This window comes from Pyrus communis, chromosome 10 (genome assembly GCF_963583255.1).
Source record: "Pyrus communis chromosome 10, drPyrComm1.1, whole genome shotgun sequence".
Taxonomy (NCBI): domain Eukaryota; kingdom Viridiplantae; phylum Streptophyta; class Magnoliopsida; order Rosales; family Rosaceae; genus Pyrus; species Pyrus communis.
In genome coordinates this window covers 21308385-21380087 of record NC_084812.1, presented here as the reverse complement: position 1 = coordinate 21380087, position 71703 = coordinate 21308385, and the positions used below count along the sequence as shown (strand labels likewise).

At 36.4% G+C, this 71703-nt stretch overlaps 5 protein-coding genes and 1 pseudogene across 7 annotated transcripts; 4 read left to right on the top strand and 2 right to left on the bottom strand.

Moving 5' to 3' along the window:
- The first annotated feature begins 1292 nt into the window (after positions 1 to 1292).
- Positions 1293 to 4147, top strand: LOC137747473 (uncharacterized). Its single transcript, XM_068487586.1, has 5 exons — positions 1293 to 2083; positions 2473 to 2594; positions 2682 to 2722; positions 2853 to 2951; positions 3560 to 4147. The coding sequence occupies exons 1-5, from the start codon at positions 1552 to 1554 to the stop codon at positions 3738 to 3740; spliced, it is 975 nt and encodes a 324-aa protein (XP_068343687.1). The 5' UTR covers positions 1293 to 1551; the 3' UTR covers positions 3741 to 4147.
- Positions 4148 to 5931: 1784 nt separating this feature from the next.
- LOC137748837 (glucomannan 4-beta-mannosyltransferase 9-like) lies at positions 5932 to 9918 on the bottom strand. Of its 2 annotated transcripts, none has more exons than XM_068489026.1 (9): positions 9724 to 9918; positions 9392 to 9490; positions 8475 to 8727; positions 7821 to 7931; positions 7600 to 7736; positions 7167 to 7280; positions 6834 to 7033; positions 6517 to 6711; positions 5932 to 6355 (listed from the first exon to the last, which is right to left on the bottom strand). In XM_068489026.1, exons 1-9 carry the CDS (start codon positions 9901 to 9903, stop codon positions 6193 to 6195), a joined length of 1452 nt encoding a protein of 483 aa, XP_068345127.1. In that variant the 5' UTR covers positions 9904 to 9918; the 3' UTR covers positions 5932 to 6192. The 2 variants fall into 2 exon arrangements, with proteins under 2 accessions (XP_068345127.1, XP_068345128.1); XM_068489027.1 differs by having other exon boundaries at positions 5932 to 6357; positions 6534 to 6711.
- Positions 9919 to 17142: 7224 nt separating this feature from the next.
- On the bottom strand, positions 17143 to 22059 carry LOC137748885 (DEAD-box ATP-dependent RNA helicase 5-like). Its single transcript, XM_068489077.1, has 7 exons — positions 21823 to 22059; positions 20668 to 21309; positions 20321 to 20409; positions 19465 to 19564; positions 18443 to 18694; positions 17675 to 17841; positions 17143 to 17558 (listed from the first exon to the last, which is right to left on the bottom strand). Exons 1-7 carry the CDS (start codon positions 21982 to 21984, stop codon positions 17276 to 17278), a joined length of 1695 nt encoding a protein of 564 aa, XP_068345178.1. The 5' UTR covers positions 21985 to 22059; the 3' UTR covers positions 17143 to 17275.
- Positions 22060 to 26192: 4133 nt separating this feature from the next.
- Positions 26193 to 32946, top strand: LOC137747987 (GABA transporter 1-like; annotated as a pseudogene).
- Positions 32947 to 51982: 19036 nt separating this feature from the next.
- On the top strand, positions 51983 to 57654 carry LOC137748409 (GABA transporter 1-like). Its single transcript, XM_068488553.1, has 7 exons — positions 51983 to 52210; positions 55341 to 55571; positions 55827 to 55924; positions 56094 to 56280; positions 56394 to 56524; positions 56678 to 56911; positions 57175 to 57654. Exons 1-7 carry the CDS (start codon positions 52087 to 52089, stop codon positions 57553 to 57555), a joined length of 1386 nt encoding a protein of 461 aa, XP_068344654.1. The 5' UTR covers positions 51983 to 52086; the 3' UTR covers positions 57556 to 57654.
- A 9069-nt stretch (positions 57655 to 66723) lies between these two features.
- Positions 66724 to 69946, top strand: LOC137746800 (uncharacterized). Of its 2 annotated transcripts, XM_068486810.1 has the most exons (3): positions 66724 to 66910; positions 67543 to 67615; positions 67718 to 69946. In XM_068486810.1, the coding sequence occupies exon 3, from the start codon at positions 67785 to 67787 to the stop codon at positions 69600 to 69602; it is 1818 nt and encodes a 605-aa protein (XP_068342911.1). In that variant the 5' UTR covers positions 66724 to 66910; positions 67543 to 67615; positions 67718 to 67784; the 3' UTR covers positions 69603 to 69946. The 2 variants fall into 2 exon arrangements, with proteins under 2 accessions (XP_068342911.1, XP_068342910.1); XM_068486809.1 differs by lacking the exon at positions 67543 to 67615.
- The last annotated feature ends 1757 nt before the right edge of the window (positions 69947 to 71703 follow it).

Below are 71703 nucleotides of genomic sequence, written 5' to 3'. Positions count from 1 at the left end.
TTGATAAAGGTAGATATCAGAGACTTATAAGAAGACTGATTTATTTGGTTCATACTCGTCCTGATATTGCATATCCTGTGAGTGTTGTGAATCAGTTTATGCATTCACCGAATGTGGATCATATGGTTGCTGTTATGCATATCTTGGCATACTTGAAGTCGGCAACTGAAAAATGAGTCTTGTATAGAAAAAACAAGCATTTAAGGATTAAAGGGTTTACTGATGCAGATTGGGCAGGTGATGTAATTGATGGACGATCTACTTCTGGGTATTTTACCTTCGTTGAAGGGAATTTGGTGACATGGCGAAGTAAAAAGCAGAAGTTGGTGTCACGGTCTTCAGCTAAGGCCGAATGTAGAGGTATGGCTCAAGGAATCTGTGAAATCCTTTGGCTACAAAAACTTCTTTGGGAACTTGGGTTTAAGCCGAAGGATACCATGAAGTTGTTTTGTGATTACAAGTCAACAAGAGACATAGCTGATAATCCATTACAACATGATAGAACTAAGCATGTAGAGGTTGATCGTCATTTTATCTAAGAGAAGGATTCATAGCCAACCCCCTTCTAACTCGTTGTTCATTGGCCAATAATTTGTCTAGCAATAAAAGCCAAATAAAAGAGAGCACTTTAGGAGGGAGATGCAACTCCCAGATAAACCTCTGTTGCCACTTGGTGTTCATATTAGCGCCTAAATCCAACACATAGGCAGACTTCCTAGTAAAGTTACCATCACTAGTTGGTCCTTATATACATTTGCCTGACAAGCCACTAGTACTATTCACAAGAATATTGACAATGGATCAAATATTCTATATTCCAATTCCCACTATGGCAAAAATCAACGACAGACGATGTAAGCGTAGTTGACGAAAGTTGTTGAAGAAAAGGTTTTAGAAGAGGCTCACAATTTGACCAATAATCGTCCAAAATTTAATATTCTCACTGGATCTGATACATCAAACTATACCTCTTCTCAACAACCGACCACTATCTATGTAGCGTTTCCAAGTACGATAAAGTCAAGTTTTTTTGATATAGAAATTTAAAAGATTTAATTCTATTAGAATTTACCATAAAAAATCAAAGTGCTATTTTCTTAATGTAATATTTGCTCACACACACGTCATATCATATAAACAATCAAGAAAAATGAAAAACACCATAAAAAGGAAAATTCTGGAATCTCTCGAAGGCATATGCCATATTTACGTACAAAAATAAATATCACAAACTTCAGAGACAAAAACCCAAAATAAATAAAATAATAAAATAAATATTAAAAAAAAAATCACATTTTCCTCGTGAAAAGCCCGGCGGCCTGGCTTCCCTAAAATGTTTCGCTTTCACACTCGCAAAAACCTCAGAAGACAATCTCATCATCATCACATTTAACCATGGCGGCAGCCACCAACCAAAATCATTTCTTCTGACAGGTGTACGCTACTTCTCCAAATTTCCAGCTTGAATGGGTGTATAGCTTAAGCTTCATCACCCTTGGCGGCTTATCTAATATCAACACCCCTTCTCCGCTTCTTCACAAGTCTCCGGTGATGCTCGGATTTCTCTGCGCGCGCCGCAAGACTTGGATCGTCAGTTCCCTCTCAGCCTTCACCCACGGCTCGGCGGCGGTTCACAAAACCCGCCTCCTCCTCCAAACCCACAGTCGCCCGATTCATCAACAAATCGCTAACTTCTCTTGCGGGTTTGAGAACCGACGATACCATTCGAGCCAGCTCGGCTCGGACTGCGGTGCCGGTGCGGCATCTATATGGCACGGCTTGCTTCCCTCTTCCGGCAATAGCAGATCTCGAAATCTCTGCAGGCCGGCCATCCACTACGAACGAGAGGGTTCTTGGAATGCCGCGTGGGATGCACGTCCCGCTCGTTGGCTTCACCGCCCCGATTCCGCTTGGCTACTCTTTGGCGTCCGCAACTGCCTGGCCCCGACCAATTGGGCTGTGGACTCGGCTCCCGGTGAAAACAATGACGTTTACAATTCGAAGACGGACTGTGATTCGAAAAGCTCGGCTTCTCCTGAGAACATTATTGATGATAGCTCCGCCGCTGATTACAGAGTCACAGGTCATATTTTGTATATAATGTTAACTAAGATCGGTTTGATCAAATTATTGACATGGTTTCAGTTAGTTGTTAAGTTTTCTGTATCAAGTATTAATTTTTGTTTTTGAAATAACTGACAAAAAAAAGGTTTTTTTTTTGGGTATTTGGATGTCCACCAAGATTTGTGAATTGTTTAATTGGTTCACTGAATGCCCTAATTTCTTAACTTTTCCTTTTGGTAGCTTTTGGGTGCTTTTGCTGATGCGTTGTTTAGTGAAATTTTGTGTATCTTTGTGGGTACATACACAAGTTTCTACTTTTTCTGCATTTGTTTGTTTAACGGAAACTTGTTCAATTTTTCGTCACAATACTCGGAACCTTTAAATTGATACTGTTTGAGAAAATAACAGGGGTTCCAGCTGATGGCCGATGCCTATTCAGGGCCATAGCCCATGTGGCTTGCTTGAGAAATGGGGAGGAAGCTCCTGATGAGAATCGTCAGAGAGATCTTGCTGATGAATTAAGAGCTCAGGTAACTGCATTCATTTTTAGGCATTGAATCTTTCGCCAAATTGTTTATGTTTCATGGTCTTATTGGAAGTGATTATGACTGGTGTAGGTTGTCGATGAGCTTTTAAAGAGGCGGAAGGAAACAGAGTGGTAAGCTTTTCTTATTTTTTTTTTTTTAATTGTGGATTTTGCCAATCTTTTTTAGGTTGCACTGATTCTTTTTGTTTTTGTGTTAGAGAAATAATTGGGGTATGTTGTATTCTATGTTATGTATGTTTAGGTTCATTGAAGGTGATTTTGATGCGTATGTGAAGAGACTTCAACAACCTTATGTTTGGGGTGGTGAACCTGAGTTGCTAATGGCTTCTCATGTGTTAAAGTGAGTTTTGTACTGTGTTTTATTTTACCTTTTAACCATGATATTCTTACAAAAGTATGGCTACATTGTTGGTGATTGTGTTGCGCTTCTCTGGCGTCTGGTTTAGTTTTCAATTTGTATATGGTCGACTTTCTTTAATTTATATCAATGGTATGTTTTGGGTTTTTGTTTGAATCTCCTTTTATGCATATGATGGTCTCAATAAATAGGTCGCATTGTCATTGTGCTGGACAATCTTTACCATTATGGAAAATTTAGTTTGGAAACTTTTTCAGTAAAAAGGTGAAAGGGAAAACGTTAAATTAGAAATGAAATTATTATCAAACGGCCCCATGGTTTCTCTTCTCATGGTGTTTTCATATTCTTTAATTAGTCTTTATCCATCTTTTCCCAGATTCTACATTGGTGTATTTCTTGCAAATGGGCTGCAACATGCATTTTCTTTTCTTGGTTTAGAGTTCAAGTTTGGTTGGTTTGGTTGCATACTATATGGTGTCAATCCCTTTTTTCTTTCTTGATTCATTTCTAAGGCGGAAACTAACTATCAGGTACTCTTGGATATAGCTTCCTGCCTAATATTCATATCTGACACAACTTTTATTGCTCAGGACACCGATATCAGTGTTCATGGTAGATAGAAGCTCGTCTGGTTTGGTGAACATAGCAAAATATGGTGAAGAGTATCAGAAAGAAGAGGAGAAACCAATCAATGTGCTCTTTCACGGATATGGTCACTATGACATCTTGGAGTCTTTCTCAGAACAGAGTTTGCAGAAACTAAGCATGTAGAAGTTGGATATGGTTTATATAAAACACAGTTTCCTTTTAGATTAAATAAATCACATTGTCGTAGAAGAGCTTGCATTGGGAGTGAGGGAAGAGTCTCACTGATGACGAACATGTCTCAAGTTTGGTAGTGCTACAATGACCTTGATTCAAGTAATGATAGGTTTAGAGTTAGGCTGAAGGAAAAGGTAGGCTAGTCCGGCAACTGCTGGCTGATGACGAGGAGTCAACTAGCAATGCCAGCTTCTTAGGGATAATGATTTGAATAAATGTTTATTCCAGGCCAGCTATTGGAGTTCAACTGCATTTACTAATCTGGCTGGTTCAGTTTTGTAGGTTTATGATTTCTGTTTTAAATTCATACACACATTGACTTTATACTTCAGTTTCCTGATGTTCTGGTTGGTTCACACATTCTACAAGTCGGAACAATGTTCTTTTTCTCAGACTCTTCAGGATATGGATTTTTTTTTTTTTCAATTTAACATGGCCAGGTGGAGATACTTCTTTAAGTGCAACGGGTTTCTGGCGCTATCCTCGGTGTTTTTATATGATGGCGCTACATGCTGTTCTTGTGCTGTGGGTTCCTATTTCACTTCATATACTTCCAACTTCATTGTAGCATATGCTGAATTCCCAAATTTCTTTTAACTATGGAGTTTCATAGGCGGTTAACCGGGCTACAAAACTTTAGATTTATACAGGAGTTGTTGAACATGATCATCGTCCCACCAGTGAAACATTTTATCCTGGTTGTTTTAGATTTCTAATTTGTTACATCTTGTAGGAGGAAAAGTAGAAGTTTTTATTTTTCTGTTAGGGGGAAAGGTAGAAGTTTTTATTTTTCGGTTAAGGGGAAAGGTAGAAGTTTAGGCAGACGGAAATGAGTCTGAGATGTGTTCCCTAGTACAAATATTGCAGGGTCAGAGATTGCTGTTCTGATTGTAATTAACTGGAATGCACAGAAAGTTCTCACTTTGTGGATTCTACAGTAATACCTTGATAGTATTCATTCATAAGAGATTTTACTGTATTTCTTCTTCTTCATGTTTTTCTCTTATTTGTGAATCACTTTCAGTATACATTATGCTTCTTCATGCGATTATTAACAGAGTATGTCTTCGTGTGAACCATGTTTAACATTTTCTTCATGCGAACCATGTTCAACATTTTATTCTTGCCTCACATTTTCAGTACGTTTGGTATGCTTAAGTTGTTTGGAAGATAAGTCAGTAATATGCAATTGAGGACCAAGCTGATGTGACTTGAGAGCCGGAATGTTAGGTTTCGTATTCGCATCCATCATCCATGTGTTGTTCCATTCAAGACTGTACAATTAAAAGGAAATTGTAATAATAGTCTCTCAACTTTAATTTAATTAGAGTAATGGTCATTCAATTAAAATTCATGACTATTGGTCCCTTAACTCCTTAAAATATGCAGTTATGATCTTTTTCGTCAACTGTATCAGGACTTTTGTCAAAATGAGTCATGTTTGAATAATCATTTTTACAATTAGGTTAAAGTTGAAGGACAATTTCTACAATTTTATTTATTTATTTAGTTTCTCATATTTGTCTCTTGATTCAGCCTCATATGTGTAGCATGTGACTCATTTTGACAGAAGTTTTAGCAGATTTAATGAACAAAACTATAGTTGCATGTTTTGAGGAGTTAAGATTAGGTCATGGATTTTTAGTTGATGGGTCATTTCGACTATTTTCTCTACAATTCGTAAAGCTATATTTTTGCTTACCATCATTAAGTGGTAGTAATACTCACTACCCTACTTATTATTGCTAGACAAGTTAACATTTTGATACTTGTGTCTATTCACTACACATATCTCAAAACGTGAACTCATCTAATGGTGTTAAATAGGATAGTGATCATCACCATCACTTGAGGTTGAGGATGGTGAGCAAAAATATTCTATATTAAAGAAAATTATGCATTTATCTGGAATAAATATTACATATATCAAATAGCATATACTCTTACTAATCAGCTGCACTGCATTCTTACTAATTTATCAAAACTTAAGACCTTATAAGTGAAGAAAAATATAATTAAATTGTAGTACTAGCTGCTGTAAAAAGATAGGAATTTAATTTTGATAAATGATACCACCTTCATTATTCCCAAGCAAAATCCCATATAATTTGCTATTACAAATCAGTAGCCCTTCCAATTACATAATTCCTGTGACAAAATCCATATGTTATTGCTGCTTGTTTACAGTAGATAATGCTCTTCCAATACACTCACAACGTACTCTCCCTGCGCTCTCATCCTTGTATTTTCCTACACTGTCCACAAAGAAATAACTTAATAAAAGAATGACCCGCCTATAAACAGCATCAAACCACACCGTGTATCTTCGATCTCTCCGACGATAATGCCAGAAGGGACGTTGATAAACGAAGTCTTGAAACAATTTGGGCAATGCGTATGGCTATGGGTTGGGGACAAAGGTGCCAACGTAACCAACCCCCGCAATGAAAAATGCCATGGATTGGATGAACAGGTAGATGAAGTAGCCGTTCCTTCCAAATGAAAGATCGTAGCACCCGCAGAAGAAGAGGTAGAATCCAACAATGAGCTCAAGCATATGCAGTCTGTTATTGGTAACCATAAGAACAGAAAACGTAAACTTTATATCCTCGCTTTCAAAACAGATGTAGCATTTTACGTAAGGAATTACCCGATGATGTTTTCTATGAAAGGAATTATGGACATATGGATTAACAAGTGAAACAAAAGGCAAAGAATCATATACCTTTCTCCAATCCTTATTCGAGGTTTCCTCGAAGCTTTTGCACCTGATTTTGTTTTGAGAGCATCCCCCAGTTTCTCAGTGACGACCCATTCATTTACTCTCCCTGCTTCAAACAGACCTATAAGTGTTGCCTTGGTCCGGTGCAGAGACATGACATTCTCGAAGAGGATCCAGAAAATTAATAGGTGGACTGATCTGTAAATATGACCTTTGAAAGTATTAGTAATCAATAGTTAACTTTGAACGAAAACATCTATTGCATTATCTGTTAATGCAGAGGTAGGCTTTAGTTTGTCATAGTTTGAAACAATAAAGACCTTGGAGTTCCAACAGCATTGAGGAGAGTAATGGTGGACGGAATGTGAACAGCACCCCAAATGGGAACTTGAACTTCAGGAACAAAAACCGTTGCAGGTAAAATGATACAGTAGAAGACAAAGGTGACAACATGTGCTACAATTTTGCGCACAAAGAAAAAGCTGTAGATGACATGAAACTTCTTCATTGGGGACACCTTCTGCATAATATTATAAAGTAGCAGTGAGTATGGAGAAATAAAAAGATATAGTACTTCGGCCCTTGTGACTTGGTTTTAAATTTAGGCAGAAACGAAATAGAAATGTGTTTCCAGGGGGTGTTGTTTAATTTACCTTGTTTCTTACAATCTCCATCGCCATCTTTCGGAAGAGATTAGCAGGGCCACAAGACCATCGGTGCTGTTGATAACGGTAGGCTTTGAAAGTACTTGGCAATTCATTTTTCACCTGAAATGTACATAATTATTAATATTGGATCAAAAGTGAAATATCACTGAACAGGCAAAGACCAACGGAAAATTGTCTGCAAGTTACTCTCTAATCAGAAGGTTAGTAAGTAAAGAAGGGATTTTCTGTGACCGGATTTCTACTAAAACGGTACAGCTTTTCATTTGCAAGGTAATTTTCGAAACCTCAATAGCAGGAGATGATTATCATGGAAATTGTCTTTCTTAAGGCATAATTAAATCCAGCATCTTGTAAACGTAGGTAGCTAAGATTTCTCGATATTTTGACAAGACTGTTATCGTTTGGCAAATTTGATTACCTTAAGATCAGAAAGATATATGAATTTCCACCCTCTTAGACTCGCTCGGACAGCTAAATCCATATCCTCCACAGTTGTGCGGTCCTTCCATCCTCCGGCCTCATTGAGCGCTGCAATTCTCCACACGCCAGCCGTGCCTGCATCACACATTCTCCCATGTCGTCAATTGGGGAAACTGAAAACCTTTTTATATTTCCGTCAATTTTTAAGAAGTGCTTTACCATTGAAACCAAAGAAGGCATGAGTTGCAGACCCCACTTCTTGCTCCACCGTGAAATGGTAATCTAATGACATCTCTTGCATTCTTGTCATCAAGCACTCATCAGAATTTACTGCAACACCACCAAGAAATCATCATCACACCTTTACCCTTGTGTGTTTTTACAACTCTATTTTATATTAGATGGTAAAGAGCTATCCTCTTCGTCAAAAGGTAAATAGATATTTTATGACAGAATCTAAACAAACTCAATCACACATCCACAGAATTTTTTAAAATCCCTGAAATTCTCAAGTGCTCAACTAATCGTGGATTGAGTTTCTTATGCTTCAAAGTAGAAAAACCTTTATGATGTTATGCTAACATATATGTACTAATACTTCTCTTCTTATTCGAACATGGATCCAGAGAGTGTAGCACACTATTATAGTCAACTTGGCTACGCCACGGTCTTATCATATTTTTAAGCTCTATCTAGGTTTATATATTTAAGGAACCCAAACTAATTAATACGTTTAAGAAGCAATCAACTCACATTCCACATAAAGTATGGCTCGCACTAATTAAACAAGTTTAAGTAAGTAGAATAGGAAGAATAATAATAATAATAATAATAAAACAATAATGGTAATTAAGAAGAAATAATAATAATTACCGAATTTCCAACGGGTTTGGACAAGAGCAACATCAGGGTTATGGATGAGAAATGGAATGGTGCGCCAGAGAAAATCAGGGTCAGGTTGGAAGTCAGCATCAAAGATGGCGACAAAGTCACACTGTTTGACATAACTGTGCTTCATTCCTTCTTTCAGAGCCCCTGCTTTGTAACCATTTCTGTTGTCCCTGATCTCGTACTTTATGTTTATTCCCTTACTTGCCCATCTTTTCACTTCTAGCTCCACCAAATCCTGTTGTTTTTAGGTCAAAATCCATCACACTTTGAAATGTTTGTCGATTTAATTGGGCAAGTTTTGGTTTTTTGTTTTAGGTTTTGATGGGGAAATTGCTGCATTGGACTTTCCCAGAAGGGAAATACTTGCAGAAGGGGATATTAATTAGTGGCATGGCTGAGTTTCTCTCTCATGTTTGACCCAGATGATTTTTTATTTTTAGTCTACACCCAAATTATTAATTTTCTTGGGGAAAGTTGATTGAAGAAATTTTTATATTTAAATTAATCAAAATATTAAAACACGTTGAGCAAAATGCACATAAAAACTCATAAAATGTGCAAAAGTTAAGGTATTTGTGACATTGAGACTTTTAAAAAGCTATTCCGTCTTTTCCTTATAAAATATGAATGAGATACCACATTGTAAGTAGATAAGGGTGATTTTTCTTTGTGATGTCAGTATCAACTCTCGAGTTCAGATATAAAAATTCTCTTAGACAGCCTTATCTATTATCTATTATGTTGTTATACTATCAATCTTAGGAATCGATTAAATGAACTTTTGTCTCGATGCCAATCTATATTTGCACTCCACCAACCATAACATATCAGTCTATCAACTATGAAAATGTAAAGAAAAACTCATCATCAATTTTAATAAATCAGTTAGAAGAAAGAACCTTGATGGCTGGATCTGTTGAATCATCAAGAACTTGGATGATGACCCTATCAGTTGGCCAGGAAAGCCCACATGCAGCTCCAATTGATAGCTGATAAACCTGCATTAAGTACCACAATGTTACACTAAAAACTCCAATTGATAGCTGATGAACTTTCTTCATTCTTTTATATACAACCATGCATTTATAGGTGGGGAAATAAATTGGTATCAAACTCACCATCCACAAGATTCAAATTTAAGAACTCTCACTTACAAATAAAGAAGAATATCACTGGACAGTAACTCCAAAACCAAATCTAAGCTACCAAAAAAGAACAAACAAAAGAGTACCTCTTTTTCATTGTACATAGGAATTTGCACTAGAACCATAGGATAAGCCGAGTTGCCAAGCTCAACATCATCCTTAACAGCTTCCCATTTCCACTTCTTCTCAGGCTTTCTCCTAAACAGCTTAATCAATGTTATGACAATGCCCATGTATACCTTCTCCACAAAAAGCATCACAGACATCCCCAAGCACAAAACCACCAACAGCTTCAGCAACGGCACGATTAGCGGTGCCTTTGCTTGCTGCAAAACCAACCCTATTTGCCCTCCTTGCAATGCCTCCATTGTCAAGAGAAAGCAATGACAACTGAGTTGGCTGGGAAAATAAGTGTATATTTTGGGTTTGGGACTAGAAGTGCTTATAAGGTCCCTGCTGGCTTTGCGAAAAGAACAAGTTTTCTTGTTTCTGTCTAGCTTTTGGTTGTATTGGTGGGTACTGATTTTTTCTTGTGAGTTACTTCAACCAAATGCTTGAGAGCTGGATGGAATTTTCAGGGAGTTGGGTTTTATGATCACAAAGGAAAAATTGGAGACTTCACTCAAAAATCACCAAAAAAAAAAAAAGTTACAAAAGCAACGCAGCGAAATCTGGGTTTTCTTGCTTCTGACGAGAGAGAAAGAGAGACTCTTAAAATTGTAATTTTAAGGCCTCGCTTTCTCTTCACCAGTGGTTGAATCCAGAGAAGGGTTAGCTTCTGAGCCTGATGAAAGTGTATGTATACATAGAGAAAAATAGGAGACAGGTCAAAATGATGAGGACAGTGGACCGGAAACAATGTGCAAGTTATACTCCGGCAGGGTTTATATTACAATTTACAACATGTTAGAAGAAAAATAGAGTTGTTATTAACATAAATTTGTCATTGAAGCCTCTATAAAATTCCTTTTGGTTCTACTATATTTTCTTCATAGCTTTAAATTTTCATTAACTGTAATTTGCTAGTTTAGATATCATTTTCTTGGAAGGTGAAACGTTGGCTGTACTTGAATTAAGCCTCAATTAATCGGGTTCTAAATTCATGAATCATTGGGATGGACTCCTCCAGACCAGCTAAATTATTCCTTCAAAAGTTTAAATTAAATTGAATCATTTGTTCAAACAAAACTCTACACCAATATGATTGTGTTCAAATTGATAATTTGACTAACATATAGTTATAGGAGAGATGTTATTCGCACTCTAAAAATGTTAATATACACTCTTCATTATCGAAATATAAACAAGAAATTGTACCTTTAACCATTCATGATGACTTTTTTAGAGTATCAATTCTCTGTAAAATATTTGAAACCTTTTTTTGTTGAACTTTGAAACCATGTGAAGATGACATTAACTTCTCATACATGTTTACATCCTTTTAAAGTGAACTTCCCCAATTACTAAATTTAACTAAAGCATAGAATATACCTCGGTGGGTTCTATCTTTGTGTTTATAGTAACATTATGCTTAATGGTATTCCAAATGATTTGAGAATAAAATTTAGAATTGGTTATTCAACTTTTATTTTAGTTTACAGTGAGTTCTTGAGTTAAAAATCTGTTTTATTTTTTTTATTTTTTTAACAACGATATATTAATACTAAGGGGGTGGAAAATAAATTGGTTATGAACTTGTTATCTATGAAATTCGATTATAAGACTTCTTATTTACAAATGAAGAGAAATGCCACTGAATTGTAGTACTAAGTGGGCAAAAACCTGCTATTTGATGTCTGTGAATTTAACAAAACATGCACTCAGTAACAGAGTGTCACATCCCGACCCGGGGGGACCACTCCCCGGGCCTGCTCCACCACCATAGCACGATATTGTCCGCTTTGAGCTCCAACCACGCCCTCACGGTTTTGTTTTTGGGAATTCACACGAGAACTTCCCGATGGGTCACCCATCTTGGGAATGCTCTCACGCCCTACTCGCTTAACTTCGGAGTTCCTACGGAACCCGAAGCCAGTGAGCTCCCAAAAGGCCTCGTGCTAGGTAGAGATGGGAATATACATATAAGGATCACTCCCCTGGGCGATGTGGGATGTCACAATCCACCCCCCTTAGGGGCCCGACGTCCTCGTCGGCACACACGCGGCCAGGGTTAGGATCTGATACCATATTGTCACATCCCGACCCGGGGGGACCACTCCCCGGCCCTGCTCCACCACCATAGCACGATATTGTCCGCTTTGAGCTCCAACCACGCCCTCACGGTTTTGTTTTTGGGAATTCACACGAGAACTTCCCGATGGGTCACCCATCCTGGGAATGCTCTCACGCCCTACTAAATTGTCACATCCCGGTCCGGGGCGGATCACTTCCCGGGCCCGCTCCACTACCGTAGCACGATATTGTCCGCTTTGGGCTTACCATTCCCTCACGGTTTTGTTTTTGGGAACTCACGAGCAACTTCCCAGTGGGTCACCCATCATGGGATTGCTCTAGTCCCCCTTCTCGCTTAACTTCGGAGTTCCTACGGAACCCGAAGCCAGTGAGCTCCCAAAAGGCCTCGTGCTAGGTAGAGATGGGAATATACATATAAGGATCACTCCCCTGGGCGATGTGGGATGTCACACAGAGTCATTAACGAATTTTTAGTTAAACATCATAATGAAACTTATAGTTATTTGATGCATATGGACAACTAGATGATTGATCTCTATTAGATCGATTGATTCCTTGCATAGATGGTTTACAAACGATGGCTTATAAAATGATGGATTTCGATTGTGATATTTGTGCTATGTGGATAAGAAAGTGCACCTTGAAGTAGCATATTGTGCAATTTTTATTTGGATGTATTTTTGCTCACTACTCTTAAATAGTAGAGACGAACATTATCAACATATTAATTGTTACTAGATGAGTATGATTTAATTTATTTACTACACGTCCATTAGGTGTCAATCGTCACCACCACCAAGAAGTGGTGAGTGAAGATATTTCCTTTTTATTTAGATTTACGTGACTTCAAGTAATCAGACCATACATAATCCATATGTGCAGGGGAGTACGTGTACACATTGTACGCTAAAGGATCCGTCAATATGCTCTAATTAAGCCCGCATGCATTCAGATCTCTTTGGCTGTTTCTAGATTACAGGTGAAAGTTTAAGGCCTGGAAGGAAATGATTGGGAAGGATCATCCTCTTATCACAACGCGCACAATAACTCTATTCCTATATATATGGTATCATATCTTTTATTTCATCGTGAAAACAAATATTTGCGTGATAAAATGTTCATTTCGTCACATAAGATAACAACAATTTTGCAGTAACATAAGATTTTAGTGCCATATTTTGTGCTATAGAAGTCAATTTTGTGCAACATAAGAGTTCATCACCTCAGCGCTTTTGGGAGACGAATAGTTTGCACGGTTCGTCGTGTGAAAACCCTTTTTTTAAAATAAAAAAAACAAAAATTAAAAATTAATCCTTGAGCAATGACATAAGAGTTCGTTGCCTCGGCCCCTTTGGCTTTCGAAATGCTCCTGATCAATTGTGTTAGTACCATACTCTTTGAAACTGCCGAGCATCTGTTAATTTTATACCTTTGAAGTTACTAACATTAATACACAAGAATAAATTCATCAATAAGATCGGGAAGATGATTATTGGTAATCTTGTTTACTTTTGTGCATGGGACGGTGATCTTACTGGCCACTCATACACATGCATGGAAGAATCGACAACCCAACTGTGGGGTCGTAATATATCAATCAGACTGTGGAGGTGCACCATTAACAAAGAATTTCTTATGTCACATGGTACTAAGCCCCTTCATAATAATAATTGTTTTGGTTGAAAAATATTTATTAACTGAAAACATAAAAAATGACAAACACATTGATATATTGAGAATAAGAAAATATTAGGGAGACTAAATTTTTAGACTATTTTTTATAGATCACATGATGTGACGGTGGATGGTTGAGCTTTTTTTTTTTTTAAAGAAATATGATTCTCTCTCCTTCTATTTCCATTCCCTTCCCTCTCCCCCTCTCACAGATAGCTTTGTGTCTTCTTTTGGCTATTAAAAATTAACACATAATTTTGACGTGATTTAACTGTAACCGTTCAAAATAGAGAGGAGGAAAAAGATGAGAGAATGATCCTCCTTTTTTTAATGATTTAAAAAGTCCAATTATTAACTGTTATATTATATAATTTACAAAAATAGCCTAAAATTTTGGTCTCTATAGCTTGGCCGTTGACAATATAATTAGAAAGCATACGTAGGATATAGATCTAAGTAGGGGCGTGGCATTTAGGCAGCCTTCCATGCATGTAGGCAGCTTAATTATGACACTTAAATGATACTTATATCATAATGTCTTCTAATTCTGCGATGGAACACCTAATAGGAATTGATAATGATATTAATTACTTGATTTTAATCAAAAAGTGGTTGTTCGAAGACAAACGTGGGTTACAGACTCATCATAGTCTTTTCCAAGAGGTTATAGATCAATACCCGAACGATTGATACAAGAAACTTGTTTATTATCGCTTTTGTATAAAGAAAGTTATTAATTTAATATAATGCTGACTTTCGTAGCACAAATCACTTACATATGTAGAAAGCCTTTAAGGGATTCTTATTTTTTTTTTATAAAAAATCGAGATTAGTTGTGGGGTTCACACCATATCGAACTTTAACGATTCGAACCGTTTATTTTTTTTCAGTTGCACCTCATAGATAATCCTTGCAAAATATTAGCCAAATCGGAAATATCTAAGACATCTAATTGGATTCAAAGAAATTAACGATTACTTTGTTATTTATATAAGAAACAACGAATTGAATTTTTGCAATGATGATCTATGAATCGAGTCTTACAAAATAGACGTTCAAATTGTTTAAGTTCGATATGAAGTGAGCTCCACACTTAATTCTCATTTAAAAAAAAAAAATGGGAATCCCTTAATGAGCATGTATATATGAGATATATATGCTTCAACATCGACGCGTTCGATTTGCATGGCCGAAGCTCAAGTATTTTGTGATCTAAACCAAATAGTTCAACATCGACCTGTTCGATAAAAATCTTTGGATAAAAATTGGTGCAAATCCAAAAAAATAAAAAACTACTTTTTAACATGAAAAATTTATATCACTAATTATATTAAGATCTAGTTATACTGACAGTCATGAATTTTTGTCGGTAACAGTAGTCACAAAAGATATGGGTGCCTAAGTTTTGGACCATCAAGGTAGGGCAAGAGTTTGACAACTTCCTTAATTAGATTAATATTGAGCTGAAACTGATGATATTATTTCAGTCAAACCTTGGAACTAAAGTTTAAAAGGAAGTGTCTGTGGTTAAGGCGTCCAACTCAGAATAGCATATGAGATCCTGATCTTTACATTTAGCATTTATGCATTTACATGTATTTAGCATTCGTCTCTTTACACGCATTTAGTTAAATCTTAACTATTAGATTAATTTAATTAGAAGATTGTATCAATCCGCGTTAAAATTATTATATGACACCTTTGCACTGTATTTATTCTCTTTATGTCTATTCTCTTCCGCGACTTTCCCGCTTTTGTTCTTCGTATTATCATATTCGTAAACCTGGAATCTCATAAATCCATGAATAATCATGACCTCCATTAGATTCAAATTATGTCCACGTTTTGAAATTCAAAGAGTAACGAATAATCCCATAATTTTATCACTTTGGATTATTTGGAACTCTTCCTTCCATCCATTAATTCACCTCTTTGGATCTTCTTCCTCATTTTCCTATTTTTTCAGTTCACCTTATTCCTAAACCAGTAAACCCTAAACCAATAAACCCAAAAACGCTTTTCAACTCCATATATATTTTTCTTAAATTTCTGTTATGGGCTACATTTATTTCCTTCAATTTTTCTGCTGATTTGAGGGGAAAAAAATGGGGAGAGAGAGAGAGAGAGAGAGAGAGAGAGAGAGAGAGAGAGAGAGAGATTTTTGGCTAATGAAATTGAAATTGGGAAAATGGGGTGAGAGAACTGATACACGGATTGGGATTTTTGACCGAAATTGAGACTGAAATAATTTTGGATTTGTCATATGGAAAATAAAGACACAGAAAGATGGGATACCATGCAAATGATGTAATACAATTAATTGACATGGATAGATCGAAGTTCATTAAATTAATCTAGTGGTTAATATCCAGATACTAAATGCGAATACTCGGGATCCATTCTTATGTTGTCATGAATTTAGACATCCTACTCTTCTTCTACTGATAAACCTTTGTAATTAGTGTTGGTCACAAAACCGGATGTATGATTTTATTGATAACAGTAATTTGATTACCAACTAATGTTAATAAGTACAATGCAAATGTATAAAACGAAAAATATAGATGAATATGAATTCACTAACAAAGGGATGATAGGGTGAGAATGGCGCTTTATTACATTGACGAAAAGTAATTATGTTTATACACCTTGGTATGAGTGCAATCCCTACCAATCTTTCATTTCCTTAATGACTAACAATTTAACCTACTAATGCTATCGTTTGTTTGAAGAAAAAAAATGGATGATAGGGTATACAAGGTATCAATGTTTTTGTACACCAAAATTGGGCTAACTACCCTTTAGGTTTGGGATGATTTTCAAAATGGGTTATGAGATTCCAATTTTCTCACACTGCACCCTAATATTTTGAAAGTCTATCTATCAACATCTAATCATCCATTAAATTGATGAGTTCTTTTTCTTGTCAATATAGAGCAAATGCAGCTTACCCGTTAGCCCATATAAGGTCTCAAGCTCACCATGTTATTAATTTAATGAATTATCATGCAATCAATCAAATCAAAAGCACAAATTAATTCAATTTTAATACTTTAGAGTGCAGTATGAGAAAACTGAAATTTCATGGCTCATTTTGAAAATGACACAAACTTGAAGGGCGTAAAATGTTGTCATCCCACAGAAAATTGAAATCTACTCTTTTGTCCATTGCATGTAATGTTTCATTTCCATTCAAATTCATATTATCTGAATACAAAATGGAGTTGCTACTAGACTACTCTCAAACCTGTCTTAATTAGTTTAATTATGGGCTGTATCAAAGTCAATGACTCAATCCATTCCTCACCAAAATAGATAATTTTAGTAAATAACTATAAAAAAATTCGAATCTTTTAAAATATTTTTTAAATCAAAATAAGTTCGAAACAAACATTTTGACATTATTCAAATCAATCAGAAATCGTTTTGATAGAACGGCTCCACACTTTGGGCAACTGAACTGCCCATAAAGCCGATAGCAAAGCTAATTGGTGAGAAAATAAAAGTACTTTGTTTTTTTCTTCTAGAGATTCGAATTTAAGACATCTTTCAACGTTATCAAGAAACTTTTTACTGAACTACGAGCTAATTGGTGAAAAAATAAATTCCAAATGATTAGTGGATACAGCGAACTTGGGCCAAGTAGTCTTTTCAGTCATCTACAAGGATTAAAACGTATTACAAGACTTGCAAGAAGAAATCAATTATAAATGACAACATTCGGCAAAATTGGTGAATTAAAAATGGGCGAAACAAATCCAAATGTCATTGCTATGAAGACATTTTTCTTAGGGCTTCAGGCACTGCCTGCCCACATTGTTCAAGGATCTTAATTAACGTTGCAGCGAGCTTTGCGTCTTCTCTGGAAAAAAAGCTATGCAATACGCCATTGACAGAGTACCGAGCCATTTTCATGAGGATTTGAACGTAACTGTCAATTGAGAGAATCAAATCGGGTAGAACTACAAATTCATATTCACTGAAGTCGGTTGCACCAATTTGGTCTATGTGAATCATGGAGACTGTAGGCCTCGTCCTGCCCTTGGATTCCACACTGAACAGACGAGAAAGACAAACAACGAGTCATCCTCACAAAACAAAGTATGAGCTTCAGCAGTTTAGTTTACAGGATTGAAAAAAGGAATAAAAAAAAGAAGTATGAACATCAACCTGTTCCCAACTTCTGAAAGAACCGAGTCAGATGAGATGGAATAACCCTTGAACTTTAGCGCAGTAGCTAGTTTACGATGCTTTTCATCTTTCCCTACTATATACAGCACCTTTGAAGCCTGAGGCTGGTGCCGACCACGATAAGCATGATCAAGAATTCCGATAGCCTGCAAAAGTACTTGACAGGTAGGTATAACTGAACTCTATTTCAAGGACGTATTCCCCGACAATACAGAGCTAATTTGAATGAATAAATAAATAACTACATGATCAAGCTTTCTCCACTATAACAGAGCAGCATTTTGCCATTTTCCTTCATATTACTCGTGTAATTACTCTTGTAATCTTTTTCTACTATGCAGGTTAAAAATTCAAGAGAGAGTTATGTCTACGAAATCCTTCTCAGGTCTCACTACATCAAGGAATGTTAGAACTTGCACCTCTAAAAGAATTCCAACAGCATCCTGATGCTCTTCAACAAACAACCCTAAGTCCTCTAACCATCTCTAACATCCAATTCTTTAGGTAAAGATACACATTACGTGTTGAGGATTTCGGTGTACCTCCAGATTACCTCTGAAAAGTTACCATCCAGTCAATCGTTTTTTTTTTTTCAATTTTTATCTTAATATGATTTTAAAATATTAAAAAAACCAACAGTTGCAGTGGAAAATTGAAACATTTAAGAAACAGTATTCTTTCTAGAATTATGGTTAGCTTTTAACATCTCGCATGGAACGTAGGTGTTTGTAAAAGTTGTCTACTTACCTTAGGCAGTTTTTCTTTCAAAAGACACATGTTTACAGACTGAATGATGCATGCACTTTGACTGGTGAGAGAACTGTTTAGAGATAATCTATGAACTGATCCTGTCAGAAGATTTTGCACCACTCGTACGCAGGCATATCTAAGGCAATCGTTGAAAACAACTGTATGGGTTTTTCCACTAAAAGATTGGCGAATGGAATTTATTTTATCAAAGCAACCTTCGCTATAGAAAGATTCCAGTCCATCAACGACCTGTTCAAGTGACAAAGGAAACCATTCAAACTTTTTTCTTTATGAAAATAAGGTAAAATGAAAAAGATAATAAGATAATAACTCATCAGTAAGGACACTTGATAGACTAATGAAACATACTGGAAACATACTGAACTGTTAGCTCTCATCACTCTTATGGTTAAAAATACAAGCCTCTGTTTCACAGAGGTTTAAGAAAAGCATCGGCTACAGGTCTCCTGTGCGCTAAGGTGACAAATTATGAATTTATGGTGTGTTTAGATAAGGGATTTCCAAGTACCAAGGGATTTAGGCTAAATTAGTTTGAAATGCTTTGCAAAACATTAAGTAGAGGGACTGAAAAGGCACTTCGTGAGCATTACAAAGCCACTAAACAAGGGATTTTCAAATCACTCATTTCAAGCAGTTACTTACAACTCAGTGCATTGCATCGTCATTTCAAACATGTTTTTAATCTTTTGTAGTTCATTTATTATTAATAGCCAAAATCCTTGGTACTTGGTAATCCTTCGTCCAAACTCCAAACACAACATTAGTGTCCACGCACTAAAACTCATAAAAACCATGACAAAGAATCCGATAGGAATCCAATGTATGGAAGTAACAGTGATAGTGTAACCAACAGTAAGTCATTACCACTGATTATTAAAATTCAATTACAAACAGGCCAACCAGTAATTCGAGATTAAGGGGTAAGAAAAGAGAATGTAAGATTAACAAATGCACACATGGTACTGCATAATGAATGAACAAGTTAAGGAACACAATACCAGCAACGAAACCCCAGATAGATCAATGGCATTCAAGGAAAGAAGCTCCAAAAGTCTCTCAGGTGTTGAAATCATAATCTCAGGTTCTGAGCTTTTCAGACTATTTACAAAACCACAGTTAATTAGAAACCATAACAAGGATAAACTGTATATGAAAGGCTAAGTAGATCCAGCATTTACAAGGAAGGCACACAACCAACAACTTAAAGCTTGACTTTATAGTTCCTTGAATTTATAGTTCTGCATACATAGCGTTATATACAAGGACACAATTGCACATGTGCATACAAGCACAGCAGAGCAGTTGCACGACAAATGTGCACCCACTCGTACAGGCGTGCATGCACACATGCACAATGCACACTCATCTGCAAGCCCATACAAATACACGAACACAAACACACACACACACACACACACCAGAGAACTAAGCATACTTATGACTTGATAAGAATGAAAACAGACACACTATGCCAAAAGAACTCCATTTGTTTCCTTTTTACATCATTCACGGTTCATGCTTAAAATAGCAAAGCCATGCATCATAGACCTTTTGTTTTCCCACAAGTTTGAAAATCAGAATCATGTTGTGTAAATGGCCATGTTGTATCACTGGTCAGAACAAGCGTGCCACAGAGCTTTTGTACGACATATACTAGTATGAAAATCTTTAAAACAAGAATAAAAACATCAAACGTTAAGGTTGCATGAGAATCACTAATTAATATGGACATGGTAAATCAAGAATGCCCATGAGAAGAATTGCAGAAAGCAACTTTAATAAATTTTGCATCGAATGCGCCAAAATGGCATTATCCCAAGGCACCAATTTTAAAATATCAGAGTCAATATTTACCCTTCAATCTGGTAATCTAAGGAAGCACCAGGATGTATACTCACTGTATGTATTCCAAAAGCCTTCAAAGGTTTGCATACTAAACGTACCTGATCACCATTAAACAAAAAAATGTCAAACAACCACATTAATAACTTAACAAGGACAAATGTAACTCTGAAGAGGGTATATGTGATTCCATGGACATGGAGTCAGAGCAAAATACATCATGCTTGAATTAACAGTCTAATGGGCCTTATTTATGTGTCTCTTTTATGCGATCTAGATTGAGCCTTAGAGTGGTTGGCCACTCAAATGAGCTTTAAAATTTTCAACCAATGATTGCTAAACAAATATATCATACAAACCTTTGTGGCTTTCTCCTGGGATGGAACAAGGAACAAAAGATATGGGCTGGTGACTGATAAACCTTCTTCATCCTTTCTAGAAACTGAATCAGCAGCGCAGGAAACCATCCATGCAATTTGCTCCATTGTAGAAGAGGTTCCGCTTGTCTCGAGTATATCCTTCCCAGCTGAATAACACTTCCAAAACTCAACTCCCCAAGTACTCACAAACAAGGGCTTGCCCTCCTCGTTGTAGGTACCATCACAGCGAAGTGAATTTTCTATTGCATTCAAGCACTGAATAAGATACTTAGATGGACAATCTAAGTTTTCACAGACCTTTTCCTGATGCCCGTAGATGCTCCCATTCCCATCCAGCTGAGTCTTTGTCTCTCCAGGGTCCATTCGGCTTCTATCAGCCATGGTATTAATAGACGTCAGTGATTTCTTTACCTCATCCTTCAAAATTGTTACCATCTCTTTCTTCTGCGCTGGACTATCCACCATTTCAATATCGAGAGTTTCTTCACTTTTTTCATTCAAAAACGCCTTCTCACGCTTATGGGGAAGCATGGATTTCTTGGTTACTTTCTTCTCAAAATCCTTTGCACCATTCCTATCGTTGAAGGGATCATCAAGGGTGGGAAGGCTAAAGCACATACCCTGCAATGTCAAGATAAATAAGACTCTGCTTAAATACTCGGGGACCTGACCAGTATTCAAATCTAAATGCTTCCATGGAAACTTTACAATACATTTATAAATTATCAATTATTTTGCAGAAAGAACCCTTAATGAAATAACCACAAAACCCAATTGACAGAACAAATACCCCATAATTTAATTTTCCAAATCATCCAATGCACAGTAAACAACATGAGAAACTGAAAAGTTCTGTTGGAGGAAGTTGATAAAAGAATTTTGGTCACCACCCATAACTTGTGGTAATGCTCGTCGCCTCATTGATTGCCGTTAGATGATTTTAAATTTTGAGACTCGTGTACTAAATAAATTAAATCAAACTCATCTAACAACAATGTGATCATTGAGACCTCTGGTGAGCAGGTGAGCAAAAATGCACTCTAATTAACATATTATCAATTTCTCTTTTCCTTATTTTGTATAATTAAATACAATCAAAGCTAAGGGACCCAAGAGTTGTGTTGGAGGAAGTACCTGACATTTGCTGCGTTTTCCGGAATGGCGGCGCTTCTTGGCAGCAATAATGGAGGCAACGCGTGCAGAGATTGCAGAGGAAGAACGGTCGTTCTTGTTGTGGAGCTTCTTTCTTTTGACCTTGTTCTGCTTCTTCCTCACTGCATCGTCACCTTTCGCCATTCCGGATTTGCAGAGATTCAGAGAGACTCAGAGAGAGAGGGGTTGCTCGCTCTTCCTTCCACTTCAACTGATACCCTGAGAGGTCGCGGCGGTTTGTAGTTTGTGCCTTTCGTGGGACTTCGGTCAACAGTTTCGGGTTTAAGGGTAGGTTGGTCATTTGAAAATTGTATTGAAACTTCGCATGCGACGGAACAAGGGCTCCAGACCTGGCATAGACGTACATTACTTTTTGGATTAACAACGAAAATGAATCTTAGGGATGGAAAAAAATACCGAAAATTCCGAACTGCAACGAAAAAATTCCGAAACCGAACTAAAAAAATTCTAAATTGAAAATCCTAAAAATTTTGGTACCAATTATGACCTTTTCGATATACAAATCGGTCTCACAATCTGATTTTTTCAGTAATCTCAAACCGAACCTAAGTTAAAGTATATATAGTTTTAGATATTATAAACCGTTGGATTGGTTGATAATTAGTCTCAACCGTTCATTCAAAATGAAACTTAATCTCACCTTCACCTTCACTATGCCCTCTCAGCCAAACTCTTTGACCTCACCTCACCTTCACTTCCTTCCCTCCCTACTCCTGTACTCCTTTCAGTTCAAACCAATAAATCTCTCTCTCTCTCTCGACCTCCACTCTTTCACTCTCTCTCCCTTACCTTCACACTACTTCCAGACCCAGTCTTCCATTTTCTTTTTGCATTTAACAACTTCCTCTGCATTCGATAATCAATACAGCCACCTCTGCTTCCTTCTACTTCTCTCTTCATTAAGGTAATATTCTTGTCTTCATCTGGTAATCTTGATGTGGTAAAGTCTGTTTGTGGCTTCAATTCGTTTTTATTTGGGCATTTGAATTCTAGAGTTTTGGATTTGGAGGTTTTCAATTTCGTTTGAAATTTGGGGTTTTTAATCATATGGTTATTCTATAATTCGTTTATTTCCAACAACAGGTACAATTTGTGTTTCCAACAACATTGCTAGCAAGGCAAGTTTAAATAAATTCATTTTTTTTATCAGTTCACAGTATTAGTTTTTGGAATTTTTAGCCACGAAGCCTTCATAAAACATGGTGGATTAGATTTGTTTTATTAGCAAGATACCATCCAATCCATATTTGAATTCTATGCTTCTTACAGTACCCTCTCTTTCTTTATAGGCATGAGAGAATTTAGGCCAATGAGTTTGGTTTCTTGCCTTGGAGATTTTGGGGGAGGATAGTTTTCTTTATTTTTCGATGAATGTTGTAATAGTATAATGTTTTGCCGAGACTTTCTCTGAATTCGTGTGTGTATTTGCTACTTTAGCTACACTATTTAGCTGTAAACGAAGTTTATATGTTGTTACGATTGTTTTGACACATGAGCCCTAAATTATTTTGGGATTCCCGAAAACTTTGGTTTGGGAATTGGAATAAGGGTTTCGGTTCAGTATCCCATACCGAACCAGCCCTAAAAATGATAATAGCTTGGAAAACTTTTCTCTCCATGATGAGAGCTTTCCTCTCAAACTGAGAGTTATTCTCAATTCCTGTGTAAGGCGTTCAAACCAAAGAAAATCCTGTGGCGCTGGCCCTAGCTTCGGTTAGGGTCGGTTGTTGTTTCCTTCTTGCTTTCTTTCTCTTTTGTTTTCCTTGATTCCACTGCTTTTTCTTCCAAATCTCTACTTCGATCTATTCTATTGCTTTATCCTCGTGGGTATTACTCTTCCTGGCTCTTCCTTGCTCCAATCTTTGGCCACACATCCTACTGAGATAGTGCGTAGAGTTCCAGTGTATCCACCAGCTCAGGTGTTTCTAACACCACCACTTTCTCTTTGTTATCTGTCAGTTTCAATAGTGTCGTTCATGATTTTCACGAGCTTCACACTGATAGTTCGCTTCTCTTGCTTAGTTGCCAGCTATCTCTAGTTTATGATTGTGCTCAGGTAACAATTTGGGTTTGGATGTGGCATCTGTTAAAGCAGTGCTCAGCGGCAGAGATGGAATCGGATGGATTGGCTGGCACTGGAAGGGTGGAGAAAGCTATGGAAAGGTGTGGAAGCTTTTGTTTTGGAAGACTTGATGTTAAGTTTGGGCCTAACTGTTTTTGGGCTCATTTTTTGTTTTCTAGTGTTTTAGGCCTACTTTTGTTTGTTGATATGTAGTCTTTGGACCTTTATGTGTTGTATGTTTGTTGTTGGTGTTTAATAAAATATCCTTTTACAATATATATATATATATATATATATATATATATATAAATGATAATTAGGCACATTTTTTATTATTATTTGTTGTTAGATTGAATAAATAGAACGAAAATAGTAACAAAATTAATATAAGTGTGTTAAAAAAAAAAATGAGTGTGTTGTTATTATTTCTCTAACTAAATCCTACCCCCAAGATTTGAGGTTGTATTCAAAATGGGCCTCAAAATTTTGTTTATAGTAATTTACACTAAAATATCAAAATTTCTATCAATTATACAGTATGCAGCCTAAATGAATAATGCGGTAATCATTGGAGAAATTTTTCTAAGTGCTCAATATTTAAGCCAGTGTTTATAAAATAAGTGAAGGGATACAGAAATATATCATTTTCTACACTTATATTATGACACGTAGAGTACCGTTTAAATACCCAGTACTTAAATTTTTTAATTATTTTTGAGAATCATTAAACAAAATATTATTATTTAATCTTATCAATTTTACCCATTTTGTGCTTTGAAAACAATTTGATTATTTTTGTGACATCCCACATCGCCCAGGGGTGTGATCCTTATATGTATATTCCCATCACTACCTAGCACGAGACCTTTTGGGAGCTCACTGGTTTCGGGTTCCGTAGGAACTCCGAAGTTAAGCGAGAAGGGGGCTAGAGCAATCCCATGATGGGTGACCCACTGGGAAGTTGCTCGTGAGTTCCTAAAAACAAAACCGTGAGGTAATGGTAAATATCGTGCTACAGTGGAGTCGGGCTCGGGTTGTGGTGGGGCCCGGGACGGGATGTGACAATTTTTCTTCCCAATATGAGCATAAACATTCAAGATGCGAGTTATAAAATTTAAAATCTCGCGATTCATTTTGAAAACTATGTATAAAAAAATGGAGGTTAAAATGTGGTTAATATTGTAGCCTATTTTATCTGACAAGGTTAAAGGAGCCGGTGGCAAGGAGAAGAGAGATTGAGATAGATGTGTTTGTAGAATTGTGGGGGAATGTGTGTATTATCCCTCCTACACAGTGCCTTTATTTACAGTAGTAAAAGGAGAGAAAAAATTCCTTCATCCCCAAGGAATACAAGTTGTAATAGGAAAGGATAATTAGAATCAAATCTAATCTAAGATTTACACAATCACACTTAAACTAAGAAAGTTTACAACAATTAATTATTTTTATATGTATGGGTAGATCAAGAGAAACTTTTTTCACAATATTTTTAGAGGAGTGCAAATATTTCCTAAAGTCACATCTCTTGGCCAAGAAGTGTATATTCCCATGTGAAAGTCCCATCACATGGATGATTTGTTCCTTCATCTTTGCCAGTCAGCAAGGGCAGTACTGTCCACGTTGCATCGAAGTTCGAATCATCTTTCCCCTAAATTGATTAGTTTAGATTATCATCTTTTCAAAAATGAAATTCAATGTGTGTCAAGAATCAAGATCAATGAGTTTTAGTCTGGTGTTTTTTTTTTTTTTTTTTTTTGAACAAACGATATTATTTATACTAAAGAGATGGGGTGGGTTTAGCCTCACAATAGGCTAGCAAAATGTGGTTTAAATTTGTCTTTCGCTAGAATCGAACCTAAGACCTCTCACTTACAAGTGAAAAGGAATATCACTAAACCGTAGTACTAAATGGCAGTTTTAGTCTGGTTTTCGATTGAAGAGTTTAACTAATGATAATATGTATGTGGGGTCATGGTTGCATTGTGGATATCATCTGATAACTTCAACTTTAGCTCTTGCACTTATAGGGCCTGTTTAGTGGGCTGACTGAGAAAAGTTGTGACAATTAAAATGAATTTGAGTAGTCTTTTATTTGTTGTGTCAAAATGTGAGATGAACATAATTAGACATGATGAGTTATAAATCTACAATAGAGATTATCTAATTTATTCTTATACATGGGTTACAAGTCATGTCTTACATGTCTCTGCCAATCAAATCATATCTCCAAAACTTAATCTCATCCAGCCCACCAAACCGGCCTTATGCAATGTCCTTAATAGGTTGGTTTGCTGGGGCCTTATGCCTCACCATATCAGCTATTGTAACATTTTACTCCTACAACCTTCTGTCCTTGGTTCTAGGGCACCACGCCAAGCTTCGATTCCGCGACATGGCCAAAGATATTTTGGTGAGTATACTCAAAAGCTGCTTTTTGACAACTTGAGGTTCCTCCCAAATTCAAATTTGATTTGAGGCAAAATTATTTGATAAAAAAATGATATCAGCATGCATCGTCTAGTTTTATAGGATGAGGATAGGGACGATATTTTGTTAGTCCAATTCAGTTTGGCTTGTGCTATGGTGCAGTTATAGCTTGCACTCTTCTGGGAGGGCAGAGCCTTAAGGTGCTCAGTTTTATATTTCCGTCGACATTTTCAATAACCCACATGCTTTTTGAACTTTTATTTTGTGAGCTTCTAGTAGAACAACGTATTATAAAGCTGAAATATTATCAAGTTTGATTTCTTTTAGTTTCTTCTTCTGCAAGTATATATCTTTGCTTCCTAGTTCAAGACCAGAAGCTATGCAACTCTACCAATTTGGTATTAATTTTGGTGTCCTGATGTTGGTGTTGGCACAAATTCCATCTTTCCGCTCCTTAAGGCATAGAAACCTTGTGTCCTTGGTCCTTTGTCTTTGCCTATAGCATCTGTGCCACTTCTGGTTCTATATACATCTGTAAGACATCACAAAATAATTTCTTTACCTAATTAGGAATTTGTGTTTTGTGATTAGCCCCATTAATTAACTCCCGTGCTCACAGGAAATTCCATGAATACTCCTAGGAAGGAGATTATTCTTGAAGCAGAAGCAGAAAGAATCGTGTTTTTGGATCCTTCAACGCTATTGCAATCATTGCTGCAGCTTATGGAAATGGCATTATTCCTGAAATACAGATTTTCCATTAGAGCCTTATTACTTGAGAAAGAAAAAGGAAAAAAAGACAACAGAATCCTATATTTCGAATTTATTGTTAGGTTTTGATCTTATTTTTGTATACTATGATGTCGTACTGTCGACATTTTTCAGCATTGGTATCTCGGGATATTGTGCGTTTGCCAACCAGGCTAAGTGAAGAATTCTGCTCAATTTTTTGTCATCAAATTGAATAAATCGAACGAAAACAAGTAACTAAATTAACACATGGCTCTCAACCTTGCAAGTATCAGCTATTAGTGTTGTTGAAATGGTATCAGGCATGTAATTGATAGGTTTATTAACAATAGAGATCAAAACTTTGATACAGAAAATGATTGTGAGAGATGAACACACAGAGAGAGAAAAGTTCTAATAATTCCGGATTTAAATAAAAAAGAGGGATTACAAGGTTATAACCCTAACTTGGTCAATTGCTCATATTCTACATTTGAGGGAGCAATGACACATCTCCAGCCATTCAGGCCATCAGAGGTTATGATCCTTCCACTTGGGATAGGATCGAAAGGCACAGTGCAACTCAAATGGATAAGAGCAACAGATGTGCTATTTACTAAAAATAGAAAGAAAACTAGTTGTTACAACTTAAACTTTAACGGCTATTACTAAAATTAGCAAGTTCATCATTATTCTTCGATTTCACCATTCTCTTCAATCATACTTGCAGGATAGTCATCTGCAATGTTGATTCCAAGCTAGTATGCAACTTAAATCTCAACAGCCTGTCCTAAGCTGCTTATTGGCTTCACTCCAAGCTTTAATCTTAGATAATTAAATCTTTCTTTTGGCAAGGCTTTTGTAAAATTGTCCACAAGTTGTTCTTCACTTTTGCAATATTTCACATTAATTGCTCATTCCTGCAATGCTTCCCTTATGAAGTGTATTTCATGTTGATGTGTCTTGCCCTTTGATGGAACACATGGTTATTTGCCATAGATATTACAGACATTTTGTCACAAAACAATAGAGTTGCATCAGGTTGCATCTTACAAAAGTTATCAAGAACAAACCTCAGCCAAATAGCTTGAGCTGTGGCTTATGCTGCTGAGACATACTCAGCTTCAGCAGTTGATAATGCATTCACATAGGCCCATGAGAACACTTCACTTCTAAAGCTAAATTCATACCCTAAAGTACTCATACTATCATCTTCACTTCCTGCCCAATATGAGTTACATAATCCAATTAGAATTGTATCTTTGTTTCTTGCAAATTCAATGCCATAGTTGAGAGTTCCTTGAATGTATCTCAGAACTCTTTTTCCTACTCCCATATGTTTCTTTGTGGAACCATTCATAAACCTAGATAGCAAACTTGTAGCAAACATTATATCTGGCCTTATTGCTGTCAAATATAGTAGACTGTCAACTATCCTTTTGTATAAAGCTTCATCAGCTAGCTCACTTCCATCAACCTTTTTCAGTTTTTCTCCAGTGGGTAAGGGAGTTGACACAGGCTTGCAATCTTCAAGTCCAAACTTGACAAGTAAAGACTTTTCATACTTGTTTTGGTAAATAAACACCCCTTTTTCAGATTGTAGTACTCTCATTCCCAAGAAATGGTGAAGTAGTCCTAAGTCTGATATCTCATATCTCTGCATTATTTCCTTCTTAAATTCACAGAGTAACATATCACTATTGCCTGTATAGAAATTATCAACATAGATTGAGACAATTATAATTTTTCCTTTTTCATTAGTTCTGGTGTATAAAGTGGCTTCACTAGGAGTTCTCTTGAAGTTGCAATGAATGAAATAGGTGTCAATTTCACTGTACCAAGCTCTGGGAGCTTACTTTAGACCATATAAGGCATTCTTTAGCTTATGGACTTTGTGTCTTGCATTCCTTCAAAACCTTCAGGTTCTTTAGTGTAGACCTCTTCCTCAAGCACCCCATTAAAAAAAAAAAAAAAAAAAAAAAAAAAAAAAAAAAAACTGATTTCACATCAAGTTGTAGCAACTTCCAACCCTTTTGTGCTGCAAGTGCAATGAGTCCTAATTATATCCAACCTTGTCATTGGGGCAAAGGTTTTATTATAATCAATGCCAGGTTTATGTGTATACCTTTTTGCCAGAAGCCTAGCTTTGTGCTTTTAAGCAGTTCCATCTAAGTTCAACTTGGTTTTGAACACCCATTTAACTTCAATAGCAGGCTTGTTTGCAAGTTTCTCTACTAGTTCCCATGTAACATTCTTCTCAATCATTTCAATCTTAGCACTCATTACATCTTGCCAAGCCTTGTCTTTTGCAGCTTCATGATAGTTAGCAGGTTTAATTATACACATGTGGCACCTTGCATATATATCTTCCAAACTCTTTAACTTCATAGGAGTTGAGCTTAGGGCTGATTTTTTACTCAGAGTTCCTGGATCAGTCACTGATGGGCTAGAATGACTTGAGCTTGCTTGAGTGTCTTGAGCAACATCAAAGTGAGTTACTTCTTGTGATCCTTCTTGAGTTTCACATTTTGCAATTTTAGTTTCTATATTGAGAGGTCTTGAAATGGTCTCAATTTTCTTGTTCTCCCAATTCCATATTTGATCTTTAGTGAACACCACACTCTTAGATAGAACAATCTTGTTAAACAGCAAATCTTAGACTTTATAGCCTTTTTCACAGCTGCCATAACCCATAAAGATCCCCTTTCTGGACTTCTTATCAAATTTCCGCCTCAACTAAGATGGAATAAATGCATAGCATATGCACCTAAACACTATTAGGTGTTTTATACCAAGTTTTCTTCTTATGAAAGCTTCAAAAGGAGTTTTCTCCACCAAGGTAGTTGTGTGACACCTGTTATGGATATACACTGTAGTACTCACTGCTTCTGCCCAAAACTTGATTAGAATCTTTTTTTCTAGCATCATGGATCTTCCCATTTCACAAATAGGTATATTTTACCTCTTAGCAACTCTATTTTGTTGAAGAGAGTATGCAATAGTTAGTTGTCATTCCATTCTCATGTCTATGCAAAAATCTTGAAACTCAAGTGAGGTATATTCTTTCCCTTTATCACTTTTGAGCTTTTTTAACTTGAAAATACTTTGTAGTTCCACAAATGCCTTTAATTGCTTAAATACATTGAAGACATCAGACTTGTTCCTAAGAATGTAAACCCAGCACATTCTTGAGAAATCATCATTGAATGTGATGAAATATCTGTTTCCTCCCACAGATTCATTTTGCATTAGTCCACACATATCTGTGTGCACCAGTTCTAGTGGTTGGCTTGCCCTCTATGCTACTTCTTTGCCAAAGGACTCTATGTTGCTTCTTTGTGATGCAACTCTCACATACTTCTTTCTTGTCTTGAAATTCAAGTAAGCCTTTTTGCATCAGTTTCATACTTTCAAAATTCAGGTGTCTTAACCTTCTATGCCACTTCTACGAATCATCTTTAATTGCAGCTTTTCTAGCCACATGGTTTATGGATTCCAAGACCAAAGGAAAACATTTGTTTCTTATCATCACAACTCTTGCTAGAACATTCTTAAGAATGTTGTCATAAAAAATCACAGCCATGTTACCTCCAAATAGAATATGGTATCTATGTTCTATCATTTGTCCTACGCTCAACAGATTCTCATCTAACCCAAGAACAAGCAAAACTTCATTGATGTACCTATTTCCATGCTTTGTTTCAACTATCAGTATTCCATTTGTCCCCATTTTAACTTTGCATGTCACAGTTTTATCAAGATTGATAAGTAGAGATTCTTGAGAAGACATATGGTTGTTGCAAGTACTTTCAACAAACCACACAGATGAATCTTGTGCTATTGAGGCTAAATGGGATGCATAGAACATTGTACCTATGACAACCTTTTTTCCTTGACATAATTTGCCACTTGCTTGCTGCCATCACAATCCTTAACTAGATGCCTAAATATGTTGCACTTAGTACACCTAGGTTTTCCTTTGTATCTGCATACACCAAAGTGGTATTTCTCACACACTTGACACTGAGGTTTCACCCCATTTTGACTGCTACTTGGATGTCTGTTTTGTGTAGAAAACTTCTTGTTCTGATTCCCATTTCCTTGGTTGTTTCAATTTGAGTTTTGAGACTAGTTTTTCCTTTTCTTGTTCTATCCCCTTTTGTTGTTTTGTTTATTTTAAGACCTTTTGTATGTCTCTGCAATGTTGCTTGTGTTGCCAACCTTAAGGGTACTAAAGGCTCTATCAGTGCTATTAAATTTTTCCCTTTCATCATGTAGATCTCCTCCATTTTGTCATGAACTTTGATTGAAGCTAGCACTTTCTCAACTCTAATGTTGTCAAGGTTTCTAGTTTCCTCTATGATGGATACTATAGACTTGTATCTCCTACTTAGACTCATCAATAGTTTGTACACAACCCTTTTTTTAGGAACATCTTCACCTAGAGATTTCAGGTTATTCACTATCTTAAAGTACCTAGCCAAGTAGTCATCTGGAGTTTCACCATCAAACATTCTTAAATATTCAAACTTAGCTCTTATAGCTTGAAGTTTAACATCTCTTACCTTTTTGTCACCTCTGAAATCTCTTCTCAAATTTTCACAGGTCCTTTTGTTGTTTTCTCATTTCTGATGCGTGGGAAAAGCTCATCTGAGATTGCTCCTTAGATGAGACTCAATGCCTTGGCATTCTTGATCTTGTCTTCCTTTGAGCCTGTTATAGGCTCCACTGGAGCATGCTCCAACCCACTTTCATCGTCATCTAAGATTTCTTCTTTGGGATTTGTCTATTCCTGGACCCCAAGTTCAATCACATCCCATGGATTGTGTGGTATGAGGATGGTTTCCATCTTGACTGCCCAGAAATCATAGTTGTTGCCATTAAATTATGGAGTTCGTAAATCTCCATTGGATGAACTAGATCCTACTATCTCTTAGACTATTCAAGTAGGAAATTTCAACAAAAAAATGGTGTTGCCTTTAACTTTTCTAGGTTTTTGAAAGAAGAATTTCACTTATAGTTCACGCCCCTTCTTCGGTATCAGACCACAGAGCTATAGTTGATACCATTTCAACATGGTATCAGGCATGTAGTTGATAGGTTTATTAACAATAAAGATCAAAACTTTGATACAGAAAATGATTGTGAGAGATGAACACATAGAGAGAGAGAGAGAGAGAACCATTCTAATAATTCCGGATTGAAATCGAAGAGAGGGAATACAAGGTTGTAACCCTAACTTGGTCAATTGCTCAGATCCTACATTTCAAGGACCAAAGACACATCTTTAGCCATGCAAGCCATCGGAGGCTATGATCATTCCACTTGAGAAAGGATCGAAATGCACAGTATAACTCAAATGGATAAGAGCAACAACTGTGCTATTTACTAAAAATAGAAAGAAAACTAGCCATTACAACTTAAACTCTAACAGCTATTGCTAAAATTAGTAAGTTCATCATTGTTCTTCGATTTCACCATTCTCTTCAATTACACTTGTAGGATAGTCATCTACAATGTTGATTCTAAGCTAGTAAGCAACTTAAATCTCAACAAGTGTGGTACGTCTTCTACTCCGCTTTGCATCACCAAAAAATGAACTAGTTGACGCAAAACTTTATCGGTTCTGCAGGTTTACTTGCAACCAACAAATGAAGTACTTGAACGCAATTCGCAATGTTGTGCTGACGTTGGTTTATCAATCCCTATTTGTAGACATAGTCACAATTGTTGCAACTATGTTTCCATTCTTGGGCGACATCAACGCTTTGATTGGAGCATTTGGATGCATTCCTCAAGACTTCATTTTACCAATGGTGTTCTACAATGTTGTGTTTAAGCCCTCCAAGTACAACTTACTTTTCTAGGGAAACACAACCATTGCCTCAACATTTTTCAACATTAGGCTGTTGGGGGCAATATCTTTGATCTGACAGATCATTCTTGATTCTATCACGTACAACTTTTATTTCCAACATATAAATTATAATGTAGGACTACCCAAGATCTTGTTGCAAATTCCAAAACAGCGTCTTGAACTGTTAAGCTATTTTTTTTTTCTTTACTTTTCCCCATGATTTCTGCATTGCGTATTAATATTTACTGTTGATAAGACATTTCTCTATGAACAATACTAATCTGAGTTTAATTAGGAGGTACTTAAAAGTTAATAACCAACAGAGGCTGCAAAAGTTAGCCTGCAACCTAAAGATTCAAATAATTAAGTTAGTTATAGCTTGAACAAATTCTTCCATGAAAATTTTAATTACTTGCAAGCCGGTTGATTAATTCATGATAAATTCCTTGTCACTCAAAGCTAGAGGACACTATTCAAATGAGATAATGTTATACATTGTATAACTATTTTGTTTTCAATTTTTAGATTTCAAAAACAAAAGCGTTGTCATACTGTCCTAAAATAACATCAATTGGAATAATTTCATGATTCACAATCTCAAAATAAACTAGTAAAGTTGAAATTTGACCCAGGAAAATAAACTAATAAAGTTGAAAAAGCAATATTATTAATGAAAAACTAATGAAAATAGCTTGAAAACTTTGAATGTTAACAAAAAAACCATATATTAACTTTATTTAATGGTTCAGACAAAGCCCAACACTAAATCAGTCCAATTAAAATGGCCCAAATATTGATTTTCCTATTTTGTCCCTGATGGCAAAACCTACGTCTGCGTAATATCTCCTTTCATTTATGGATCTCTCTGCTATTCTCTTTCTCCCCCATTTCTTCTCGGCATTCAAGACATTCCATTTTTCTTTCTAATCTCGCATTGCAGCTGCTAAACCCTTCTCCATGGCATTCAAAACCTTCCATTTTTCTTTATACTCTTGCATCGCAGCGCCATCTCTGTCTTTGCCACTATGCAAAAACCACATATCCGACCCCCAAACTTAATTTTGAGCCGTCTCCATCTCTGGCAAAATAGCAGATGATCTCCAACATGCAAAATGGTATGAACAGATTTGGATATGATTCTGAAACTTGAAATCCCAAAGTTGGCAAATAAGTTGTAAATTTTGAATTCCAAGCCCGAGGAGCCTGTGATGAATTTGAAGCCACTTGAACTGACTGATCTAGCATAACAGCATCATGAGAACTCATTTGATCCACTGTATGAATTGACTGAAACCTTGTTCCAAATTGTGATGAACTGTTGTCACTATTTATAGAAGGAAGAACATAAGGAACAAGGATTGGATGTGTACCAAATCTGTTCCCAGTATCTTTTGAAGACTGAAACTTAATCTCACTGTGATGAAAAGTAAAGGTTTGTTCATCGTGAATCACATGTCTGGATATCAACAATTTTTTCAGAGCTCTATGATAACAAATGACCCCTTTGTATCCGAGTGAGTATCCTAAAAATACACATTGATCTGTCTTAGCATCTAACTTTAATGAATTATATGGTCTAAGATAGGGGTAAACGGATGTCCCAAATACCAAATAGCTTTAAAAATGGAGACTGCAATTCTAATGACTTACAAGGCATTCTGTTGATAAGAAAAGCAGCATGAGCACATGCATGGAACCAAAAATTTTGTGGTAAATGAGTTGTGGACAACATGGTTACTGCAGTTTCTAAAATATATCTATGCTTCCTTTCTGCAGTTCCATTTTGCTGGGGAGTATATGGATAGGAAACCAAATGCACAACACCTTTTGATTCCAGAAACCTCTTAAACGCAAGACTCATATATTCACCACCTTCATCTGATTGAAAAAACTTAGGAACAACTTGAAAATGATTCTGAATAAAGGCATAAAACTTCTCAAGCACATCCAGAACTTGAGACTAGTATATTAATGGGAATATCCATTTAAATTTTGTACATTCATCAATGAAGCTCACATAGTACTTGTAACCTTCAATTAATACAACTGAAGATGGACCCCATACATCACTACTTATTCTTTCAAAAGGTTGTCCAAACCTCACAGTTCTAGAATCAAAAACATGTCTAGACATCTTGTCTCTAAGACAATGACTACAGACATGTTTATTTATATCAGGCTTATATGTGATTTGAGAACTGGACAACATACTATGGAGTACTTCATTGGTAGGATGCCCTAACCTATGCCATAAGGATGCTCTCATAAGCTGACCAAGAAATGCCTTTGGTGAAGACTTTATTAGCTGATTATAGTTGAAAAAGAGTTGCTTCGGTATATGGTATAATCCCCCACTACTCCTTCCTCTCATGAGAATTGTCTTTGTTGCCTTGGCCTGCACCTAAAATCCAAATTCATCCAGAATTACATAACAGTTATTATCCTTGCATAAAGTATAAACTGAAATAAGACTAGCAGCTAAATCTGGAACATGTAGCACAGTATAAAAATGCAGTGGTTTAAAATATGTTTTGATAGAGGAAGAACCAGTGTTTTTGACAGGAAAGCATTCACCACTTCCCACTGATTTTTTGATCTCTTTCAAATGGTGTCAGCATATTTAAATCGCCAACATTTCCAGTCATATGATGAGTAGCTCCACTGTCCATTATCCAAGCCTGATTGTTATTGAACTCCATTGAAGACCGAGCAGTAAAGCATTAAGAGATGATGGTGGTTGAGTTCCTTGAAAAGCATAATTGCCCATGTGGAAACAATTCAAGGCAGTGTGACCACGTTTTCCACAGATTTGACATTCAGGAATCACTTGATTCGAAGTAGGTGATTGCTCATTTTTGTAATAGCAATTTGGTGCAATATGCCCCTTTTTGTTGCAAATCTGACACTTAGGAATAATGTGTGATCGCTGACCATTATTGCCATTCCAATTTCCCCATGTTAAGCCTCCCTTATTATTGCCTGAAGAACCATTAAAACCACCAGTGATGCGGTTGTTGAAGTTCCCAGAATTGTGACCATTGTACCTAGGTCTACAGTTGAACCTAGGGCCATTGAAACCATTGTTGTTTCTATGGGCTTGAAACTGTTGAGACAGATTACCCTGAGAAAAATGTCCACCACTTGGTCCAGTGCCATTTGATCTCGGAAGTTAACTCACAAAACCTACACGTCTATTAGAATAATCTCCCTGATAAGATGGCCTACTTGCACCTGTTGCAGAGGATTCCCCTTGATAAAAATGACCACCATTTGAACCACCTTGATAGTACTGTCTAGATGTACCCATAGCAAAAGACTCTCCTTGAGAGAACGTTCCAGTCATAGGAAATTGCAGAGATGAGGTATATTCTTCAGTTGTTCTTTCTGCACTTAACAATTGTGCACAAAACTCCTTCAATGTAATTACTGACTCTCTTGCTACAATTATTGTTTTGATCATATTGTATTCTGAGGGTAAACCTGCCAGAGCTACAACAATAAGATCATTATCTGCAATTGATTCTCCTGCAACAAGTAATTGATCTTTCAAGTGCTTGAGCCTGAGTAAATACTTCTCAATAGAATCTGCTCCCTTCTTAATAGTATGTAATTCAGTCTTTGAGACGATTAATTCTTGCCCTTGAAACTGTAGCATACCTATCGGTGAGTTGAATTCAAGCTTCATGAGCAGTTTTACTTCCCACAACATATTCAATAGCCTCATCTCCAAGAGTAGCAATTAGTAGACTGAGTAATGCTTTATCAGCCTTAATCCATTCACAATAAGCTGCAATAATCTCTGTTGTAACCCCACTTTCTAACGAGACAACATACTTCGGAGGACAAACATTGGTACCGTCAAAGTAGTCAAACAAATCATAACCTTCCAACAGGGATTGAAATTGAATTGACCATTTTGCAAAGTTGTCCTCTTGTAAACGAATTGTAAGCATCCATCATAGGCCCTCAATCTTGAGTGGAGAACCACCCATTATCTCACTTCTTGGACAAAAAAACAATTAATAGGAATGAGTCACACAACAATCATATCCGAAAATCACCAGAACTCTTCAGTTTTGACAATTCAACAGCTTCGTGCTCAAACTTCAATAATCTTTTGAAATTTAGATAACAAACGATCTACTTTCATCAAATTCATACTCCACACATTTTTAACATTATTTCTTCAATCTTTATCACAATTCCTCACAATTCTTCAATCTCTATCACAATTCTTCGCAAAATTCAGAACAAATTTCACAAGATAAACAGATATACAGATATGTGGCTTCGTGCCGTTAGATTATCAACAATTTTCCAAGATTTATCACAATCAAGCTATCAGGTAGTCGGTGATGGCTTTGTACCTTATCAAATGCATCAACAATTTCAAGAAAACATCAAAGAACACCTGCCTGATTTTCTGCAGCAACTTTTCCAATCAATCGCAGCAACCGATCGACTCCGTAAGCCAAGACAACTCACACAACTCCGCAGATCTCCAATCGCAATTTTCCGACTAGTCACATCAACCTTTAGATTCCCAACACTCTAGGATCATTACACATGTCATAGCAGAGATTATGCCACTTGGCATTCTTATGGTTGATATCCATCTCTGTCAAAATAACAGAGGATCTCCAACATGCAAAATGGTATGATTCTGTCACTCCCTCTCCCAAAATTTCTCACTCTGTCTCTATTATGTAAGGCCATCTCTAACCGAAGGGTCCCCAAAGGGCCGAAAATAGCCTGAAAATCGTCTTCAATCGAGGGTTCTGAAATCTGAGAGAGCCCCACGGAATCGGATAGGGCTAGAGGGCTGGCCATTTTTTTTTCGCTTATGTTGGATTTCCTGTCGGTTATAACCTAACCGACAGGAATACATTGTATTTGTATTATTTAGTATAAATGTATTACTGTCGGTTATAATACAAATGTATTCCTGTCAGTTATAACCGACAGGAGTTCTTTGAATATTTTTTTTAACAATTTTATTATTATTTTTTATTTACAAAAAATTTCCTGTAACTTCTATTTTTCATATATTTTTTTTAAATTCTATTTTTTTCCTATAACTTTTATTTTACAAATTTGTTTCCCATTTTTTTTTAAATTTCATTTTTTTCCTACAACTTCTATTTCACAAAATTTGTTTAATTTTATTTTAAATTCTATTTTTTTCCCCTATAACTTCTATTTCACAAAATTTGTTTCATATTTTTTTTAATTCTATTTTTTTCTATAACCTTCTAAGCCATTATACAACATTAAATTAAATTAAGTAACATGAAACAACATTAAACAATATTAATAACATTAACCAACATAAAAATTATACAACATAAAAAAAAACATTTAACAACATGAAACTTAAACAACATTTCATTTGTAGTTTTTAAATAATAAATTATGTTTGGCCCCTATGGTCATTTGGCCCTCAATTGGAGACTGTTTTTTGTAACAGGGCTAAAACGAGCCCTCTGACCCTCGGTTGGAGACGGAGGCAAATATGACCCTGTATTGTTCATTAAAATATTAATATCTTGAAGAATCTTGGAGGACCAGAAGGCTAAAACGAGCCATCTGGCCAGCCCTCGATTGGAGATGGCCTAAAGATTAGAAAGGGACCTGGAGTTTTCACCATCAGCAAAAAAGCCAAAGTTAAGCAATTGTTTTCACTTTCTTTCTTCGTCTCTGCGATCTTTCTACTATTTTTTTTTTCTCTCGATTGAGCGTAATTAGCATCTAAAACGGGCTTCTGTTGCAGATCTTCTGAGCAAGGACAACAGATGCAATCGGAAATTCACCGTCTTGATTGTTCAGATTGAAGTTGTTACTCTGTATTTTATTTCTCCTTGTGCATCTCTTTTCTTTGTTTCATGTTATTATTGACTTAGATATTTATGTGCATGCATCTAATATTGGCAAATATTTATGTGCATGCATCTAATATTGGCAAGGATCCGAGCACAAATATCAGAAAACAACCAATTTCTTATAGAGCGACCAAACAACCAATTTCTGATATATTTGTATGTATAGTTTATGAACTGGGCATTAAAAAAATTTTGGGTGAATTTGAATTCTGCATATAAATTGTTTGTTTAAATTAATTTGTTGTCTGGAGCTGAAACTTACCTTACCGCGGTTTAATTGTACCTCCAAAGGCTTATCTGCCTGATGAAGATATTGATTTTACTGCTTTGGGTGGTATGAATGTTGAGGAGGCGCTGGCCAATGACATATGCGCTGTCCTTGAAAGGGAAAATCAAAATATGGCAGCTGAGTTTATGGTAAAAGATGCCCAATGGATTCGGGGAGAGATTTTTAGCTTTTACCTCTTAATTTTATTAGATTGATGATAGATATAAGTTATAACTTAGAGTTGACGCTGCCATCTATGTCTAGTAAAGTTTTTGTGTTGAGTTTATGTTGTGTAACTTGCATTTCCCTTGAATTAAATTATTACGTGTGTGTCTATGTCATTAGTCATTATTTTGATTCTATTTAAAAAAAAAAAAAACTTTTGATTTTCCTCTGTAAAGACTATTTGTTTTTGTTGTGGCAAGTCAAGCTTGTAAGGTGCCTTGTGCAAAATATTGGGGTTGATATTTCCTTCAATCAGTTAGGAGAGCTATGTACGCTGTGCTTTCATGAGCAGGTTGCGATTCACACAAAGCTGAATTGAAAATGAAGTTCAATTTGTCACATATGAATTGAACGATTTACCAGATTTCATTCATATATTCGGATTCTTTTATGGAAGCTCTGAGTTGTCTAATGAAACTTGTTTTTCAAGTCTTCTGTTGAAAGTATACGTTGACTTATGCCTTATAACGGATAACCTTGAATGGTATTCAATTAGTAGTACCCTGCGGAGTGGTGACTCTACCCGCTTCTGTCCTTTTCAAGTCATAGTTTTACTTTGATATTATGGTATGCTTTTGGTGATCTGAGTGGTTTGAGATGTTTTGGAATTTATGTCCCTTGTTATTTGTCTTCCCCAAACATATCCATGGTGTTTCTTATTGCATGGGTTGATTGTCTCATTGGCAAATACCATCTTTTCAAATGCGGTAGCATACTAATTAAGGCAAAGTGCTATTATGGGAGCCGAATTATTGGTGCATCATGTTTTGATTTCAACATATGCTTTGGAGACTTTGTTTCTGTATATTTTCCTTCTCTTCCCTTCATCTTTGAATGGTCCTCTAACGGTTCGTGCTTTAACGCTTTAGCACTAGTAAACTAAACGGAATCAAATTTATTTGTTTTTTTATTTTTCTGCTTGATTGATGAGAAATGATGAAAAAGTTGGTACTGAAATCTGGGTGAATTAATGTATCTTGATTGGCACTTTGATGGAATTTGATCTGACAATACATGTTGCAGTGGTGGAGAAGCACATGCTTGAAGAGGAAGGGGAAGGACCATAATGGATATAGCAATCAACATGCTTATAAGATGCCGAAGGTATCTGTCAAATGGAAAAGCAAATCTAATGCATCTCACGCTGCATGAAGAACAACTCTTGTGGATTACATTGGACCTCCATGAGAAGTGAAGCTATACAGGCAAGCCTTTAAACTTGTGCTTGTGCCCGTTCTCAACTCCTTGGGGTTCTTAAGTTTTGTCGGATATACAACATACAATTATGTAACAAGTAGAAATGTCTTCTACAAACAGGTTTCTTCTTTTCACAGGTGTTGAATTATGTGTACAAAATAGAGCTTGAGCATCTAAATTGATATTGCTTTCTTGTTTGAGCGCATGTCAACCATGCAGAAAGAATCTAATACCGACTGACACATCATGGTCGTTGCTAATAAAGTTAGATGGCAAATTCAAAATATGTAGAAAGTTTTCTTGAAATTACATCAAATGATTTTTTAGCCTGTGAGCAACCATACTAAACAACCCCTAGTTTAGTTTGCAAAGGTGAATCAAGAAATAGACATCCCTGGTCTCTTTTCTAATTCTAAACATGGGCACTAGTGCAAACCTTCAATGTAGTACCCTTTCAAAAAGTATTTTCTCTTCATCCACAATTTTTTTGCTTACATAAAATAAGTATCGAAATTATTGTGATTCTTGACTTTCTTGTGTTTGTGTATACTTACATAATGGATCTCTAATCTAATACACAAAATCATATCAACTAAGGGGGCATTGGTAACTCGCACTATTTTTTAAACTGCAGCAAAATTACAACACTATTTTTTAAAACTGAACCAAAATAACTCACACTATTTCTGGAAGGAACAAAATAAACATTATTTCTGGAACTATATCAAAATAATCATACTATTTATGAAACTAAACCAAAATAACTCACACTATTTTTGGAACTACTATAAAATAACCGATTCTTTATGGAACTATAGCAAAATAACTCACACCATTTCTGAAACTAAACCAAAATAACTCACACCATTTATGGAAAGAACAAAATAAACTTTATTTTTAGAACTACAACAAAATAACCACATTATTTCTAATACTGAACCAAAATAACTCAAACTATTTATGGAATTGCTGTAAAATAACTCACACTATTTTTGGAACTACAACAAAATAACCACACTATATATGAAACTGAACAAAATAACTCATACTGTTTTTGGAACTATAGCAAAATAACCATACTATTTATGAAATTGAACCAAAATAACACACACTATTTTTGAAACTATTGTAAAATAACCCACATTATTTCTAGAAATATAGCAAAATAATACGCACTATTTCTGAAACTAAACCAAAATAACTCATATTATTTCAGAAGGGGAACAAAATAAATATTATTTTTGGAATTACAATAAGGTAACCGCTATTATTTCTGGAAGGGAACAAAATAAACTTTATTTCTGGAACTACAGCAAAATAACCACGCTATTTATAAAACTGAACCAAAATAACCCACATTATTTCTTGAACTACTATAAAATAACCCACATTATTTATGGAACTATAGCAAAATAATCCACACTATTTTTGAAATTGAACAAAAATAACCCACACTATTTCTGGAACTACTGTAAAACAACCCACACTATTTCTAAAACTACAACAAAATAACCCATTGTTTCTGAAACTGAACCAAAATAACTCACTATTTATGGAAGTGAACAAAATAAACACTATTCTAGAACTACATCAATATATCCAACACTATTTCTAAAATTGATCCAAAATAACTCAAGCTATTTCTGGAAGGGAACAAAATAAACATTATTTCTAAAATTACAGCAAAATATCCAGTATTATTTCAGAAACTGAACCAAAATAACTCACACTATTTCTAGAACTACAGTATTGATAATACTAGTATTTAGTTTAAGAAATAGTCATTGTTTAGTTCTACAAATAGTCAGTGTTTAGTTTTAGAAATAGTGATAGTGTTAGTGCTCAATTCTAAAAATAGTGGTAATGTTCAGTTCTAAAAATAATGTTCAATTTGAAGATTTTACATTTTGGAGACTTTTCATGTGTTTATAATGGTATCACAAAGACCTCCGCTTATAGGAATCTAGAAATATATAATGTAATAATGATCCTTAGAATTAACAATGTTTGACCTTAATTAATCATACCTATAAAATGACCACATAAGAGTTTCATAAGTTGATAACACCATGGATCACACAAAGTACGATTAATAATTGATCTTATTTCTTGATTATTCTATTGAATTTGCAAAGACAAAGAAGGTTTAAAATGCATTATAAAAGAGATAATTGCATCATGATTGAAAACATGCTCATCACGTGATTGGGGTCCTAATTTTTCTAGGTTGTTGCAGGCTTCCTCTTCCTCGTAGAATATTTTGTTCAACAATCCCAAACAAAAACAATTATTCGATTTGTTTCAGTTAAAATATGAGTGACTTAATTAAGAACTTGCTTTTGTTGTAGAAGTTTGTACTATAGAAGTGAATGTGCCTTGTGATGCACTCGGTGAAATTATATGTCATTTCCAATCTAAAGTTCATTATTTTGTAGTGATTTTTGGAATTTAATTTTTTAAATTTATTTGATTGGGAGGCAAGGCGAGGAATTGGAGATAATTAATTATGTTGGGGCTTAATTGGTATCCTCCAGCACTTTTTTTTTTTTTTTTTAAACGAATCCTCTAGAAAATGTTAACTTTTTTTTAATAGGGGACCCACCCTTATCCCACCCAAACCCAAATCCCACCCTTATCCCGTCTTCTCTACACTGATCACTACTGCCACTCTGTTCAACCTCCTTCGCCGCTTCCTCGGCTTTGTTGACCACCTTCAGTTGTCACTTACCCACCTCACCTGTGCCACGTCATCGCTCGACTCCCTACCTCTCTCCCTCCGTCTACACCGCTATCGACTGACTCCCTCTCTGATTCCAACTTTGCTTTCACCAAATCGGGTCAACCGGCTCTCTCTCTGCTCCAGTACCACTTCTGCCCTCTTCTTCTGCCCTTCCAAACCCTCAAATCTCTTTGCTCCAGTACGACATGGAGGACGCCACAGCAGTGATCGCGCAGGTGGCCAGGTACGAGGAGAGTGAGGAAGTGTTTCAGAGAGTTTCTACGGTAAGAGTTTTGGTGGATTTATTGGATGTGGCGGAGAGTGGCAACGAAGAGAGAGCGTTGAGGGATGTGAGGGAGGAGTGGGTGCACTACTCAATTTTTCCAGGTGCGGTGGAGAGAATACGTTAAGGGAGGTGAGGGAGGAGGGGCTAGGAGTGGTGGATGAGATTGCTGATGTGGCGGAGAATGGTAGCGAGGAAGAAGAGATGGGTGGGATCTGGGTTTGGAGTGGTATCTGGTTGGTTTTGGGTTTGGGGAAGACGGGGGCGGGGTAAGAAAGGGTGAGGGGGATAAGGGGTGGGTCCTCATGCAAAAAAAAAATTATTAAAAATGATTGTATTTTTAATATTTTATTAAATTTTTAATAGATAGTGGACCCTGTCTCAAACCACGTCACTATTTAACGGAAGAATTGAAAGAAAATTGATGGAATGTATGAAATTGTAAAAAATTAGATGAGGTATGAAATTTTTTAAAGATAGGATATGAAACTGTGACTAACCCAATTGTTGAGGTAATTTGATGTAATTTACCCTTTAAATTTTTATGTGATTTTTGGGCTTTAATGAGGCAATGGCATATTTGTTAATAAATGAAAGTTTAATTCTAACAAAAGTGGGCTGACGGAAGTCAGGGACATGGATGGAAAAGGAATTTCATTTTTTTTGCACGTGAGGTTTCATTGTTTTGGTTGTTCTTTCTAATTTGTCATTTTCATTAAAGTTTAAGTCTTTTTTTATTAAAGAAAGGTAATAAATAATTTTTTTATTAATAAAATTTTTTAAAAAGTCTTTATATTATAAACATTCCTAGTTTAAGTGCGCTTGTATAAATCTTAAATTAGATTTGATTATAGTTATCATTTCCTATTATATCTTGTATTCCTTGGAAATGAAGGAATATCTTCTCTCCTTTTACTACCATAAATAAAGGTACTATGTAGGAGGGATAACACACATATTCCCCTACAATTTTACAAACACATCTCTCTCACTCTCTCTACTCCTTGCCACCAGTTCATCAATATCATTACGCAATTAGGTTTTTTCAAAACAACGGTTTTTATCTCGATATTTTTGCAACCATGATAGCATGAACATTCACCATAATGCATGACCCAACTTTACGTTTTCGAATTTTAGATTCTACATAAATTGTGTATGCATTATATTCATAATTATTGAATTATGTGAATTTGATATTTGCCATGAATTGCATCAAATATATGTACATGCATTAAAATATTGAATTGCATATGCATCAAATTAAATTGTATATGAATTGAATTGAAAAAAAAAAAAAAAAAAAAAAGGAAAACAAGAATCGCGCTAAGGTTCTTTGAACCCCCGACCTCACCCAGGCCTGCAACCTGCGGGCTGAGTTGTGCCAAGCCACAACCAGAGTCATCTGCTCCTAGCTTGACCCCATGTCGCTGGGCTCCCCACGCCAAGCCGAGAACCACCAAACCACAAAGCCAGAAGCTTCGAAACCCAAAAGACCCAACACCATTGTTGTTGTCCTTGTCCACATCGACCACATGCATGCCCTGCAACCACTACCTTGAACCTTTGGTTCATGTCGTCGATAACCAGAAGTCATCCTACGCTGGAAATACGATTCAAATTTTCTAAGGTTTTTTTGTTGTTGAAACATTGAGATTAAACTATCTCTGTGGTTGTCCATGACTACCGTGACTTACCCTGAGTCCCAACAACCAGACGCGGCCGCCAAAAGCGATGACGCTTGGCATCTTCTCCGATGCGCACACCCAGCATGACCGGGATTTGTGACCCACAGCCCTTTGGGCCCTTTTCGACCTAAACCTAAAACCTAGCATCAGTTTTGGGCTTGCATGTTGCAGCCAATAATAGTTTTTTTCGGCCCAACCGTTTTCCTCCAATTGCAAAAGAAAAATAAATAAATAAATAAATTGTTTTGTTTTTGGGCTTGCCTGCAGCAACCTATTTCTCGAGCCAATCCTCCCTGTGGGCCTGCAATCCCACCCAAGCCACCTCAGCCCAATTTTTGGGCTTGGGTACACGGTCCGACATTTTTTAGCCCACCCCTTGAGCTTAGGCCTTCTTTTGGGCCCTGGACTTATTCACCTAATTATTTTAGGCCCAATGGGTTTTATATTTTTTTTCACCCACATTTTAAATTTGGCCCGAAGTCCAAATAATTAATTCAATTATAATTTTAGACCCGAAGTTCTATTTGCATATTTTCTTGTTACATATTTTTTGTAGCATTTGTTTGTAGGTACTATGAACCTGAAGTTCATAAATATTTCTTGACATAATTAATTGAATGGATTTAAGTTTTCGAACTTTTATGCATGTGACTAGTTCAATTAATTTTATTCTAGGTATAACTAGTGAGACAGTTAGTTGTGTAACATCCCACATCGCCTAGGGGAGTGGATCATCTAAGCCTTATACATATAGTCCTATATCTACCTAGCACGAGGCCTTTTGGGAGCTCACTAGCTTCGGAGTTCATTGGAACTTCGAAGTTAAGTGAGTTCGCGCGAGAACAATCCCAGGATGGATGACCCACTAGGAAGTTCTCGTGTGAGTTCCCAGAAACAAAACCGTAAGGGCATGGTTGAGGCCTAAAGAGGAAAATATCATGCTATGGTGGACTCAAGCTCAGGATGTGGTGAGGGCCCGGGTCGAGATGTGACAATTTGGTATCAGAGCCAATCCCTGGCCGGAAGTATGCCAACGAGGGCGTTGGGCCCCTAAGGGGGGTGGATTGTAACATCCCACATCGCTCAAGGGAGTGGATCTTGTAAGCCTTATACATATATTCCCATCTCTACCTAGCACAAGGCCTTTTGGGAGCTCACTGGCTTCAGAATCCATCGGAACTCCGAAGTTAAACGAGTTCGTACGAGAGCAATCCCAAGATGGGTGACCCACTGGGAAGTTTTCGTGTGAGTTCCCAAAAACAAAACCGTAAGGGTGTGGTTGGGGCCCAAAGCGAACAATATCGTGCTACAATGGAGTCGAGCCTGGGATGTGGTAGAGGCCCGGGTCAGGATGTGACAATTTGGTATCAGAGCCAATCCCTGGCCAGAAGTGTGCCGACTAAGGCGTTGGGCCCCTAAGGGGATGGATTGTAACATTCCACATCGCCTAGGGGAGTGGATCATGTAAGCCTTATATGTATATTCCCATCTCTACCTAAAACTTAGTTTTAATTGCGAGCCTCAAGGCCTATACCTAAGGCCCCACAAAGGCATCTTTCATAACTAACTAAGTGCTAAGTAGAGATGAGAATATACATGTAAGGCTTACAGGATCTATTCCCCTGGGCGATGTGGGATGTTACAAGTTGTCTGGCAGATAGTGCAACCACGTACATCGTTTTGCGTGAACGCATCTATTTCACTAACTTCATCCAACTTGATCGAAGGATATAGAAATGGCCGTATAATGTTGTCTAATGGCACTATTTTGACCATTCAAGAGGCATTTTATTCTCCACGTCCTGGAAGAACGTTGTTGAGCATTAAAAATATTCGAGACAATAATCAAACAATAATTACCACGCTGAAACCTACGTAGAAAATGAAGTTGAATTTTTGTTCATAACTTCCTACAAATATGGCCAGAAGCGTATTCTAAAGAAGATGGACTGTATCCCGAGTGGTCTATCTACTACGACCATACGCCCCATAGAATGCCACTATATGGCCGGCCCTGAAATTACACTTTGGCATGATTGTTTAGGACATCATGGATGAATAGCGATGAGCTGTATCCTCAAATCATCACACGAGCATCCATTAACCCGAAGTTTAGGTTCAATTCAAGGAATCGCATGTTAAACAAATTCTATAGGAAAACTTAGTACTTAGCCTTCTTATGACAAGATTTGTTTGAATCCTCCTGTTTTTCTACAAATGATTGGGGGGGGGGGGGGACTTCTTTGGACCGATTCAACCTCCTTGTGGACCATTTAGATACTTTATGGTATTGGTTGACGCTCTCACATATTGATCACATGTGTGTTTGTTTGCCACAAGGAACGCTGCATTAGCATATGCAGTAGCTACTAAGATCAGGTTGAGCGATGACATTGAACCATGTTCCGTTGATGAATGTCGATGTATAACTGATTGGTCAAACTGGAAACAAGCAATCCAAGTTGAACTCGATTCGCTTGCGAAACGTAAGGTGTTTGGACATGTAACTCATATTCCTCCACATGTGAAGCATGTTGGCTACAAGTGGGTTTTCATTCGGAAGCGTAATGAGAAGAACAAAATTGTGCGTTACAAAGCTCATCTTGTTGCACAAGGCTTCTCACAATACCTCGGGTTTAACTATGATGAAACTTATTCACCCATTATAGATGTGATTACTTTTCACTACCTTATTACTTTGGTAGTTTCCGAAAAACAAAGTATGTAGCTGATGGATGTAGTAACTGCGTATCTCTATGGGAATCTTGATACGAAAATTTATATGAAAGTTCCCGAAGGACTTAAATTGAATGGTTCAAATATTTCCAAACCCCAAAACACGCTCTCAATTCGGCTGAGGCGTTCACTTTACGGTTTGAAACAATCCGGATGAATGTTGTATAACCGTCTGAGTGAGTATTTCACTAGTCAGAGATATGTGAACAGCGAACTATACCCTTGTGTGTTCATTAAGAAGTCACATTCCGGATTTGTGATTGTTGCAGTATATGTCAATGACATAAACCTCATCGGAACTCCTAAAGAGCTTGCGAGAATTGTCGCGCACCTGAAGTCGAAATTTGAGATGAAAGATCTAGGTAAGACTCGATACTATCTCGGTCTCAAGATAGAGCATTGTTCAGATGGAATCCTAGTACATTAATCAAACTACACCCAAAAGGTGTTATGCCACTTTAATGAGGATAAAGCGAAGCCTTCGAGTATTCCTTTGGTCATTCGATTGCTAGATGCAAAACGAGATCCCTTCCATCCAAAGGAGGATGGTGAAGAGATTTTGGAGCCTAAAGTTCCTTATCTAAGTGTGATAGGCGCTTTATTGTACTTAGCTCAATGCACTAGACCCGACATCTCCTTCGCTTTTAAGCTTTTGACAAGATACAGTAATACACAAACACGCAGATACTGGATTGGCATGAAAGGCATCTTTTGTTACCTTAAGGGTACTATGGATTTGGGCTTGTTCTATCCCTATGGATCCTTGAGTGATGACACACTCTTTGCTTTTCGAGTCGATTCTCGCCTTTTAGGTTATGTTGACGCAGGATACTTATCTGATCCGCATAAGGCGTGTTCTTAAACGGGTTATGTCTTTACCGTTGGAGGCACCGCAATCTCTTGGAGGTCAACTAAACAGACCTTAGTTGCCACTTCGTCTAACCATGCTGAAATTCTCGCCTTACATGAAGCAACTCGGGAATGCTTTTGGTTGAGAGCAATTGTGGGTCATATACGAAGCTCTTGCGATCTTTATCCCGATGTTGATGTCTCGACGACGGTCTTTAAAGACAACGCAACATGCGTCGAACAGCTCAAGAATGGTTACATCAAATAAGACAACACCAAGTACATTACGTCGAAGTTCTTCTTTTCACATCAACAACAAGAGCATTGAGGTCATGCAAATTCGTTCACAAGACAATATGGCTAACCTCTTCACCAATTCACTACCAAATACAACGTTTTAGAAGCTTGTTCATGGAATTGGTATGCGTAAACTTTCTGAGTTGTAACATTGCTATTTCTCTTTAGAATTGTGTTAAACTCAAGGGGAGTATAGATACTTGCTTGATCTTAATGTACTCTTTTTCCCTACGATTAGGAGCATTTTTCCCACTGAGTTTTTGTTACCTAACTAGGTTTTAACGAGGCACCCACATTATGTTGGTCATATCCTTGATGACATCTCATAAACGTTCCTTTTGACTTTGCATTTCTCATGCATTTGTCCTTAGACTATGGATTTTGTCCCTACTTGGGTTTTTGCCATAGCCTTAGGGTTTTTTAGTGAGACTCATTTACTTATGCAAGTTCCTACCTTATTGACAATACGCGTTGCTCATTAGAATCATCGCCAACGAGTCGACTTCCTCAACTTCGGCATGATGCGAAATCTACCTTGAGTATTTACACACTCAATGGGGAGTGTTGTAAACATTCCTAGTTAAAGTGTCATTGTGTAAATCCTAGATTAGATTTTATTCTAGTTAACCTTTCCTATTATATCTTGTATTCATTGGGGATGAAGGAATATCTTCTCTCCTTTTACTACTATAAATAAAGGCACTATGTAGGAGGGATAACACACACATTCCCCTACAATTCTACAAACACATCTCTCTCACTCTCTCTACTCTTTGCCGCCAGCCCTCTTAACCCTATTAGATAAAATAGGCTACAACATTTTCATAGTAAAGCTCTCAACTATTAAAGCATATAATAAAATACACTAAACCTTAGGCCTAGCAAACGGGTCATGTCGTGTCACACTCGTTATCTTAACGGGTCCTTAACAGGTCGGGTCACTTTACCCAAGTGACCCGACCCGTTAAGAAAAATATTTTTTTTTCCTTAAATTTGCACATACCACACATTGCCAATCCAATGGTCACCATCAGAGTGAATGTGAGAGAAGAGAAACATAGCCTCCAACCTAATGCACAATGGACGGCTGAGATTAAATCTCAGCCGATCCAATGGTCACCAATTTTTTAAATTTAATTTAATATATATATATATATATATATATATATATATATAATTATTATTATAATTTTTAGGGGTATAAAATTGTTAAATTAATATATAATTATTATAGTATTTTTTTAGGGTTATACAATTATTAAATTAATATTTTGCTTATTGTGTATCGTGTTACCCACGTGTATACCTGAACCAACCCGTTATCTTAACAAGTACTTAACGACCTGATTCGTTATCGTGTCGATCCGAACACCTGTTAATTTCCTGTCGTGTCGTGTCGGGTTATCGGGTCGTGTTAGGTTATCGGGTCGTGTTAGGAATTAACAGGCCTAATAAACCTGTTGGCTAGGTGCCATTGGTAGACTATTCTCTTGAGTAGTCGAAATCAGTTTTCAACTAAACCCGCCAAACGGAGCACTGAGTATGATTGCACATACCTCACATTGCCGATCCAATGGTCACCATCAGAGTGAATGAAAAAAAAAAAAAAATGATAGCCTCCAAACTAATGCACAATGGATGGTTGAGATTAAATCTCAGCCGATCCAATGGTCACCAAATTTTTAAATTTAATTTAATATATATAATTATTATAGTTTTTAGGGGTATAAAAATATTAAATTAATATATATAATTATTACAGTATTTTTTTAGGGTTATAAAATTATAAAATTAATATTTTTCTTATCGAGTATCGTGTTACTCACGTGTATACTCAAACCTGTTGTTAAAAAAAAAAAAAACTATGGAAAACTGCTATATATTTTATTATAAACTATTAAAGAACACACAATAAAATCTCTATAAATGCAAGAAAAACAAGGAATAGAAGAACCTTAAGAGATCGAGGCTAGAATTTGATTCTATAGCCTGAAGACAAGATTGCCCCTCAGTGGTGCCTCAAGGTTTGCGTTGGCAAATGTCTCCCAGGATACAACGATCTTTCTCTTCGCAGAAGTAGCACTCTAATCCACAAAGAACAGCGAACCAAAAGTGTTTAAAACTCTCTCTTTATTGAACACTAAACTACTCTAATTTCTATATGATTTCTAGATGCAAAATTATATCTAAAATGCTTGACTTGGCAGTCTATTTATAGGCATTGACATGCCCCATTTTCGAAGGATGCGTCTGCTCCCAAAGGACAAAGGTTCCGTCTGCACAAAAGATGCGTATGTTTCCAAGGCAGAAAGGATGCAACCCTTGGAAATCTGCCACCGAAACAATTTGTCTGCTTTTCCAAAGAAAAAGATGCAACCTTTGAGCAAACGTGCATCTGTTTCCAAAAGCTCCAAAAGTTGCATCTGCTTTTCCCAAACATACGTAACCTCTTGGGAAAAGCTGCAGGTCAAAACTTTCCAAGACCATTTTCATAATAAAATAAAATTAAAAGGACATACACAATCCTTAAAAATCTACCGGTCAAACCTTTCCATGACCATTTTGTATTTTATTTTAATTTTCATTCACTTGAATATTTAATATTTTAAATATTAATAATACTAATATTTAAATTATTAAATTCCTAACAGAACCAACACGTTATCTTAACAAGTGCTTATCAGGTTATCCGATTCGTTATCGTGTCGACCCAAACACCTGTTAATTTTGTATCGTGTCGAATTATCGAATCGTGTAAAAAATTAACGGGCCTAATAAACCTGTTGGCCAGGTGCCGTTGGTAGACCGTTCTCTTAAGTAGTCCAAAACAGTTTTCAACTAAACCCGCCGAACGGAGCGCTGAGTATAATTGTTAATTGGCATTATATTACGATAAATAGTTAGTCTTCGCTCTTCTTATTACCGGATATTCTACTCTCTCACTGCATACAGACTCCAGAGAGAGGAGAGAGGGAGGAGTGGAGAGAGAGGGAGGAGAGGAAGAGAGAGATGGGAACTGTGGTTCCAAACTTGATGGAAGTATCCGCCGGACGTGATAACGAAAACGGTGCTGCCAGAAGCCCTCCGGCAAAGGTGCTTGATGCTGGAGCTCTCTTCGTCCTCAAATCTCAAGGTAATAAGTACTCAGTACGTATATGTTCGGTTTAGGTCAGAAGTTTCCATGCCCTTCTTTAAAATAATTAGATTGCTTGCAAGTTTTTGATATTTTTGTGGGGTTCTTCTTTTCTTTTTTTTTCTTTTTTTTTTTCCTAAAAATATGACTTTAACCTCTTAAATTTAATTTTTTTTCATATAAAACCCGATATAATTTTTTTACTAAAAAAAACCCAGTGACTAAGATTCACTTAAGTGAAGTCATTAATTATATATTACTTTACACATTTTACATTTTTTAATATGCCTAACATACCCCTATTGCATATTTGATGTGTACAATTAATTCTATGCATATTATACGGAGAGTTAATGAGTTTGCAAAAGAAAAAGAAAATAAATAAGACATTAATGTTAAAAAATTCATTGCATATTAATATCAATATGAGAATTGTTGGCTTAATTCTATGTATCTTGCATTATGAGTTCTTATATATTTTTTCACAAAAAAAAAAAAAAAAAAAAACCACCTAATATATGTAATAATACATTAACAAAAAAAGTAATTTACCTACCCATGTACAAAAATATTATTTGATTCAAAATGTGTATAAATATAAATATATATATATATATAATGTGTGTGTATTTATATAATTAGACCATATTTATTTACCTACCTACTATTTGAAATGTTCATTTCCAATGATGCAGAATATTGTATACCAACAACAAAATATTGCATAAATTTAGGAATTGGATCATGCTTTTGATTTTATCTTTTTACCTACAAACAATCATATACATATTACTTTATATATTTTTACCAAAAAACATCCCTAATAGGCTAATATATGTATAATACATAAAAAATAATTTACCTACCATGTATACAAAAATGTTATTTGATTCAAAATATATAATCTAGGTTTTATGGAACAAATTAATTTACCTACCTACAAATTAATTTCCAACAATTTACCTACAAAAAATTATACCCCATGTGTAATATATTATCTTTTTCTCACTAATACATGGAGAATAATTTACCCATAACAAGAAGAAATATAATTTTATGTATTATATTGAAAAATATTATGCCATACCTATACTTATGCAACAATAAAACGTCCCCAATATATGTAACATTACATGAAAAATAATTTACCTACAAGTTAGAGAAGTGTTATTTGATTCAAAATATATAATATGGATTTAGTATAATTTTTTTTAATAATTGGAACAAATTAATTTACTTCCCAATTAATGCAAAATATATATATATATATATATGTATATCACAAAAAGGTACATTTTTGGTATGATATGGATACAGTTAATGCAATATAACAGTTTATATATTTTATTTCACTTTTTCTACAACTTTTAATTTGGAATAAATTTAGGGATTTGGAAAAGTTGCATAGGTGTAAATAAATTGTATTAGTAAGTCAATAGTGTTCCAATCTAGCTGTATATTTTAAATTTGGGCTTTTATTGGACGTTTATATGTAGATGGATTTTTATCTAGGAATCATGAATTATAAGTAAGGTTAGAAAAAATTCCCGAAAATCCCAAACTAAACCCAAAAAACCCCAAATCGAACCGAAAAATCCCAAACCGAAGCTATCCCGAACTTTAATAATTCCATACCAAAAAATACCGAAATACTCGATATGAGATTGGTTTCCAGATTTCATTTCTTCGGCATTCCCGAGATCCCGAAATCTTCTTTTGCTTTTGGTTCCTACTTTCCAGCGCTACATCTGCAAAGAACAATGAAAAAATAAAATAAAAAGCAGAGCCTTTCGGTTCCACTAGCATAGGCACAAAAATAAAATATTATGGAAAGGGCATGTGATGGTGATGCCTTGTCGGTTTGGGAGAAAAGCACAAAGCTTTTTTGGAAACTAAAAGCACAAAGCTTTTGTTTTGGTTTTGAATCTTGATTCTTGGGGCAGAGAGAGAAAAGCAGTCTTCGTGTTGGGAAGCAGAGATAGGAAGAAGCTCTCTCGTCTCTGGGTTATGAATCCTCAGCGTTGCGCAGGCACGATTCATAACCCACAACAAATAATTCCATTTGATGATCACTGAAGCTCGAGAGAAAAAGATTGGATTTTTACATGTGGTTTCTAAAGGATTTGTGAAGAAATGGCATAAGAAGATGTGATTGTGGAGAGGAGTGGGTGTGGCCGTGTGGGGTTGGGAGCGAGGTGGACTCAGAGCCGCCGCCGTGCTCAAAGAAAAATATTGGATTTTTTCATGTGGGTTCTGAAGGATTTGCGCAGAAATGGCATGAGAAGATGTGATTGTGGAGAGGAGTGGGTGTGGGGTTGGGAGCTAGGTGGATTCAGAGTCGCCGCCGTGGTCGTTGCTTTCTGAGAATGGTGGAGGTGGCAGAGGAGAATGGTATTAAGATCTCTCAGGACGATTCTTGTGAAAAAGCCACTAGAGATTGCTGGTGTTGGCTGCGTCCCGAACCGTACCGAAAAACTGAAAAACATTCAGGAATACCGAAATTCGGGAAAGGCAAAATTTCGGATCGGTTTTGGTTACTGAAATCTCATCCCGAACTTTTTCAGTTCGGTATTTAGTATATAGTTTTTGGTTCGGTATGGGATACCGAACCACCCCTAATTGTAAGGGCCAAAAATATAAAACACTTCAACTTATTGGCTTCAATTTGGAGATTTGCTTATATGATACCAAAATTAGAAAGTTTTGATAAGTTTCGATCAAATATTCAATCAACCTTAACTAACTCTTAACTATAACTCAGTTGTTTAATGAGAAAATTTTGAGTAGGGATATTTGGTCAAGCCATCTATACTACACTACTTACAAATAAGATTCGACGCTAATCCTACTTTAAGAAAGAGGGAAAAAAAAAGACCAGCTAGTGGCGAAAGTTCATCTTTTTGAGGGTTGAGAAGACGCATTTCAACCTCCTTTAACTACCATCATATGATTTACTAGTGCTAGGAAATGAACCGGGCGCTAGTCCTACTTAGTGCGTCAAAGAGGCTATCAAAATATATCTCAATGTTTAAGATTTACAAGATATATTTTCTTCTATTTATCTAAATGTTCTTTGTGTTTGTGGTAGGATTTCTTCTATTTATCTAAATGTTTTTTGTGTTTGTGGTAGGATCATGGTTGCATTGTGGGTACCACTTGACGACGTCGATAGTAGCTCCAGTGATTCTAACTCTTCCCTTTGCGCTGGCCTTGCTAGGCTGGGTTGGGGGACTCATATGCCTCGCCTTGGCTGCTTTGGTCACTTTCTATTCCTACAATCTTCTATCCTTGGTTCTGGAGCACCAAGAAAAGCTCGGACATCGCCAGCTTCGCTTTCGAGACATGGCCCGAGACATTTTAGGTCCGTAGTTAATCTCATTACCCATGTATTACAAATAAAGTGGTCATTATTCGCTAAATTTATCGTAAATGTCAACGTATCATTGATTTGGCGGACACCCAATTGAATCAACGTATCATAATTAATTATTAGAAAATTAATGCTTACTGTTCATAAGAAATTGCATATCTAGGTCATCCGTTATGGGTCTCATATGATCACACGTTACTACTCAATCTTTAAACTAAAATGTATCACGCATGCATGAGTTTGCAGGTCCTGGATGGGGCAAATATTTTGTTGGTCCCTTGCAGTTTTGGATTTGCTATGGTGCAGTTATTGCTTGCACTCTACTTGGAGGGCAGAGCCTTAAGGTAAGCGCTAGCCACACACTCGTTTAGATCAGCTCCACAAGATTTTCCATAATCTGAACTGATCATTTTTCAATTACTATCTTAATACGAGGCTAACCACACTATATATTTGCTACTAAATAGGCATCGATTACTTTCCTCATACAGTCTTCTTGTGTTAATTTTTCAGTTCATTTACTTGCTCTCCAACCCAGATGGGACAATGAAGCTACACCAATTTATAATTATTTTCGGAACCGTTCCACTGGTTTTAGCTCAAATGCCATCCTTCCACTCCTTAAGGCATATTAATCTTGTCTCTCTTATCCTTTGCCTGGCATTCAGCACTTGTGCCACTGCTGGCTCCATATACATTGGTAAGACAGACAATTTAAACTACTCTAACATGAAGAGAAATTTCAAAGCAAGGCTGGAGAATACGTTGCCGTATCGAACCTGGCCTAACCCACATATATCAAATTTTTTCTAGGACATGCCGATAATGCTCCTAGAAGGGAGTATACCGTGAAAGGAAGCGCAAAAGACCGCAGTTTTGGTATCTTTAATGCCATTTCAATCATAGCTACTACATATGCAAGTGGAATAATTCCTGAAATACAGGTATCTTACCCACTTTCCAGCTTTTTCTTATCAAATAATCTAGTTTCTTGATCGAAGAAAGCTTATAAATGGTCTCCTATATTTAGTAAGTAATGTTCTTTCAGTATCTCGAATTTTTAATACCCACTGACACGATACGGTCTATATGTGCAGGCAACTTTAGCACCTCCAGTAAAAGGAAAGATGTTTAAAGGTCTATGTGTTTGCTATAGTGTTATAGTGACAACATATTTCAGTGTGGCAATATCTGGGTACTGGGCTTTTGGAAATCAAGCCATGGGAACAGTTCTTTCAAATTTCATGGGTGATGGCAAGCCTTTATTGCCTACCTGGTTCTTGCTAATGACCAATGTCTTCACCCTTTTGCAAGTCTCAGCTGTCACAGTGGTAAGACGGATAAAATTACAAAAAATGATATCATTGGCGACAGTTACAAACCTTCGTTTGAAGCAGAAAAACGTTGCAAAAGGGCTTTTTAAGGCACTAACATATATGCATCTTGAGACTAAAGACTTAGGGCTTCTTAATGCACCCAAGCATTTGATCCGCGCACTTGAAACAAATTCAAAAATAAAATGATTTATGCACGCTCATTTTCTCTTTCTACACACTTTTGTTTAATTTTGTTTGTTGATGCTGCTAAACTACAGGTTTACTTGCAACCAACAAATGAAGTGTTTGAGAAGAAATTTGCAGACCCAAAAAAGGATCAATTCTCAGTCCGTAACGTTGTGCCGAGATTGATTCTCCGGTCACTGTCCGTTATAGTAGCAACAACATTTGCTGCAATGCTACCTTTCTTTGGAGATATCATGGCATTGTTTGGGGCATTTGGATGCATTCCTCTAGATTTCATTTTGCCAATGATTTTCTACAATGTAACTTTCAAGCCTTCCAAACAAAGTCTTATATTTTGGGTTAACACATCGATAGCAGGAGTGTCCTTCTTGTTAGTCGGGGTAGGGGCTGTAGCATCTGTTAGGCAAATTGTTCTTGATGCCAAAACGTATCGGTTATTTGCTAACATGTAACGTTAATATGGAGAAAACAATATGTATTGAATATCTGCAAGTGCAAATTCAGAGAAATGGTAGGGTCCTATTACTATTGTGGGATCTTAATTACCAGTATTAGTGAGTGTTTTAGCAAATCTGTCGGTTTTATGTCTTCAAAGCATTACACAAAATAAAAGAGTAAAATATAGATCGATTTGGTCTCTAAACTCCCACCTTAGTTTAAATTTCGTTCCTAAACTAAAAATCCGTTAATTTAGGCCATCTTCAACCGAAGAAGCACCAGAGGGCTCGTTTTAGTCCTTTGGCCCTCCAAGAAATTAATATTTTAATGAATAGTGTAAGGTCATCTCCAATCGAATGGTCTAGAGGGCCAAAGGGTCGAAAATTACCCGAAAACCGTCTCCAACCGAGGGTTACGGCAGAGGGCTAGTGGGCCCCACGAAATCTGAAAATGCCAGAGGGCCAACTGACTGGCCCAATCCAGCCAGCCCTAGGCTGGGCCAAAATTTTGATTAATCCTGTCGGATATAACCAACAAGAAAGGTTGCCAAAATTTAAAATTCAACGGCTAGTTACCGTTGGATTCAAATGTTTTTTTTTTTTGGCCAAATTTTTGTTTATGAAATTTAAAAATTCCCTTTTTCTTTTTCCTAAGCCATTCCTACATCATTTAAAATTTTAAATTATGCCTTGGTTTATGAAACTTAAAAATTATGCCCTTGGATTTGAATTTAAATTGTAGTTTTTAAATAATAAATTATGTTTGATCCTATGGTCTTTTGTCCCTCAGTTGGAGACGGTTTTTTGTGACAGAGTTAAAATGAGTCATATGACCCTTTGGCCATCGGTTGGAGATGAAGGTAAATATGGCCATGTACTATTCATTAAAATATTAGGGCATCTCCAACTGAAGGGTCCATAAGGCCAAAGGGCCGAAAATAGCCCGAAAACCGTCTCCAACCGAGGGCTAGGCTAGAGGGCTCATGGGCCCCACAAAATTTGACAGGGCCAAAGGGCCAACTAGCTGGCCTAATCCAGCCAGCCCCGGGCTAGGCCAGAAATTCTAGCATTCCTGTCGAATATAACCGATAGGAATACATTTATATTTAAATATATTCCTGTCGGTTATATCCGACAGAAATTCTAGGCCAAATTTCAAATGCAACGGCTAGCTTACGTCAGCTAGTCATTATTTTTTTATTTTTTTATTTATTTTACAATTTTATTTTATTTTTTATTTTTTTAACACAATTTTTTTTTTCCTATAACTTCTATTTTACAAAATTTGTTTTATATTTTTTCTAAATTATTTTTTTTTCTCCTATAACTTGTATTTTACAAAATTTGTTTCATATATTTTTTAAATTCTATTTTTTTTCCTATAACTTCCTAAGCCATTATATAACATTAAATTAAATTAAGTAACATGAAACAACATTAAACAATATGAAACAACATTAAATAACATTAACCAACATAAAACTTAAACGCCTACTCCATACTATTTTTAGCCCAAAGATGTGCAACAAGATCATGTTGTAGGTTGTGACACGGGAACGTATCATTCTATAGCGCCTAATGTCACTTAGTCATTGGACTTGAATTTAAGTTGTAGTTTTTAAATAATAAATTATATTTGGCCCTATGGCCCTTTGGTCATCGGTTGAGACGGTTTTTTGTGACATGGCTAAAACAAGCCTTATGACCTTTTGGCCCTCAATTAGAGATGGAGGCAAATATGGCCCCGTACTGTTCATTAAAATATTAATTTATTGGTGGGCCAGAGGGCTAAAACGAGCCCTTCGGCCCAACCGAAGGGTCTAAAGGGCCGAAAAAGACCCGAAAACTATCTCCAACTGAGGGCTAGGCCAGAGGGCTTGTGAGTCGCACAGAATCTAAAAGGGCCAAAGGGCCAAAAGGCTAGCCCAACCCAGCTAGCCTTGGGCTGGCCAGAAATGTGAACATTCATGTCGGTTATATCCAACAGGAATGCTAGGCCAATTTTTCAAATGCAACAGCTAGCTGACGTCAGCTAGTCGTTATTTTTTATTTTTTATTTTTTATTTTTTATTTTTTATTTTTTATTTACAAAATTTTTTTCTAATAACTTCTATTTTTAAATTCTATATTTTTCCTATAACTTCTATTTTACAAAATTTGTTTCATATTTTTTTTTAATTCTATTTTTTTTTCCTGTAACTTCTATTTTACAAAATTTGTTTCATATTTTTTTTTTAAATTCCATTTTTATCCTATAGCTTCTATTTTACAAAATTTGTGTCATATTTTTTTTAAATTATGTTTTTTTTTTCCTATAACTTCTATTTTACAAAATTTGTTTCATATATTTTTTTTAATTCTATTTTTTTTCCTATGACTTCCTAAGCTATTATACAACATCAAATTAAATTAAGTAACATGAAACAACATTAAATAACATTAACCAACATAAAAAATATACAACATAAAAAAAATATTTAACAACATAAAACTTAAACATCTATTGTCACATCTCAGCCCAGACCCCCACCATATCCCGGGTTCACCTCCACCGTAGCACGATATCGTCCGCCTTGGGCCCCTACCAGACCCTCATGGTTTTGTTTCTGGGAACTCACACGAGAACTTCCCAGTGAGTCACCAATCCTGGGATTGCTCTCGCGCGAACTCGCTTAACTTCGAAGTTCCTACGGAACCCGAAATCAGTGAGCTCCCAAAAAGTCTCGTGCTAGGTAGAGATATGAATATACATATAAGGCTTACAGGATCCACTCCTCTGAGCGATGTGGGATGTTGCACCTACTCTATGCTTCTTTTGGCCCAAAGATGTGCAATAAGATCATGTTGTAGATACTTGTTTGTGGCATGGGAACGTATCATTCTATAGCGCCTCATGTACTCATTTATAGAGATACTACTAGTTCTTGGATTCAAAGGCAAATTAAGCACATCATATATTTTTTCACAAGCCCTTCTTGACCTATTTGGATTCTCTTGGTTGTCATCAAACTCTCCATCAATATACCCATCTCGCTCATCCTTCACAATCATGCCAATATAACGCATGCCCTCGGTTGGAGATGGCCTTAGGGTTTAGGGTTTAGGGATGCGTTATATTGGCATGATTGTGGAGGATGAGTGAGATGGGTATATTGATGGAGAGTCTGATGATGACCAAGAGGATCTAAATAGGTCAAGAAGGGCTCGTGCAAAGATATATGATAGGCCTAATTTACCTTTGAATCCAAGAACTGGTAATATATCTTTAAATGACTACATGAGGCGCTATAGGATGATACGTTCCCGTGCCACAAACAAGTACCTACAACAGGATCTTGTTGCACATCTTTGGGCCAAAAGAAGCATGGAGTAGGTGTTTAAGTTTTATGTTGTTAAATGTTTTTAAAAATGTTGTTTAAGTTTCATGTTGTTAAATGTTTTTGTTTATGTTGTTTAATGTTATTTAATGTTGTTTAATGGCTTAGGAAGTTATAGGAAAAAAAGAAATCAAATATAACGACTAACTAACGTCAGCTAACCATTGCATTTAAATTTTTGGCCCGACCCAGGGTTGGCTGGGTTGGGCCAGCCGGTTGGCCCTTTGGCCCTTTTTTGTCCCATGGGGCCCACGAACCATTTGGCCTAGCCCTCAGTTGGAGACAGTTTTCAAGCTATTTTCGACCTTCTGGCTCTCTGAACCCTTCGGTTCCTTGAATTTAACAAAACATATACTATTGGTCCTTATCCTTAAATTCAGTTAAAAAGTATGTTAATCCGATGATGTGAACACATGTGAGTCCCACATCATCGAATTAACATGAAGCTCTTGGCACAAAGAGCGTCTATCTTCGCTTTTGACTTAGTCCTCTTCGCCTTCTCTCCTCTCTTTCTTTTTTTTTTTTTTTTTGTTCAAATAATGTTCTCTTTTCTTCTCTTTTATTCTCTATTGTTTCTTCTTCTCATTTGATTATGTCTTTCTCTATCCTATCTCACTTTCCTTCTAAGAGAAATTTTGATAGTGAAAAAAATAATTACAACTGATGATAATAACAAGCCAGGAGGATCCTTGCTAGATCCTCTTTGTAAGACTCATGGGGTTTTTCCAATCACATCTATTCATCATAATCGTGTGGTAAAAAATTATTGTATATTTTTTTTATTTAAAATTGAACATAAATAGTACCTGACAAAAACTAGCCGCAGGATGTACAATGAACGTATGTGATTGGAGGATTCCCGAGATCCTCACAAAGAGGATCCGGCGAGGATCCTTTAAGGGAATAAAATAATACATACACCACAACTTCTTGTTTCTGCAACACGCAAAAAATACACCACATCACATAATTAATATATAGTATTTAAATTAAATAATGGATTTTTGTTCTCATTTTTCTCTTCCTACCTCCCTTGATTTATAGTAGAAAGAAAAATGGGGAAAGCAAATTCAGAAATTCTCCTCCATAGGGTGAGGGTTTCTGCCATATTATTCGTGCAACGGTTTCTTGAATTGATCTCTAGTAATTCTGAGCCATCTCTCTTCTTTTGAGTGTTATTCTGTTTCTACAATACTGTAATGAGATGAGCTCGAATTCTTCTTCAAATGATCTTGAGCAATTCAAATTATAATGATAAGGAGTTTGAATGCAATCCGATTAGTTAAGTCATTTCACACCTAAAAAATGAAAAAGTTATAAAAAAAAATTGGGAAGGTGGCAAATTTCCCGAAATCGAAAGTGTGAAATCATTAACCTATATATTATTATAAGTACATATGACCTAATTTATCAAATTGAACAAAACAGTCGTTCGGCTATGCCTACCATTGGTCTCCTTTGGGTTCCCTTAGCACAAACACTAAGAAGATACCATCATTAGTTTAGCATATAATACACATTGGCCAGTCACAAATCATTTAAAAAGTCATAAGGACAACTTTCCCTAATTAACTTGTGTTTACACACTACCAGTCAAATAAAGGTGACCAACATGAATACCGCTTACTATAGTTTAGTGGTATTATTGAATGTATTAAAAAAAGAGTAGTGCTGTTCTAATAAAGGTAGAACTCACCAACATATATGAGTCTCATTTCTATTAGAAAGATAGTACAAATAGACGGTGAAAATAACATTTTTGTTAATAAAAAAGGGAGTTTTAACGAAAAGCCCGCGGTAATGTTCACTTTAACGAAAAACCATATTTTTACACTAAAAAGTCAATCCTGGTGCTATTCACTTTACCTTTTATTTTATCCTTATCGTTAAAACTCGAAGTTTTCAAGAAATTTTCATTAGTTTTCCTATAAAATAAAGACCAAAATTGACAATCATTTTTGTTAAAAAAATACAAACAAAAAAGAAAGGTGGAGGTTAATTAGGCTTTTAGATAAGAAGATAATACCAAGTAGGGGAACTACTGATTAGTGAAAGTTGGTGTGCTGAGAAAACCTTGAGCTATGCTCCACAATGACGTCGACTTTCTTGATTCCGGACCACCCTTGTTCGGATCGATCATCCATGTGTATACTTTTGAGTCTTTGACGCATTTGGACTTTGCACTTTGCTTTGATTTGCATGTAGCTCTCCCGTTCGACATGGACTTTGATTTTCTCTTCTTTTATTATTATTTTTTTCTCTTTTTTCCTCTCAAACTTAGTTTTTCTTTTTTATTTAAATAAAAATTTCAAAATATAATATTAACATGTTTTGTCGTAACCGTTTAAACAAGAAAGGAAAAAAAAATGAAAGAGATTTAAGAAAAGTAAATTTATTCTTTCAAACATTGTGGTCCAGATATGCCATAAAGGCTTGGGGTAAGAAGGTAAAATGAATTGTTTCCGCGTGGTCGCCATTAATGATTGTGGTGGATCTCTCATTTTCAGGGTTTTGCATTTCAGTCCTTGGTCTTCCTTGTATTTATGGTTTGTGTTTTACTGGCTTCCTTTTTCTTCTTTTTTTGGGGGTAAATTGTTCTTTCTTGCCTAGCTCAGTGCATAACCCCATAAACTAATAAATAAAAAATAATTCTCTTAATTTTGATATTCGACAAAAAAAATTCATTTTGATACGCCATTTTAATCTTTCTTTCATTTTTACAAACGATATTCTATAATAAGGAGAGAAAAGATAACCTTAAACTTAGTGGGAAGGTCCTAATCTCTAGGACAATCAATGACTTGTAAATCATTTTTTGTTATAAAGGAGAGTTTTAGCATTCGTTTTTTAAGAAAGTTTAGGGAATTACATAGGACATGCATGTCATGGAGGAAAAATTATGCCTAACTAAGAACATTTGAGCATAGCATGTATAAAATAAACTATTAAAGATGGCATGAACTCAAAAATGATTCTTATTCCCATGATATTCAAGGCATAGTGTTGTGAATCAAGAGCCCTTACCAATTAAAGAGGAGAGATTGAGCTTTCAAACCCTTGAAGCTTGTCCTTGTGTTTACAAGGTTATCACTCAAATGGAAGGCCTTCAAGTTCACTCCAAGCTCCTTGGCTGCTTCTTCATGTTTAATCTTCTCTCCTTGGATGCTTGCTTCTTTGCTTCTCCTTTGCTCCTTAAGGATTTGAGGAAAGGATCTCCAAAGCTTGCAAATTTGCGTGCCATCGCAGATGGTGAAAGCACAAATCTGTGCAACCTGCACAACAGAAAGCAAGTGGGCGTATTCAATAATATGTGATGTGGGTGTGCTAATAAAACAAAATAAAAAAAATAAGGGTAAAGTACAGAAAACTACCTCAACTATTGGTGTCACGACACTTTCATACCTTATCTTTTTAAAATGACAATGTCATATCTCATCTTACGAATTTGTGTCAATGTCATACCTCCGGTAGTTTTTCTATTAATTTTTCTGTTAAGTGCTAACGTGGCTAGATACGAGGGCCACTCACTAATCCAACTGGATTAAAATATAATTAAATATATATTTTAATAATTAAAATTTTAAAAATTAAAAAAAAAATTATATTAAATCTCTCTCTCCTCTCTCTCCCCCATCTCTCTCGCCTATTTCTTTTCTCTCCATCCCCAAAACCCCTTCCCACCCGACCCCCCCCCCCAACCCCTTCCTACCCGCCCCCCCAACCTTCCTCCACCACCCTCTCTCTCTATCTCGCCTCTCTTTTCTCTTTCTCTCTGAACACCCACATGCATCCCTCAAACCCTTCCCACCCGTCCCTCCCCAACCTTCCTCCCCCTCACCCTTTCTTCCTCTCGCTCGCCGTCTTCCCTAAACTCAAAACCAGAACCACCCAACCCAGATCCCACCCCGCTCTAAACTCAAAATTAGAACCACCCAACCCAGATCCCACCCTGCTCCCATCTTCTCCATCTTCCCCGAACAGTTTGGACCATACCCAGATCCAACAATCCGTCAACCCGATGTACAACGTCCCGTCGTTCGACACTGCCAACGCATTCATAGCGTCCTCATGCGCCTTGACCGACTCGACGAAGTGAAGATCCGAGTCCTGCCAAATCTTTAGGCTCGACGCAGCGAAGATCCAGAGGCATTTCTCGCGGCCCAATGCGACGTAGAAGAGGTTGTGATTGACGGCGAGACAGGTGATTGAGAGGGAGGGGCGGCAGGGCAGGAAAGTGGTGAAGTAGAGGTGGGAGACGGAGAGGTCGAAGGACTCTAGATGGGAGAGTTTTTTTAGGGAGAGGTTGCGCATAGAAGATGAGAACGGGGGGAAGAAAGGGTGAAGGGGAGGAAGGTTGGGGGGGATGCGTGGGAAGGGTGGGAAGGTTTAGGGGATGCAGGTGGGTGTCCAGAGAGAGGAGAGAGAGGGTGGATCCACAATTTTATATTAAAAAAAATTATTTTAAATTTTTAAAATTTTAAATTTTTAAATTTTTAATTATTAAAAAATATATTTAATTATATTTTAATCCAGTTGGATTAGTGAGTGGCCCCAGTATCTAGCTACATCAGCACTTAACAGAAAAATTAACAGAAAAACTAACGGAGGTATGACATTGACACAAATTCGTAAAATGAGGTATGACATTGTCATTTTAAAAAGATGAGGTATGAAAGTGTTGTGACATCAATAGTTGAGGTAGTTTTTTGTATTTTACCCAAAAAATAAAAATAAAAACTATTTTCACTTGTATTCTGAAGAAATTGACTTAAAATTCAGACTAGCCTCACATGACGAGTTCCATGGCCAACTACCCTTGCCACTAACTTAATCATTTCCCATGCTACACCCCTTAGACTAGCCCTTAATATTATGTGACCTCAATCTAATCGGTACGTGTAAGAAGTTTAAAGTATCGAACCCCATAAAGTCAGTCGTACGTCAACCACTAAGCCTTCACTCTCAAGTCATCTCACCAAGATACTGCTAGAGAGAAAATATCCATATAGTAAAACTATAACATTAGTTCCATAATTTTGCTCTCTAGAATATTTTTGTAACACCTTTTAACTTCACAACGATTAGGATCGTTGGATGAAAGTTTGAAATTATATCATGGATAAATTAGAAAAGTTTTGAAATTATATCATGGATAAATTAGAAAAGTTAAGATAATTGACATCGAGTATTGCGTCTATAAGTCTTTAGTTCATATATCCAAACCATTTTAATCGATTTTTTCTCATCTTATCTTCAATTGCAGCCACTCTATTTGAACATGTGAACTGAATACCTACAGAGGCTTCGGTTAGAGAAATCGCATGAGATAGAGGCTCAGGGTAGAGGGGTAGAGAAAGACTAAGGAAGACTGGAAAAAGATTTTAAGAAATGACATGGAGTACTTGGAACTAACTGACCACTTGGTGCAAAATCGAGTACAGTTATAGAATTCATATAGTTGACTCTACTTAGTAGAACAAAGTTTCGTTGTTATTGTTGTTGATACTTGGGAATCAAGAAAAAAAATAATCTCCACTGGAATGAGAATTGGTTTGTCAATTCCACATTTGCATTCGAGGATAACCAAACACCACCTATAATAAAGACTGAAAAGAATAGAATGAATAAATTATGAAATACTTTCTGCTCAAAGTATATTTTGCAAAAGATAAGGGACAAATTTAACGGGATACGAGAAATTATGGGTGGGTAGGTCTAAACAATTGAGAATAGAGGGGTAGGAAATGCAAATTAGGCAGAAAATTAGTAATGTATCTTAAATATCACTCGTTTTGGGTCTTCCTACATTTTCTGCTTCTCTTCATTCCATCATCCATGTGGGGTGTGGCTCAACTTCTTCCCACTGCAGCTTCCCTGCCACTTCCTCTCTTTCTCTCTCTAACTTCCTCTCATCCTCTCACAGATGTAATTTTTAATTTTTGGATTAAAAGATTCGTTGGTTAGTCGTTTAGTCGTTCGTCTTCATTTGGTCGGTGAGTTTTATTACATGTATACTTATTTTGTTTAATTTTATTTTGGTGCATATGATCATACTTTTGTTTTTCTTGTTTTAATTTATTTGAAATTTTGAGCACAGAATTTGGAAGGCGCAATTGTTTTAATTTACTTTGTAGTGAGTGTGGATTTGCAGAACTATATAAAAGACTGTTATACATAAATCAGCAAATTTGGCTTTAATTTTTTAGTTTGAATTTTATATTTATGCAAGTAGAAATAGTAATAATAATCTTGTTATTATTGCAATGAAATTTTGTGGGTTTTTGATAAATGGATCTTGAAATTTTGTACTGATTGGTGTATTGGGTTTTAGGTTTTCTGTGATTTGCATGTTTTGTTAGGGTATATTCTTCTGAATTTTTTGCTAAAATATTTATTTTGTTTTGGTTTTTTATATAATTTTTATGTGAATAATTCTGAGATTAGTAGAAATTTATGTGAATAATGCTGAGATTAGTAGTTGAGAGAATCTTTGGGTTTGCCATTCATGCATCAGCTAAGCAGATTTTACTATAATGAATACTGATCGAACCGGTTTTGCTGAGTGGAGTAGTTTTATCTCCTCCTTTCTTTTTTTCATTTGACTTGTTCTGAATCTTGGATGTAGGGAATTATTGAAATCCTAGTGTTTTGTTGCTTTCGAAAAATTGAAACCCTTGAGCAAAAGCAAATTAAAATTGGTAGGAAGTTGTTCGGTTGTTTATTCAAGTTTATGTTATGAAGTGCAGTATATGTATTTTATTAGTTTATGTAGTTGATCGTAGTTTTGTTATTTTATACAGGGTCAAGAAACATGATTCTGGGTTCGGCTTAGGGATCATATATCAAAATCTTTTTCTGGGTGGAAGAATGGTTGCAGAATCATGGTTTCGAACTCTGTGGAAGACTAAAAAGAAGCATGAGGCTGCTTCTGAGAATGCAGTGATTGCAGTTTTGGCCTTTGAAGTTGCAAGCTTGATGTCTAAGCTGGTCCATCTATGGCAATTTCTGAGCGATAAACAGGTTGCTAGGCTTAGTGAAGAAATCACAAATTCAGTGGGCATAAAAAAGCTTGTGTCAGAGGATGACGATTTCATTGTAGGGTTAATATGCGCTGAATTGATTGAGAATATGGTCCATGTGGCAAAATCTGTGGCTAGGCTTGCGAAGAATTGTACCGATCCTGCTTTGAAGAGTTTCGAGAATGCGTTTACTGATTGGATAAATCATGGTGTTGACCCTTATGGATGGGAATTTTCTTTCAAGCGGATGGAAAGGAAAGCTAAGAAGATGGAGAAGTTCATTTCAGCAAATGCAAATTTGTATGAAGAAATGGAAGTGCTTACAGAGCTTGAACAAACTTTGAGGAGAATGAAAGGATCCGATGAATTAGATGGGTTAAATTTACTTGAGTTTCAGAAGAAGGTGGTGTGGAAGCGGCAGGAAGTGAAGAATTTGAAAGATGTCTCTCTGTGGAACAGGACTTATGATTACATAGTCATCCTTTTGGCAAGAGCACTCTTCACGATGTTCAGTAGGATCAAGCATGTCTTTGGAATTCAACAAATGGCAGATGCTGGTGATACCAAAGATTCTGGAATTATTAATTCTGATCACATTAATCGTAGCAATTCAGTTTCTGTACTAATGCAATCTTCAGCACGTCCATCTGAGAATGGTCTTCCAAGATTTGCTTCAGGGCCCCTTGGGAGGTTTAGCAATATATCAGGGCCAACACCGGAAACAAAGAAAACCAACAATTTCTTTTCCGGTCCACTTGGTGGCTCGATTGCAAAGTCCGGTCCTATTTCAGGAAAGAATAGAGATGTCAACTTTTACTCGGGCCCTCTTGGGAGGTCAACAACAAAATCAGGCCCAATTGCTGCAACAAATCGAGCCGTTAGGAAGTTGTGGAAGTCTTATGATCATTCACTCCCTAATCACGAGAAGAAACCGCATACAAAGTCGAATAGGTTGACTCAAGTTGGACCTTTCAAAGGATGTATGATAACTGCAAACAGTTCACCTGTCACCAATTGCTACTTGAATTCAGATGGTGTTCGTTCATCAATTCTCAATGTTGCCAGAGATACCAGTGGCAACGTTCTATCCTCTGGCAACAAAATTCATCCTGGTCCATCAATCTTCGGTTCCAAGGGCAGGTTCTTGGATGCTCCACCCGAAACCCTTGGTGCTGCTGCCTTAGCACTGCACTATGCAAATGTTATTATCGTTATTGAGAAGTTAGTTGCATCTCCTCACTTGATTGGTCTTGATGCAAGAGATGACCTGTACAATATGTTGCCTGCAAACGTCAGAGCTACATTGCGGGCCAGGTTAAAGCCTTACAGTAAGAGCTTGAGTTCATCAGTTTATGATACAGTTCTTGCAGGAGAGTGGAATGAGGCAATGGCAGGAATATTAGAGTGGCTGGCGCCTCTTGCTCACAATATGATTAGATGGCAATCCGAGAGGAGCTTTGAACAGCAAAGCTTGGTTTCCAGGACACATGTGCTTCTGGTACAAACCCTTTACTTTGCAAATCAGCAAAAGATCGAAGCAACAATTACAGAGCTGCTTGTCGGGTTGAATTATGTCTGGAGATTTGGCAGAGAAGTCAATGCAAAAGCTCTATTAGAGAGTGCAAGCAGTAGAATGTATGATGAATTTTTGGATGTGGATGGGTAGTATAATTTTCAGATCGTGGAAACTACCAAAATCTTGATTCCACGACTAACCACGTTAAGCAAATGCTTTTACATGGCTAGTGAATGAGATTCCGAGATGCTGTTGGACAGATTGATCATTGCTTGGTCCTGGACAGACAGCCGCTACTTTCAATATAGATTGTATTAGAAGTCATCCTTGGTAAGATAAAAGGTAGAGCCCGGGCTTGCAAACATTCTTTCTTTTGGTGAGATTTCTGGCCAGTGGAATATGGCTCCTCTATTCTTTTCTTCACACAGCATGGTTTGCCCTATTTAATTAAGCTGTGTACGGTGTATATTTATCAGCTATACGTTTTGTTTTTTTTAATAATGTTTGTAAATCTAGTGTAAAAGGTTTTCTCTGTGTTCCTTTTTAGCGAATGTATTGTGATCGTGAGGTCAAGGGCATATAAACTATGTATCTCTTCGATTTATCGATTGTCTCGAATCCCTCTTTGTTTTTCGACCATTAGCCTAGTGTGTTACCAGGTCCTCACGTTTTCCGTAAGCTTTACCTTGTTTCCGTCAGATTTCTGAAGGTGTTTCGACAAGTGGTTTAGTATGTAACATGTTTTACAAGTGGGTTTTGGCAGTTTGGGAAGGTTAGTGTTAAATCTTACAAGCAGCTATGCGTGTCTGCAAATTAGGTTTCAAAAAATTTTGCAGGCTTAGTTACCAGCTGCAGACATGGACTTGTAAAGAGAACATGCCTTGTAACTAGTGAGACAATTGTGGTCTTTTCATTGGTGTGCTCGACTCGTAAAGCTCATGGCCATCAGTAAATCTACCAGCTTGAACGTAATTTTTCAAGAGCCACCTTGGTGTATTCGACGTCCAGTGACCCAGTGTTTGAGAAAAGTGATTTTTCTTTGAGTCTCATCCCTTGTTTTGAAGACGGTCACCTTAGACCGCATGTGGGAGGGACGTCTGATCACTTAGTTTGTTGCTGCAAATACACGGAATTTCCAGCTAACTTCTACATCTGCAATCCCTACACCAGACAGTGGGTTGCTCTGCTCTTCCTCCCGCGCATTGCGCGGCCTTTACCGTGATATTGGTGAGGCCGCCGCGGGATTCATCTGTGAGCCTTGAAATAGGAAGAGCTAACAAACTAGTAGTTCTGGTTTTAATGCCAATTAAATGTGGGCTGTTGTGCGATTGGTTCCAAATTCTCCCCATTTTGGCTTCCATGTTAAGATGGGCTGTTGTGCGATTGGTTCTAAACCCTAACTGCGTGCGATCGGTTCTGAACCCTACCCGTGGATGGACCTGATGAAGGCCCACTGGGACTGATGCCCCGACTCAAGTTATTCATTGTTAAGCTACGACTGCAGTTATATACACATTTTTTTTTTTTTAAAAGAAAGTATATGTATTTAATATCAAGTATACCCTGACATCATAAATTATATAAGCAAAAGTGTCATTGTTCCGTCATTCAAACAGAAAAATTCCTCTCCTGCCTCTCATGTATTAATATTTTTCTCTTCACTTTGCCACTTTCCATTATTACACTGAAATTTTTGTAACATTAATATTGTGATATATGATCATATGATATCATCATGCCCAGTATTATATTGGGTATAAGTTGTATCATAATAAGATTTTGTTAGTTGTTTTCTAGGTTGCAGACCATCTCCAACTTTTGCATTAAAACTTAAATTTTAAGTTTTAACCCAAGAAAGTTTTGTGGCTACAATGGTTCCGGTTTAAATTTTAGCGTGAGATTATTAAAGAATAAATTTAAGCTAAGTTTTTTTTTTTGGGTAATTTTCTTTAAAATAAAATTTATGTATATTATCCTAATTTATTTTTATAAACATTTTAACATAAAAATATTTAGATTCCAAGAAAAGTTGAATGTTCACTAAACCGACCACATGAAACATGTATTTATAGAATTTTTGGGTGAATTTTGATTTGAATATTTTTTTTAATTGTTAAGCCATTGCATTTAATTTTGGGGCGTTATATTTTTTGTTACCGTTAGATTTGAACATATCCGATCTCAGCAATTGGATTTCTTGTATTTAATATTTTAAATTTGCACAAATTTTAGGTTTTAACCCAAAACTTAT

Bases quoted from the DNA above. Each gene is read 5' to 3' on its own strand.
- LOC137747473 (XM_068487586.1), top strand. From the start codon at position 1,552: ATGCTCGGATTTCTCTGCGCGCGCCGCAAGACTTGGATCGTCAGTTCC. The intron at 2,723-2,852 runs GTAAGCTTTTCT...ATGTATGTTTAG, and splicing joins AGGCGGAAGGAAACAGAGTG to GTTCATTGAAGGTGATTTTG. The intron at 2,952-3,559 runs GTGAGTTTTGTA...TTTATTGCTCAG, and splicing joins ATGGCTTCTCATGTGTTAAA to GACACCGATATCAGTGTTCA.
- LOC137746800 (XM_068486809.1), top strand. From the start codon at position 67,785: ATGGTTGCAGAATCATGGTTTCGAACTCTGTGGAAGACTAAAAAGAAG.
- LOC137748409 (XM_068488553.1), top strand. From the start codon at position 52,087: ATGGGAACTGTGGTTCCAAACTTGATGGAAGTATCCGCCGGACGTGAT. The intron at 52,211-55,340 runs GTAATAAGTACT...TGTTTGTGGTAG, and splicing joins CTTCGTCCTCAAATCTCAAG to GATCATGGTTGCATTGTGGG. The intron at 56,912-57,174 runs GTAAGACGGATA...GCTAAACTACAG, and splicing joins AAGTCTCAGCTGTCACAGTG to GTTTACTTGCAACCAACAAA.
- LOC137748837 (XM_068489026.1), bottom strand. From the start codon at position 9,903: ATGTCTGTGATGCTTTTTGTGGAGAAGGTATACATGGGCATTGTCATA. The intron at 8,728-9,391 runs GTTCTTTCTTCT...TAAAAACAACAG, and splicing joins CAACAGATCCAGCCATCAAG to GATTTGGTGGAGCTAGAAGT. The intron at 7,737-7,820 runs GTAAAGCACTTC...TGTGTGATGCAG, and splicing joins TGCCTTCTTTGGTTTCAATG to GCACGGCTGGCGTGTGGAGA.
- LOC137748885 (XM_068489077.1), bottom strand. From the start codon at position 21,984: ATGGCGAAAGGTGACGATGCAGTGAGGAAGAAGCAGAACAAGGTCAAA. The intron at 20,410-20,667 runs GTTTGTATGATA...AATGGTGATCAG, and splicing joins CCCAGGAGAAAGCCACAAAG to GTACGTTTAGTATGCAAACC. The intron at 18,695-19,464 runs GTATTGTGTTCC...TCACTTGAACAG, and splicing joins TATCTGGGGTTTCGTTGCTG to GTCGTTGATGGACTGGAATC.